We start from the raw sequence: 72,089 nt of genomic DNA, 5'->3' as shown, positions 1-72,089 counted from the left end.
ATACATAGATTAGATAGATAGATCAATAGATGCAATATACATTTGATAGATACGATAGATTTGATAGATAAATAGATAGATTTGATAGATATATAATTTCCCAGACAGAGAATTACAAGACGTGCAGTCTGGGACCCATGGTAAGGTTCCCAGAGGCAGTTGCAGCGCCAGGGGACGTGTATATGGCATGGATTTTAGGAACCGGGAGATGGAAAAAGATGTTTGGTCGGTCCTCCTACTTCAAATTTGGGGCACTGCGCATGCAATCTACTGTGGCACCGGATATGAGTGGTGTGTTAAGTGTACTATTCTGATAAGTTTAATACCTGTTACTCCCCCTATCGGGGGAGGTGTATATGGCATAGATTTTAGGACACAGGAGATGGAAAAAGATGCTTGGTCGGTCCTCCTACTTCAAATTTGGGGCACTGCGCGTGCAATCGTGGCCGGACTTTTAGCCGACAGCCATTTGGCCGACGGACATTTGTCCGACTGACATTTGGGCTGAAACACAAGTGGCTGTCACAAAACAGTCTGGCCACGAGATAGATTTGATAGATAGATACATAGATTACATAGATCAATAGATGCAATATACATTTGATAGATACGATTGATAGTTAGATAGATTTGATCGATAAATAGATAGATTTGATAGATATATAATTTCCCAGACAGAGAATTACAAGACGTGCGGGCTGGGACCCATGGTAAGGTTCCCAGAGGCAGTTGCGGCGCCAGGGGAGGTGTATATGGCATGGATTTTAGGAACCGAGAGATGGAAAAAGATGCTTGGTTGGTCCTCCTACTTCAAATTTGGGGCACTGCGCGTGCAATCGTGGCCAGACTTTTAGCAGATGGACATTTGTCCGATGGACATTTGGCCGAAACACAAGTGGCTGTCACAAAACAGTCCGGCCACGAGATGGATAGATTTGATAGATAGATACATAGATTACATAGATCAATAGATGCAATATACATTTGATAGATACGATTGATAGTTAGATAGATTTGATAGATAAATAGATAGATTTGATAGATATATAATTTCCCAGACAGAGAATTACAAGACGTGCGGTCTGGGACCCATGGTAAGGTTTCCAGAGGCAGTTGCGGCGCCAGGGGACATGTATATGGCATGGATTTTAGGAACCGGGAGATGGAAAAAGATGCTTGATCGGTCCTCCCACTTCAAATTTGGGGCACTGCGCATGCAATCGTGGCCGGACTTTTAGCCGATGGCCATTTGGCCGACGGACATTTGTCTGACGGACATTTGGCCGAAACACAAGTGGCTGTCACAAAACAGTCCGGCCACGAGATAAATAGATTTGATAGATAGATACATAGATTTCATAGATCAATAGATGCAATATGCATTTGATAGATACGATTGATAGTTAGATATATTTGATAGATAAATAGATAGATTTGATAGATAAATAATTTCCCAGACAGAGAATTACTAGACGTGCAGTCTAGAACCCATGGTAAGGTTCCCAGAGGCAGTTGCGGTGCCAGGGGACGTGTATATGGCATGGATTTTAGGAACCGGGAGATGGAAAAAGATGCTTTGTCGGTCCTCCTACTTCAAATTTGGGGTACTGCGCATGCAATCTACTGTGGCACCAGATATGAGTGGTGTGTTAAGTAGTACTATTCTGATCAGTTTAATACCTGTTACTCCCCCTATCGGGGGAGGTGTATATGGCATGGATTTTAGGAACCGGGAGATGGAAAAAAATGCTTGGTCGGTCCTCCTACTTCAAATTTGGGGCACTGTGCTTGCAATCTACTGTGGCACCAGATATGAGTGGTGTGTTAAGTAGTACTATTCTGATCAGTTTAATACCTGTTACTCCCCCTATTGGGGGAGATGTATATGGCATGGATTTTAGGAACCGGGAGAAGGAAAAAGATGCTTGATCGGTCCTCCCACTTCAAATTTGGGGCACTGCGCATGCAATCGTGGCCGGACTTTTAGCCGATGGCCATTTGGCCGACGGACATTTGTCTGACGGACATTTGGCCGAAACACAAGTGGCTGTCACAAAACAGTCCGGCCACGAGATAAATAGATTTGATAGATAGATACATAGATTTCATAGATCAATAGATGCAATATGCATTTGATAGATACGATTGATAGTTAGATATATTTGATAGATAAATAGATAGATTTGATAGATAAATAATTTCCCAGACAGAGAATTACTAGACGTGCAGTCTAGAACCCATGGTAAGGTTCCCAGAGGCAGTTGCGGTGCCAGGGGACGTGTATATGGCATGGATTTTAGGAACCGGGAGATGGAAAAAGATGCTTTGTCGGTCCTCCTACTTCAAATTTGGGGTACTGCGCATGCAATCTACTGTGGCACCAGATATGAGTGGTGTGTTAAGTAGTACTATTCTGATCAGTTTAATACCTGTTACTCCCCCTATCGGGGGAGGTGTATATGGCATGGATTTTAGGAACCGGGAGATGGAAAAAAATGCTTGGTCGGTCCTCCTACTTCAAATTTGGGGCACTGTGCTTGCAATCTACTGTGGCACCAGATATGAGTGGTGTGTTAAGTAGTACTATTCTGATCAGTTTAATACCTGTTACTCCCCCTATTGGGGGAGATGTATATGGCATGGATTTTAGGAACCGGGAGAAGGAAAAAGATGCTTGATCGGTCCTCCCACTTCAAATTTGGGGCACTGCGCATGCAATCGTGGCCGGACTTTTAGCCGATGGCCATTTGGCCGACGGACATTTGTCTGACGGACATTTGGCCGAAACACAAGTGGCTGTCACAAAACAGTCCGGCCACGAGATAAATAGATTTGATAGATAGATACATAGATTTCATAGATCAATAGATGCAATATGCATTTGATAGATACGATTGATAGTTAGATATATTTGATAGATAAATAGATAGATTTGATAGATAAATAATTTCCCAGACAGAGAATTACTAGACGTGCAGTCTAGAACCCATGGTAAGGTTCCCAGAGGCAGTTGCGGTGCCAGGGGACGTGTATATGGCATGGATTTTAGGAACCGGGAGATGGAAAAAGATGCTTTGTCGGTCCTCCTACTTCAAATTTGGGGTACTGCGCATGCAATCTACTGTGGCACCAGATATGAGTGGTGTGTTAAGTAGTACTATTCTGATCAGTTTAATACCTGTTACTCCCCCTATCGGGGGAGGTGTATATGGCATGGATTTTAGGAACCGGGAGATGGAAAAAATGCTTTGTCGGTCCTCCTACTTCAAATTTGGGGCACTGTGCTTGCAATCTACTGTGGCACCAGATATGAGTGGTGTGTTAAGTAGTACTATTCTGATCAGTTTAATACCTGTTACTCCCCCTATTGGGGGAGATGTATATGGCATGGATTTTAGGAACCGGGAGATGGAAAAAGATGCTTGGTCGGTTCTCCTACTTCAAATTTGGGCACTGCGCGTGCAATCTACTGTGGCACCAGATATGAGTGGTGTGTTAAGTAGTACTATTCTGATCAGTTTAATACCTGTTACTCCTCCTATCGGGGGAGGCGTATATGGCATGGATTTTAGGAACCGGGAGATGAAAAAAGATCCTTGGTCGGTCCTCCTACTTCAAATTTGGGGCACTGCATATGCAATCGTAGCCAGACTTTTAGCCGACGGCCATTTGTCCGACGGACATTTGGCCGAAACACAAGTGGCTGTCACAAAACAGTCCGGCCACGAAATAGATAGATTTGATAGATAGATACATAGATTACATAGATCAATAGATGCAATATACATTTGATAGATACGATTGATAGATAGATTTGATAGATAAATAGATAGATTTGATAGATATATAATTTCCCAGACCGAGAATTACAAGACGTGTGGTCTGGGACCCATGGTAAGGTTCCCAGAGGCAATTGCGGTGCCAGGGGACGCCAGGGGACGTGATGGTTCACAGTCAAAAAACGTTTTTTTTTTTAAATTTACACTACTGTTACAACAGATATGAGTGGTGGCACTATCTGGCAAGTGGGCCTGGCACACACTCTGGCAGGCAGGCAACTGCAATTAGATTACACTAGCAGACTGATGTTTCACAGTCAAAAAAGTTTTTTTTTTAAAAAAAAATTTACACTACTGTTACAACAGATATGAGTGGTGGCACTAGTTGGCAAGTGGGCCTGGCACACACGCTGGCAGGCAGGCAACTGCTATTAGATTACACTAGCAGACTGATGTTTCTCAGTCAAAAAAGATTTTTTTTTACAAAATTTACACTACTGTTACAACAGATATGAGTGGTGGCACTGCAGGCAGGCAACTGCAATTAGATTACACTAGCAGACTGATGTTTCACAGTCAAAATTACACAGGCAAAAAAAAAAAAAAAAAGATGTTCTAGCCCTAAAAAGGGCTTTTTGGGGTCCTGTCTTTACAGCAGAGATCAGATGAGTCCTTCAGGACTGTAGTGTACACTGAAAACACTAGCCTAGCTATCAATTTCCCTATAAAATCAGCAGCAGCTACCCTATCCCTCCTCTCACTAAGAATGCAGGATCAGAATGAATCTAAAATGGCTGCTGTCCAGGAGGAGCTGGGAGGGTCTGGGAGGGAGTGTCTGCTGCTTACTGGCTGAAATGTGTCTGCAGACTGTGAGATACATGGTCAAAGTTTACTCAATGATGGCGAATAAGGGGCGGATCGAACATTGCATATGTTCATCCGCCGCAGTGAACGCAAACAAGCTATGTTCGCCGGGAACTATTCACCGGCGAACTATTCGCAACATCACTACTTGGGAGTTGAAGAGACTCTATCTTTATATATGCATGCATACCTCATATTGTTCGAGGGTCTATCCTGTGAGTAGGTACCCTAAGCGGTTGGATCATTATTTGTTTTATTATTTGAACCTTGATATCATTAAAGATATGCACTATCGGGAGTTTCTTTGTGTGCTTTTTTTTTTCATTTCAGATTTAACTACACTTTCAGGGATGAACCTCCTCCTGCATACCTAGGAAGCTGCTGGTCTCCTCTACCTAGTTAAAGGATTTTTGTCAATCAGTGATTTCAAGTATCAGTTTGATTTATTTAACTTTTTATTATTAACAAGTAAATACTGTAAATAGGCTTAATTTTAATTTTTATGTGTTGTAGTCTGCACAGTTAATATTTGTTGTACATATATTTTTTGGAAGAGACCTTGACGAGGTACCTTTGCTTTTCCCATTTGGCCAGATGTGGTAACTAACTTTTCCATTGCTGTTTTTTATCTTAGTTGTGAGCTTGTAAGTGAGTGCTGGACTTTCTCTGTGTTCTATATTAATGTATTATTTTTTGTAATTTTCCCTGTTTGGGCCTTGCACCCAGGCCTGCCTGGGGTTGGAGAAATAAAAAACAGAGGGGCGCCTCATGTGTGGTATAGTCTGATTGAAGACATAAGAAAAAGCAACAGAATAGCCAAATGAGTACTCACATACTCCACGAGCACACTCATGTGCTGGTAGGGGCAGGCTGTAGATTTAGATGGGTGTGACAGCTCACCCTTTCAAGGATACTTCCAATACTGTAGTTCTGCAACAGGTGTAAAACAAACAGAGAGCACTATATGTGCAGACCATTAGGGATGATACATAGAAATGTGCTTTATAGTATAAAGTGGGTACTCACATACTCCCAAAGCACACCAATGTGCTGGTAGATACAGGCTGCAGATTCAGGTAGGTGTGGCAGCTCACCCAAACAAACAATCTTTTGGTATTGATGCAGTGAAAACAAAGGCAGGTTTAATGCTTCTCAGTAGCTGTGCACTTAGTAGTGATTGCAGGCAGATGGTAGGAAATGAGATCCACTCCAAAAGTAAAAATTTGCAAATATTTATTAAAAACAAAAATTTAAAAACAACACCAGGGTTGTTATACAAAGTGGATTATAGGGTCACCCAGTTGGCCCCAATGATTGCAACGCGTTTCTCGGTTGGCAAACCGTTTCATCAGGCATATCATAATCATTCCTACCTCTGCCTTTTATACCCTACAAACAAACAATTGTGTCCATTCTAAGAGGTGTGTTCCTAATTGATTCTCACCTGTGTGAGCTATCAGGTGTCTCTGAGGCTAATTGGTTGTTCACTAGAAAAAATATACTTTGCAACTAAAAAATTGACTTTGCAAAATAAAAAATTTAAATATTCACCCTTTTGTGTATACCAAGTTGTGCATTAATGTGTTACATGTAGAAGAAAAGAAAGAAAAAATGTGTAGTAAAATAATAAATATATTCCAGTTATGTTACCAATCAATAATATGGCAGTACCTTTTCTGCTAATGCACATTGAAAAATTGCAAAGGGCAGCAGCATAAAAGGCTGCTGTCTATGTGTGTTTTTTTGGCAATTTTATTTCAATAACAAACTGAATATAAACTTCTTAGTATGTTATAATATTCACCCTTTTGTGTATACCAAGTTGTGCATTCATGTGTTACATATAGAAGAAAAGAAAGAAAGAAAAAAAATGTGTAATAAAATAATAAATATATCCCAGTTATGTTACCAATCAATAATATGGCAGTCCCTTTTCTGCTAATGCACACAGAAAAATCGCAAAGGGCAGCTGCATAAAAGGCTGCTGTCTATATGTGTTTTTTTGGCATTTTAATTTCAATAACAAACTGAATATAAACTTCTTAGTATGTTATAATATTTTTAGTAGGTTAGACAGCAAATGCGCGATCTTGTCCTATTGTGGGATATAGAACGTGAGCAGTTTAGTCAGAAGTCTTTAAATAGTCACTTGTGCAGCAATGTGAAAGAAGAAAAAAAAAAAAAAAAAAAAAAAAAAAAAAAAAGAAGTGGAACTGTGATAATACTGTAAGTAGTGTCTTCTGTAGAGTTAGTGCCCTAAAAAGGTGACATTAATATTAATATATGACCATTGATATGGGCCTAAAAGAAAAAAAAGATGAAAAGAAAAAAGAAAAAAGAAATAAGAGCAAATCCTACGTGTGTGTGTGTGTGTCTATGTGTTTAACAAAGCCAATTTTGCTCAGAACTGCAAAAAAACACAGTTCTACACTACACTACATTCTTTTGAAGATTATAGAATGTAGTGTAATGTAAGTTATGATTACAAAGGCCCTAATGTAGGGTCACTAATATATTAAAACTAATTGATGGATAGAGAATAGTGCTAATTGGATCTAACGGTGGATAATGTTACGACCCATACTCTTAAGGATAAGATAAGGGGGGTGATATATGACCGGATAGCTGAATAATAGAACATGGTGGTGCCTTCTAAAAGGCTGCCAAATCTAATACTTCGTTAAGGCCAGAGGGAAACAAAGACTGGAACTTGAAGATCCAGTATGTCTCCCTCTGGCGCAAACGAGTATATCTATTGGTTCCCATTTTGGAAGGGATGAATTCCAGTGGAGTGATGCAAAAAGTATGATGGTGTCCTTGATGCTGAACAGTGCTGTGGCGTGATATGCTATGTTTAAGTGATTGTTTTTTTATGTTTCTTAAATGCTCACTCCATCTGGTACGTATCCTCCTGCAAGTGCGGCCCAAATATTGCAGGCCACATCTGCAGGTGAGGACATAGATAACATACTCAGTACTACAATCAATCCTATTTTTAATGGGAAATATTTCTCCTGTTGTGTGACATTTGACAGAGGTGTGTCCATGAGTAATGAAGCTGCACATATGGCATCTTGACTTATTGCATCTATAAGCTCCTGGTTTTGCTTTCCTATCAATATATGATGTACCATTGTGTATATGGTTTCTTTTAGATATTACTATTTTACTTGGTGCCAGTTTTTGCTTGAGAGTTGGTGCTCTTCGAAACACTACTCGTGGGGTATTTTTGATATTATTCTTTAGAATGGGGTCTTTGAGAAGTATTGGCCAATGTTTATTTAAAGTTTTTTTAATAAGACTATGTTTGGAGTTAAATTGGGTAATAAAAAGAGGGTCTTTAAGGTGAGTATTATCTCGTTTAGAGGGGTCTTCCAATTTTGCGGAGAGGATAGTGCTTCTGTCCTCATTTTTTGCTCTTAAGAAGCTATCTTCTATTAATGTAATAGGATAACCCTTTTCTTTAAACCTATTAAAAAGGACTTCTGATTGTTGTTCATAGAGGGTGAGCGTACTACAGTTTCTTCTTATACGTCTAAATTGACTATAGGGGATGTTGGTCTTCCAGCTATTAAGATGATTGCTTGCAAAATGTAAAAAATTATTGCTATCTACTTCTTTAAAATAGGTGGAAGACACAACATCCCCCATCTCATTCCATCCTAGACAGATGTCCAAAAACTCAATCTGTTCCATCTGTAGGTTGTGTGAAAATGATAAACCCAAATTATTGGAATTTAAATGATTAATGAAAAGGATGGCCTCATCTCTTGTTCCCTCCCAGATGAAGATGAGGTCGTCTATATACCGGCCATAGAATACCAGGTTTGCCTCCCAGTTTGTGTTATAGATGTATTGTTCCTCAAACATACCCATGAAGAGGTTGGCAAAACTGGGGGCAAACCTGGTACCCATGGCCGTACCCTTGACTTGTAGATAGTAATCATCGAGAAATTGAAAGTAATTGTGTTTTAAAATATGTTTTATGCAAATAAGAATGAACTCTTGTTGTGGGAGGGGAAGATAGATGTCATTATCTAGATAACTTCTTATAGCATTTAATCCTAATGTATGGTCAATGTTGGAGTACAGTGCCCCAACATCACAGGTGAGCCAGAATGATGTTTTACCTCTTTTGACATTCTGTAATTTATTAAGTAGATCTGTTGTGTCTTTAATATAAGAAGACAACTTAGTTACATACTTTTGTAATAATAAATCAATATATTCTGATAGTCGATCAGTAAGACTATTGATCCCTGAAATTATAGGTCTACCTGGGGGTTGGGTCTGATTTTTATGGATTTTAGGTAAGTGATAGTAAAACGGGATGCTGGGATGATCTGGTAGGAGGTATTGTTTCTCTTTTTTGTTTAGAATTCCTTTGTGGAAACCATCTAATATTAAATTTTTAAGAGTTATACTGAATTTTGTTGTTGGATCATTATCTAATTTTTTATAGTATTCGGTGTCTAATACTATATGTTTGGCTTCGGCAATATAATCAGGATAGTCCTGTAGGACTATTCCTCCGCCTTTGTCTGCTTGGCGTATGATCAAGTTTTTATTAGCCATTAAATTTTTTAAAGCTTTTTGTTCATTAGGCCACATTCTGATGTGTTGTGAATTAGTTCTATTTTGTTTTAGATTTCTGTTTCTTGTCTGGAATAATTTATTAAAATCATCTAACACTAACTGCTGGAAGAGATCTATGTAAGACCCCTCTTCCCTAGGAGGATTGAATGTAGATGGTGGTGCAAGATTGGTGTGTGTAATCTGTTCAAATAGGTCATTTGTTAGATCTGAAGGATCTGCATAGATGGTTTGAGTTAGGTTTCTAGGATTCATTTTGTCTGTTAGTATCGGCGTACCGTCTAATTTGTGTTTTCTTAGTTGTTTGACAGCAAAATATCTTTGTAGAGAAAGCTTTCTAGTAAAAGAGTTAATATCTACAAACAAATTAAATATGTTGGGTTGATTGGGGGGACAGAATGACAAACCTCTACCTAAAATTCTAATTTCATCATCTGACAATGTGTGAGATGAGAGATTAAAAATCCCTTCTTTTAATTTCTGTAGTTTTGTTTTTTTGAGGGTGTTCCCTCTCCCTCTCCTCCCTCGTTTGGAAATGACCTTTTTTTTGTGGTTTGTTTGTACTTTTGTTTTGTCCCACAGAGGGGCCAGTGGTCTCTCCCCTAAAAAATGGTTACCAGCTGAGGTGGATGGTCTTTCTTGTCGTATATGGGACTGGTCAGTTTGTCTATTAGTTGGATTATCGTTGTCATTAGATAATACATGAAATCTGTTTTGTATAGGGGTTTCATAATAAACTGGGGAAGTCTCAGTGTGTCTTTTATTGTGTTCCCACTGATTGTCATTATCTTGTCCAAAATTGGTTCTGGTAGGGTGTCTATTGTGATATTCTGAATGTTGGTATTCATTTTGTCTGGTTGATGGTGTATGATATGTCCCATTATTATGGTTATAATTATGTGGCATTCTATTTTCATGTTGGTGAGTTCTTGTTTTCCAGTGTTGTTGTACTGTCTGTTTATTGTAATGTGTATTATTAGAGGGATATTCCTGTTGTCCCCAATTATTATTTCTATGGCCAGGACTATCATTGTTCCCATAGTGATTTGGTGTCTGATATCTGTTAGAGTTTTGTCTATTCGGATAATATTGATTCTGATGGGAATTACCTACATTCTTAGGGGTCCAATTCTGACCATTGGTCATTTGGTTTTTTCTCCTGTTGTTTTTATTCTGTACTATTTTCCAATCAGAATCCTTATTATCGGTAGTTACTATGTCATTTTTCTTATTGTATGTATACACAATACCTTTATTGTAATCTTCCTCATCTCTGGCTAGTTTGGAATTTTTCCTCTCAATCAGTTCCCTCTGGTAGTCATCAGATGATTTTATCGTTTGACTGTTGAGTCTAGAGTATTCAGAATGTCCCTTTAATTTATCTAGCTCATTTTGGACTTTTTCAATTTCTTTAGCTGTGTCATCTACCAATTGTTGTCTGTGACTGATCAGAAGGTCAATGAGTTGAAAGGAACAATTATCCAAAATAGAGAACCATTTACTTAAAAGTGTGTCATCATTCTTAAAGGAACAATTTTTGAACACCCTTAAGCCTCTAGGGATCTGTTTTTTATCTTTGTATTTTTTAAGGGTATCTAAGTCCCACCAATGTCTATTCTCAGTTTTTAGTAACCCTTCTAATGTTGAAAAAAGACCTTCTATAGAGGTGTCTGTAGATGGTAAATCAGAAGTCTGATTGTAGCTGTTTTCCTGAGATGTCCTTCTAGTGGACCTTTCTAGTACTGATAACATAATGGAAGAAAAATGCAACTCCCCTCTATATCTAACTGAGACACAACAAAAAATCTAATACGTGATAAAATCACAGTGGAGGGGGCGCAGAATGGTATACAATTCAGATGGTAGTTATTGATAACCCTAAAAGACAATTTAAAACTTAAACACAATTTAAAACTTAAACAAACTAATGTTATCTTATGAGGTGAAAAATATATCAATATAAGGTTATATAAATCCCTTTTGGAGTATACAGGAAAGAAAATGTCTCTTTTTACAAATAAGTTGATAGCTGAGCGGCGGCTGCCTCCTCTCAACCGGAGGATCCAGGCAAGAACTAGGAGAAATAAAAAACAGAGGGGCGCCTCATGTGTGGTATAGTCTGATTGAAGACATAAGAAAAAGCAACAGAATAGCCAAATGAGTACTCACATACTCCACGAGCACACTCATGTGCTGGTAGGGGCAGGCTGTAGATTTAGATGGGTGTGACAGCTCACCCTTTCAAGGATACTTCCAATACTGTAGTTCTGCAACAGGTGTAAAACAAACAGAGAGCACTATATGTGCAGACCATTAAGGATGATACATAGAAATGTGCTTTATAGTATAAAGTGGGTACTCACATACTCCCAAAGCACACCAATGTGCTGGTAGATACAGGCTGCAGATTCAGGTAGGTGTGGCAGCTCACCCAAACAAACAATCTTTTGGTATTGATGCAGTGAAAACAAAGGCAGGTTTAATGCTTCTCAGTAGCTGTGCACTTAGTAGTGATTGCAGGCAGATGGTAGGAAATGAGATCCACTCCAAAAGTAAAAATTTGCAAATATTTATTAAAAACAAAAATTTAAAAACAACACCAGGGTTGTTATACAAAGTGGATTATAGGGTCACCCAGTTGGCCCCAATGATTGCAACGCGTTTCTCGGTTGGCAAACCGTTTCATCAGGCATATCATAATCATTCCTACCTCTGCCTTTTATACCCTACAAACAAACAATTGTGTCCATTCTAAGAGGTGTGTTCCTAATTGATTCTCACCTGTGTGAGCTATCAGGTGTCTCTGAGGCTAATTGGTTGTTCACTAGAAAAAATATACTTTGCAACTAAAAAATTGACTTTGCAAAATAAAAAATTTAAATATTCACCCTTTTGTGTATACCAAGTTGTGCATTAATGTGTTACATGTAGAAGAAAAGAAAGAAAAAATGTGTAGTAAAATAATAAATATATTCCAGTTATGTTACCAATCAATAATATGGCAGTACCTTTTCTGCTAATGCACATTGAAAAATTGCAAAGGGCAGCAGCATAAAAGGCTGCTGTCTATGTGTGTTTTTTTGGCAATTTTATTTCAATAACAAACTGAATATAAACTTCTTAGTATGTTATAATATTCACCCTTTTGTGTATACCAAGTTGTGCATTCATGTGTTACATATAGAAGAAAAGAAAGAAAGAAAAAAAATGTGTAATAAAATAATAAATATATCCCAGTTATGTTACCAATCAATAATATGGCAGTCCCTTTTCTGCTAATGCACACAGAAAAATCGCAAAGGGCAGCTGCATAAAAGGCTGCTGTCTATATGTGTTTTTTTGGCATTTTAATTTCAATAACAAACTGAATATAAACTTCTTAGTATGTTATAATATTCACCCTTTTGTGTATACCAAGTTGTGCATTCATGTGTTACACATAGAAGAAAAGAAAGAAAGAAAAAAAAAATGTGTAATAAAATAATAAATATATCCCAGTTATGTTACCAATCAATAATATGGCAGTACCTTTTCTGCTAATGCACATTGAAAAATTGCAAAGGGCAGCAGCATAAAAGGCTGCTGTCTATGTGTGTTTTTTTGGCAATTTTATTTCAATAACAAACTGAATATAAACTTCTTAGTATGTTATAATATTCACCCTTTTGTGTATACCAAGTTGTGCATTCATGTGTTACATATAGAAGAAAAGAAAGAAAGAAAAAAAAAAAAAATGTGTAATAAAATAATAAATATATCCCAGTTATGTTACCAATCAATAATATGGCAGTCCCTTTTCTGCTAATGCACACAGAAAAATCGCAAAGGGCAGCTGCATAAAAGGCTGCTGTCTATATGTGTTTTTTTGGCATTTTAATTTCAATAACAAACTGAATATAAACTTCTTAGTATGTTATAATATTTTTAGTAGGTTAGACAGCAAATGCGCGATCTTGTCCTATTGTGGGATATAGAACGTGAGCAGTTTAGTCAGAAGTCTTTAAATAGTCACTTGTGCAGCAATGTGAAAGAAGAAAAAAAAAAAAAAAAAAAAAAAAAAAAAAAAAGAAGTGGAACTGTGATAATACTGTAAGTAGTGTCTTCTGTAGAGTTAGTGCCCTAAAAAGGTGACATTAATATTAATATATGACCATTGATATGGGCCTAAAAGAAAAAAAAGATGAAAAGAAAAAAGAAAAAAGAAATAAGAGCAAATCCTACGTGTGTGTGTGTGTGTCTATGTGTTTAACAAAGCCAATTTTGCTCAGAACTGCAAAAAAACACAGTTCTACACTACACTACATTCTTTTGAAGATTATAGAATGTAGTGTAATGTAAGTTATGATTACAAAGGCCCTAATGTAGGGTCACTAATATATTAAAACTAATTGATGGATAGAGAATAGTGCTAATTGGATCTAACGGTGGATAATGTTACGACCCATACTCTTAAGGATAAGATAAGGGGGGTGATATATGACCGGATAGCTGAATAATAGAACATGGTGGTGGGGTTAACTGCCTGTGACTCTGGTGACAGTGCAGCTTCCTGAGAGTGCTGTTTTGCACCCAGGGCTATGCATGTTACAGGGTCATAGGATGTGTACCCGGTCCGGCATGATATATATATATATATATATATATATATATATATATATATATATATATATATATATCCTCTCCAAGAACACAGGCACTCACTGGTCTTTTAAAATGTAATACTTTAATCAATCCATTAAAACAATTATATTACCATTACGTTTCGGTACACCATTGTACCTTTATCAAATGTGACAGAAATAAATATTAAAAGCTTCATGAAGCTTTTAATCAATATAAATGTGTTTTGTGTCACTTTTTGGTTTTCCAAAATAGTTAACCAGAGCTCTGAGGATGCAGTAATCATCTATGGTAAATTGTGATTGTGCTCAAGCGATCACATTTACTTTCAACTTGTAATATACGAGCAGTAAACCTGAGGTGCGTAAACACCTGCAATAAGCCCCTTCTCGCTTGTGTGCAACTGTTAACGTGCCACTCGTAATTTGGTCTATAAGTTTTTTTTTATAATAACAGCTCCTTAAGCAGAGCTTATACATGATTACTTTATTGTGTTTTTTGCTGCGACATGTGTAAGATGTGGTTCTGGCAATGTGTGAACAGTCAGGTTCTTCCTTTATTTTTGGTTAACTGCACAGTCTGTTAGTTTGGCACAGTTTTTCTCGGCTACAGGGGCGGCCCTGCATGGCACTCCATGTGACCGGGTATGGCCTCATTATCTGCCTGTTTCCTGACCGTCAGTTGCAAGAGATGAAGTGGTTTCTCTGTAGGCCTGTGTCATAGGAGGTGGTGAGTGCAAGCTATGAAGGACTATGATGAGTTAGAGGGTACTCCCTCTTTACCTAGATCTTATGCCTTTGTTTATTGTAAGGAGGTTATGGTATACCCACCTGCTCAACTATGTTCCGCATGACTAGATAAAATAGTTCAACTATGTTCCACATGACTTGATAAAATAGTTCTAAAAAAGAACAAGATGTTTAGTACCACTGAGCCATCCACCTCTGAGGGGTCTCCGTCCCGTGAGGTGCATGCCCTACAAACATCTCCGATGTAGCTCCCCAGTGCACTACTAATCCTCCAGTGGCTGCCAGAATTTGCTGAGCAGTTGCAAACAGCGGTGTCTGCGGCCTTTAGTGCTTTACATCGCCCTGCTAAGCACAAGCGAAGGTTTAAACATTGCTTTCATTCCCAGGGGTCATCTACTCCATTGGATGTATCTGAAACTAGATTATCCTCTGATAAGGAAGACTCTGATACCTTTGAAGAATCTCTCTCTGGGTCAGAATCTGTGGCCTCTAAACCTTCAACTGTGGAGGAATGAGACTTTAGGTTTACGATTGAGCACTTATGCTTTTTATTAAAAGAGGTGTTAGCTACTAACCAAAGTTACCCGAGGAACCTTCTATTCCTAAACTTGATAAAGTTTACGAGGACAGGGTAGTGCCCCAAACTTTCCTGGTTATCGTTAAGATGGTGAATATTATTAAGAATGAATGGGAGAGACTTGGATCTTCTTTCTCCCCTTCTTCTTAATTTAAGAAGTTGTTCCCGGTCCCTGACTCTCAACTAGAATTGTGGGGGTCTTTCCCTAAGGTGGATGGAGCTATCTCCACCACTATCCCTCTCAAAGATAGTTTGTTGTTTAAGGAACCCATGGATAAGAAATTATAGACCCTGTTAAGAAAAATGTTTCAGCAATTGGGGATCTTGTTTCAGCCTGCAGTGGCAGTCGCTGCAGTGGTGGAGCCTCTACCTATTGGTGTGACTTACTGTCAGATATGCTTTTCTGTTCTGGCCCGGAGGGCTCTGTGGTTGAAGTTGTGGTCTGCTGACATGACATGCAAATATAGATTACTATCCCTTGCATTTAGGGGAAGATTATTTTCGGGCCAGGCCTGGACTCTATCATATACAGGGTCACAGGGGGCAAAGGTGCCTTTCTACCGCAGGATAAGAAAAATAAGCCTAAGAGTCCTCATTTTTGTCCCTTTCGTTCGGACAAGTCCCAACAACAGCAGCCTGCCGCAAAGCCTGAGCAGTCCATGGGATCCTGGAAGCCATCTCAGTCTTGGAATAAAGCCAAGCAGAACAAGAAGCCTGCTGAGACAAAGTCAACATGAAGGGGCAGCCCCCGATCTGGTTCTGGATCATGTAGGGGACAGACTATCTCTTTTCACAGAGACTTGGATGAGAAACATACAGGATCCTTGGGTTCTGGAAGTCATTGCCCAGGGTTACAGGATAGGTTGCAAAGCTTTCCCTCCCAGGGGCAGATTCCTCTTGTCAAATCTATCATCAAAACCAGAGAAACAAGATGCTTTTCTAGCGTGTGTGAGGGATCTCTCCTCTCTAGGAGTAATTGTACCAGTAGCTCTAGCAGAAATAGGTCTAGAGTACTATTCAAACCATTTTATGGTCCAAAAGAAGGAGGGTACATTTCAGCCGATTCTAGACCTAATGTGCTTCAACAAGTTTCTGTCAGTCCCATCGTTCAAGATGGAGACAATAAGGTCCATTCTGCCCCTAGTTCAAGAGGGACAGTTCATGATTATGATAGACTTGAAGGATGCTTACTTTCATGTGCCAATTCAAAAGGATCACTTTAAGTTCTTAAGATTCACTTTTCTGGACCAGCACTTGCAGTTTGTAGCTCTCCCCTTCGGTCTGGCTACTGCTCCAAGAGTCTTTACGAAGGTTCTGGGAGCTCAGCTCACAGTGGCGAGATAAAGAGGTATTGCAGTAGAGCCTTATCTGGATGACATCCTGGTACAGGCTCCATCCTGCTGGCTGGCAGAGGACCATTTGAGAGCTCTTCTACTTCTACTTCGATTTCATGGATGGAAAATAAACTCAGGAAAGAGTTTTCTGGTTCCCAGTACCAGAGTGGAGTTCCTGGGCACGATATTAGACTCCATATCCATGAAGATATCCCTGACAGACCAGAGACATTGCATAATTGCCTCCAGCTTTTCCCCCCAGACCTCCTCAAGGCCATTTGTGGCCCGGTGTATGGAGGTGATTGCGCTCATGGTCAACAGCATAGATGTCATTCCATACGCCAGGTTCCATCTCAGACCTTTTCAGCTGTGCATGCTAAGGCAATAGAACAGTGATCATTCGGATCTCTCCCAACAGATTTCTCTGGACAACCAGTCTAGAGAATCCCTCTCTTGGTGGATCTGTCCAGATCGGCTGTCCCAGGGGACATCCTTCTTGAGACCATCCTGGGAGATTGTTACTATGGACTCAAGCATCTCAGGATGGGGAGCATTTTGGGGTGCCAGGAAGGCACAGGGCAGTTGGAATTGAGAAGAGTCACTTCTTCCGATTAATATTCTGGAACTTCGATCGATCTTCAATGCTGTGAGGGCTTGGTCCCTCCTGGGGTCATCCCAGTTCATCAGATTTCAGTCGGACAACATTACCTCGGTGGCTTACATAAACCATCAGGGTTGAACGAGAAGCTCCCTAGCCATGAGGGAAGTATCTCAGATTCTGGAATGGGTGGAGACCCACAACTGTTCGCTGTCAGTGATCCACATTCCAGGTGTGTACAACTGGGAAGCGGATTTTCTCAGCAGACAATTGTTTCATCTGAGTAAATGGTTTCTTCACCCCAAGGTGTTTATGGAGATTTGCAACAGATGGGAGACACCGGAGATAGATCTCATGGCATCCAGACTCAACTTCAAGCTACCCAGATAGGGTCGCGGTCCAGGAATCCCCAAGCAGAACTGATATATGCCTTAGCAGTGCCTTGGGGGTTCAACCTAGTCTACATATTTCATCCATTACCACTTCTACCTCGAGTAGTTGCCCGCATCAAGCAGGAGCAAGCTTTGACTATTCTGATTGCTCCGTCGTGGCCGCAAAGGATGTTGTCTGCTGTAATACCTTGCTTCCAGGTATTCCTCTGAAATGTACTGGTATGGGTTATTCCTGCTTTTTAATACAGGGGTTTAATAAGATCATAATATGCAGAACTATATACTACAATATTGGTGTGTATCACAATGGGATAATATGTCGCCACTATTGAGAGGGAATGGTAACAAGTTTACCCGTTGTGAATATGTAGCAGTTATTATAGGATTGAATGAAGTCAGAGGAGATACTGATAAAGTATTCCTTTAACCTATAACTCTTTGTGAGAAAAAGCACTAACTGTTAGTTTCTCTGGATGACTAGTGTTGTAGTAAATGTCCTTTACTTGGTTTTGTATCAACCTTCTTACCCTCCGCTACTGAACAGTAGAGATAGCTCACTGTTACGTCACAGTGAGGAGTGGCTTCAGTTATCCGGTGTCCGTTATGCCCACAGAGCTCCGTGATCAGGCTTGGCGGTACTGACAGCCGCGTCTGTGTTGCGGTTAGCGCCCACTGTTACGTCACAGGGGGAGTGTAGTCGGAACTCCGGTCTCCGTGTTAGTTACGGAGTAGTGCTTACGGGTAAGATTGGCGTTGAAGTGAAATCTGTATACAGCATAAGTTGTTTCACTCACAGTGGTGAATCCTGCTTGTTCTTTTTTGTGGTAGTCAGCGGTTCCGTTGCTTTAGGAGTTTGAGAAAAACAACAGCGTTGTAGTTGAATGAGGGGTAATCTCCAAAGTTTGTCTTTGTAAATCTCAGTCTGAGAAAGCTGATGAAAAGTCCGTTAGAAATCAAAACTCTGATTAGGAGAGGAGCTCAGAATTACTTGCTGCTACAATACACAAGGTTGCTAACAAATTGCTAAGCACCTGTTTGCAGGTGCGGTGAGGATTTGTAGTGTGTGGAGGAGTGCTTAGCTTAAAGAGACAGACCTGACATCACCCCCTCTTCAAGCAAGTGGTCCCAACACTTGAGGTCTAGGACGATCAGGGTAACGGCGGTGAAACTGTGCAACCAGTCTGGGGGCGTTTAGATTAGCAGACGGTTCCCAGGAGTTATCCTCATTCGAGTAACCCTTCCACTGTACCAAGTATTCCAGGCAACCTTTGTGGTATTGAGAATCCAAGATATTTTTAACCTCATATTCATCAAATGGTGGCAATACTGGAGAAGGAGGTAGAATTGGTGTAGTCACTCTCATGAGCCCTGCCGGTTTTAATAAGGAGACATGGAATGTGGGGTGTATTCGCAGGCTAGGTGGGAGATCTAAAGTAACAGCGTTTTGGTTGACAACCTTAAGGATTGGAAAAGGTCCTAGGAAGAGACTACCAAATTTTTTAGTAGGAACCTGTAGACGAAGGTTTTTGGAGGACAACCAAGCATGATCTCCAACCTTATACTCTGGGGGTGATCTACGTCGTAGGTTGTAGTAATGTTTCTGTGACTCTTGGGAGCGTTGTATATTCTGGCGTAGAATATTGAATGTCTCCTTGAGGGTATTGGTGTACTCATCTACGAGAGGTGAGGATGAGATGGTTGAGTCAAAAAATGAAAAAGTAGGGTGGAAGCCATAATTCGCATAAAAAGGGGTCATCGTTGTGCTGGAGTTCATTGAATCATTATAGGCGAACTCTGCCAGTGGTAAGAGTTTTGCCCAATCTGTCTGGTTGTATTGATTGCTCGAGCCATTGATTTACCCTCTCAGTCTGGCCATTCATTTGTGGGTGGAAGGAGGTGCTGTAGCGATGTTGGATCTGTAGGAGATGACATAACTGCCTCCAGAACCTGGAGGTAAACTGGGTGCCATGGTCCGATGTTAGGATGGGTGGTACTCCATGTAGGCAAACAATATGTTGTAGGAACAGGTCAGCTGTTTCGGATGAAGTTGGCAACTTAGAGTAAGGGATGAAATGGGCCATTTTGCTGAAAAGGTCGACTACAACGAGTATTGTATTAAACCTTTCCGACTTGGGGAGGTCCACGATGAAGTCAAGACCTACATGCTGCCAGGGCTTTTGTTGTATTTGTATGGGCATAAGGTACCCGTAAGGTTTGTTGGTTTCGTATTTGGAACTTGCACAGATTAAACAACCACGTATGTAATCCGCTATAGTTCTTTTCATTTGTGGCCACCAAAAACTTCTGGAAATCTTTTCATGTGTTCTTTGAACTCCCTGATGACCAGCTCCTGGTGTGTCATGGTAACACTGTAAGATAGTGAGCCGTGATGAGGGAGATACATATCTTTGGTCACCATGATAATATGACCCATCGGAATGTTTTTGTAAACAGTATTGCGTGATCTCATTGTGATCAATGGTGGTCTCGTCAAGCGGTATATGAAGTGAAGAGGTAGTTGCTATGAATCGTTCAGGAGGAATGATTTGGCCCATTTGAGAATCGTTCGCTGGTGGCAGATCTTTTCTGGACAAGGCGTCAGCCTTCCCATTAAGTTTTGCAGGTCTGTATGTGATAGTAAAATTAAATCGTGTGAAGAACAAACTACATCTCGCTTGACGTGAGGAGAGAGTTTTACTTGTCTGTAAATACTCTAAGTTTTTATGGTCCGTTATTATCTGTATGGGTTCTTCAGTGCCTTCTAGTAATTGTCTCCAGTGTTCTAGGGATTTCCCGATGGCTAATAGTTCTTTCTCCCCGATGGGGTAATTAGATTCAGCTGGAGACAAAACTTTTGAGAAGTAGGCGATGGGATGGATAGGAGAAGCGGAGCTAGGTCATTGGGACAGAATGGCTCCAATGCCATAGTCCGAAGAATCCACTTCTAGTATATATGGTAGAGTGGGGTCAGGATAGCGTAGCAATGGAGCTGTAGTGAAAAGTGTCTTGAGATGATCAAACGCTTTCTGGGCATCTGTATTCCAGGAGAAATGAGAGACGGTTCCAGTTAGGCTTGTTAGAGGTTTCGCTATTTGTGAGAAATTCTTGATGAACTTTCTATAATAGTTTGCGAAACCCAAGAAACGCTGTAATTCTTTCTTGGTTTTTGGCTCTCGCCAGTTCTTTACGCTTTGTACCTTTGTCTCCTCCATCTTTATACCCTCTGGACTGATATAATATCCGAGAAATGACAGATGTGTTACATGGAACAGGCATTTTTCCGGTTTGGCGTAGAGGTGATGATCTCTGAGTCTTGCTAATATGGAGCGAACATGTGTGACATGTTCCTGGAGATTGTTGGAAAATATGAGAATATCGTCAAGATATATGACCATGCAGATGTCGAGCAAATCTCTGAAAATATCGTTGATGAAATGCTGAAAAGTTGCAGGGGCGTTGCAGAGCCCAAACGGCATTACGAGATATTCGTATAACCCATACCTGGTCCTGAAAGCGGTGAGCCATTCGTCACCTTTGCGTATTCTGACTAGATTGTATGCTCCGCGTAGGTCGAGTTTAGTGTTGATTGTGGCTTGGTGAATTCTTTCAATGAGCTCTGGTATGAGGGGAAGTGGGTAGCGTTTTTTTATTGTTTTTTTATTCAATTCACGATAGTCGATGATGGGTCTTAGTGACTTGTCTTTGTGGCGTACAAAAAATATGCCGGCTCCAGCAGGTGATGTCGATGGACGAATGAAGCCTTTTTTTAAGTTTTCTTCAAGGTAATTTTTTAAGTGATCCAACTCAGGTTTGCTGAGGGGATAGAGATGTCCAAAGGGAATGGTTGCCCCAGGTTGTAATTCAATAGGACAATCATATTGTCTGTGAGGTGGTAATGCTTCAGCCTGTTTTTTACTGAAGACGTCTGCGAAGTCTGCATACTCTGCAGGTAAACTCGGTCCTTCGTCACTGATGTTGAGAAGAGTCTCCATGCCAGCATAGCAGGTCTTGGAGCAGTATGCGGAATTGAAAGTGACATGGAGAGCTTTCCAATCTATCGAGGGTTGATGTAGTTGTAGCCAAGTTAAACCTAAGACTATCGGGAAAAGAGGTGAGGGAATTACATCTAGTGTTAAGTATTCACTGTGACCATTGGTAGTTTGTACCAATAGGGGTATCTTTTGGTGTGTGATAGGCCCAGTTTTGATTGCTGTACCATCAATAAGACGAATATAGACAGGGTTTTGCTTACACACAATAGGTATCTTGTTTATTTTTACAAGGTTTACATCTATATAACTGTTTGTGGCTCCCGAGTCGATAATTGCTTCAGTGTTGACTCTCTGTTGGTGCCACTGTAGAGACAAAAGTACATGGCAGTAAGTGGGTTTAGGTGAGGTGGCAGTATGAACAGTACTGATTGAACACTTACGTCTCTTCATCTTGACAAGAAGTGGACAATCCTTAACAGCATGTGATGGATTTGCACAATACATGCAAAGCATCTGACTCCTTCTGCGGTTCCTTTCTTGGGGAGTGATGGGTCCTCTGATAACCCCCAAATCCATTGGTTCATCAGAGGTTCTCTGGGTTGAGATCTGTTGTGGGTTGGATGGAGGCTGTCTTGTTGAAGTCTCAGAGTGGTATCGCTCAACCTTTCTCTCTCTTAACCTCCTATCTATCTGTATAACAAGCTTCATCAGTGCTTCAAGGCTATTTGGAATCTCTAACCTTGCCAATTCATCTTTTAGTTGGTCTGAAAGGCCTAAGCGAAACTGATTTCTCAGAGCGATCGCATTCCACTGCGAGTCAGTACCATACTGCTTGAACTCTGTGATATACTCTTCGACTGGCCTGCGACCTTGTCTGAGAGCCCTCATCTTAGCCTCTGCAGTCAGTTGTATGTCACTGTCTTGGTATAGTTCATCCATAGTGGTATAGAAACTTTGTAGTGAGGAGAGGATGGGATCGTTGTTCTCATAACATGTGTCTGCCCAGACTCGGGGTTCACCCCTTAAAAATGAAACAATCGTCAGGACTCTTATCCGGTCTGAATGATATGTTTTTGGTTTAAGTGTGAAGAGTAAATTGCAGGCATTTTTGAACTGCTGGTATGATTTCCTGTTACCTGCAAAGGTCTCAGGTAGAGAGACCTGTGGTTCAGGTGGGAGGTCCTTGTGTACTAATGTCTCTTTTATAATACCTCTCAAAGTTTGGTTCTCTAGTTGAAGGTCTCTGAGACCTTGGGATAATTGGTCCACCTTCTGTGAAAGATTGTAAACGAACTGAGGTAGTTCTGCTGGATCCATTATGGGGCTTTGCAATATGTAATACCTTGCTTCCAGGTATTCCTCTGAAATGTACTGGTATGGGTTATTCCTGCTTTTTAATACAGGGGTTTAATAAGATCACAATATGCATAACTATATACTACAATATTGGTGTGTATCACAATGGGATAATATGTCGCCACTATTGAGAGGGAATGGTAACAAGTTTACCCGTTGTGAATATGTAGCAGTTATTATAGGATTGAATGAAGTCAGAGGAGATACTGATAAAGTATTCCTTTAACCTATAACTCTTTGTGAGAAAAAGCACTAACTCTTAGTTTCTCTGGATGACTAGTGTTGTAGTAAATGTCCTTTACTTGGTTTTGTATCAACCTTCTTACCCTCCGCTACTGAACAGTAGAGATAGCTCACTGTTACGTCACAGTGAGGAGTGGCTTCAGTTATCCGGTGTCCGTTATGCTCACAGAGCTCCGTGATCAGGCTTGGCGGTACTGACAGCCGCGTCTGTGTTGTGGTTAGCGCCCACTGTTACGTCACAGGGGGAGTGTATGCGGAACTCCGGTTTCCGTGTTAGTTACGGAGTAGTGCTTACGGGTAAGATTGGCGTTGAAGTGAAATCTGTATACAGCATAAGTTGTTTCACTCACAGTGGTGAATCCTGCTTGTTCTTTTTTGTGGTAGTCAGCGGTTCCGTTGCTTTAGGAGTTTGAGAAAAACAACAGCGTTGTAGTTGAATGAGGGGTAATCTCCAAAGTTTGTCTTTGTAAATCTCAGTCTGAGAAAGCTGATGAAAAGTCCGTTAGAAATCAAAACTCTGATTAGGAGAGGAGCTCAGAATTACTTGCTGCTACAATACACAAGGTTGCTAACAAATTGCTAAGCACCTGTTTGCAGGTGCGGTGAGGATTTGTAGTGTGTGGAGGAGTGCTTAGCTTAAAGAGACAGACCTGACATCACCCCCTCTTCAAGCAAGTGGTCCCAACACTTGAGGTCTAGGACGATCAGGGTAACGGCGGTGAAACTGTGCAACCAGTCTGGGGGCGTTTAGATTAGCAGACGGTTCCCAGGAGTTATCCTCATTCGAGTAACCCTTCCACTGTACCAAGTATTCCAGGCAACCTTTGTGGTATTGAGAATCCAAGATATTTTTAACCTCATATTCATCAAATGGTGGCAATACTGGAGAAGGAGGTAGAATTGGTGTAGTCACTCTCATGAGCCCTGCCGGTTTTAATAAGGAGACATGGAATGTGGGGTGTATTCGCAGGCTAGGTGGGAGATCTAAAGTAACAGCGTTTTGGTTGACAACCTTAAGGATTGGAAAAGGTCCTAGGAAGAGACTACCAAATTTTTTAGTAGGAACCTGTAGACGAAGGTTTTTGGAGGACAACCAAGCATGATCTCCAACCTTATACTCTGGGGGTGATCTACGTCGTAGGTTGTAGTAATGTTTCTGTGACTCTTGGGAGCGTTGTATATTCTGGCGTAGAATATTGAATGTCTCCTTGAGGGTATTGGTGTACTCATCTACGAGAGGTGAGGATGAGATGGTTGAGTCAAAAAATGAAAAAGTAGGGTGGAAGCCATAATTCGCATAAAAAGGGGTCATCGTTGTGCTGGAGTTCATTGAATCATTATAGGCGAACTCTGCCAGTGGTAAGAGTTTTGCCCAATCTGTCTGGTTGTATTGATTGCTCGAGCCATTGATTTACCCTCTCAGTCTGGCCATTCATTTGTGGGTGGAAGGAGGTGCTGTAGCGATGTTGGATCTGTAGGAGATGACATAACTGCCTCCAGAACCTGGAGGTAAACTGGGTGCCATGGTCCGATGTTAGGATGGGTGGTACTCCATGTAGGCAAACAATATGTTGTAGGAACAGGTCAGCTGTTTCGGATGAAGTTGGCAACTTAGAGTAAGGGATGAAATGGGCCATTTTGCTGAAAAGGTCGACTACAACGAGTATTGTATTAAACCTTTCCGACTTGGGGAGGTCCACGATGAAGTCAAGACCTACATGCTGCCAGGGCTTTTGTTGTATTTGTATGGGCATAAGGTACCCGTAAGGTTTGTTGGTTTCGTATTTGGAACTTGCACAGATTAAACAACCACGTATGTAATCCGCTATAGTTCTTTTCATTTGTGGCCACCAAAAACTTCTGGAAATCTTTTCATGTGTTCTTTGAACTCCCTGATGACCAGCTCCTGGTGTGTCATGGTAACACTGTAAGATAGTGAGCCGTGATGAGGGAGATACATATCTTTGGTCACCATGATAATATGACCCATCGGAATGTTTTTGTAAACAGTATTGCGTGATCTCATTGTGATCAATGGTGGTCTCGTCAAGCGGTATATGAAGTGAAGAGGTAGTTGCTATGAATCGTTCAGGAGGAATGATTTGGCCCATTTGAGAATCGTTCGCTGGTGGCAGATCTTTTCTGGACAAGGCGTCAGCCTTCCCATTAAGTTTTGCAGGTCTGTATGTGATAGTAAAATTAAATCGTGTGAAGAACAAACTACATCTCGCTTGACGTGAGGAGAGAGTTTTACTTGTCTGTAAATACTCTAAGTTTTTATGGTCCGTTATTATCTGTATGGGTTCTTCAGTGCCTTCTAGTAATTGTCTCCAGTGTTCTAGGGATTTCCCGATGGCTAATAGTTCTTTCTCCCCGATGGGGTAATTAGATTCAGCTGGAGACAAAACTTTTGAGAAGTAGGCGATGGGATGGATAGGAGAAGCGGAGCTAGGTCATTGGGACAGAATGGCTCCAATGCCATAGTCCGAAGAATCCACTTCTAGTATATATGGTAGAGTGGGGTCAGGATAGCGTAGCAATGGAGCTGTAGTGAAAAGTGTCTTGAGATGATCAAACGCTTTCTGGGCATCTGTATTCCAGGAGAAATGAGAGACGGTTCCAGTTAGGCTTGTTAGAGGTTTCGCTATTTGTGAGAAATTCTTGATGAACTTTCTATAATAGTTTGCGAAACCCAAGAAACGCTGTAATTCTTTCTTGGTTTTTGGCTCTCGCCAGTTCTTTACGCTTTGTACCTTTGTCTCCTCCATCTTTATACCCTCTGGACTGATATAATATCCGAGAAATGACAGATGTGTTACATGGAACAGGCATTTTTCCGGTTTGGCGTAGAGGTGATGATCTCTGAGTCTTGCTAATATGGAGCGAACATGTGTGACATGTTCCTGGAGATTGTTGGAAAATATGAGAATATCGTCAAGATATATGACCATGCAGATGTCGAGCAAATCTCTGAAAATATCGTTGATGAAATGCTGAAAAGTTGCAGGGGCGTTGCAGAGCCCAAACGGCATTACGAGATATTCGTATAACCCATACCTGGTCCTGAAAGCGGTGAGCCATTCGTCACCTTTGCGTATTCTGACTAGATTGTATGCTCCGCGTAGGTCGAGTTTAGTGTTGATTGTGGCTTGGTGAATTCTTTCAATGAGCTCTGGTATGAGGGGAAGTGGGTAGCGTTTTTTTATTGTTTTTTTATTCAATTCACGATAGTCGATGATGGGTCTTAGTGACTTGTCTTTGTGGCGTACAAAAAATATGCCGGCTCCAGCAGGTGATGTCGATGGACGAATGAAGCCTTTTTTTAAGTTTTCTTCAAGGTAATTTTTTAAGTGATCCAACTCAGGTTTGCTGAGGGGATAGAGATGTCCAAAGGGAATGGTTGCCCCAGGTTGTAATTCAATAGGACAATCATATTGTCTGTGAGGTGGTAATGCTTCAGCCTGTTTTTTACTGAAGACGTCTGCGAAGTCTGCATACTCTGCAGGTAAACTCGGTCCTTCGTCACTGATGTTGAGAAGAGTCTCCATGCCAGCATAGCAGGTCTTGGAGCAGTATGCGGAATTGAAAGTGACATGGAGAGCTTTCCAATCTATCGAGGGTTGATGTAGTTGTAGCCAAGTTAAACCTAAGACTATCGGGAAAAGAGGTGAGGGAATTACATCTAGTGTTAAGTATTCACTGTGACCATTGGTAGTTTGTACCAATAGGGGTATCTTTTGGTGTGTGATAGGCCCAGTTTTGATTGCTGTACCATCAATAAGACGAATATAGACAGGGTTTTGCTTACACACAATAGGTATCTTGTTTATTTTTACAAGGTTTACATCTATATAACTGTTTGTGGCTCCCGAGTCGATAATTGCTTCAGTGTTGACTCTCTGTTGGTGCCACTGTAGAGACAAAAGTACATGGCAGTAAGTGGGTTTAGGTGAGGTGGCAGTATGAACAGTACTGATTGAACACTTACGTCTCTTCATCTTGACAAGAAGTGGACAATCCTTAACAGCATGTGATGGATTTGCACAATACATGCAAAGCATCTGACTCCTTCTGCGGTTCCTTTCTTGGGGAGTGATGGGTCCTCTGATAACCCCCAAATCCATTGGTTCATCAGAGGTTCTCTGGGTTGAGATCTGTTGTGGGTTGGATGGAGGCTGTCTTGTTGAAGTCTCAGAGTGGTATCGCTCAACCTTTCTCTCTCTTAACCTCCTATCTATCTGTATAACAAGCTTCATCAGTGCTTCAAGGCTATTTGGAATCTCTAACCTTGCCAATTCATCTTTTAGTTGGTCTGAAAGGCCTAAGCGAAACTGATTTCTCAGAGCGATCGCATTCCACTGCGAGTCAGTACCATACTGCTTGAACTCTGTGATGTACTCTTCGACTGGCCTGCGACCTTGTCTGAGAGCCCTCATCTTAGCCTCTGCAGTCAGTTGTATGTCACTGTCTTGGTATAGTTCATCCATAGTGGTATAGAAACTTTGTAGTGAGGAGAGGATGGGATCGTTGTTCTCATAACATGTGTCTGCCCAGACTCGGGGTTCACCCCTTAAAAATGAAACAATCGTCAGGACTCTTATCCGGTCTGAATGATATGTTTTTGGTTTAAGTGTGAAGAGTAAATTGCAGGCATTTTTGAACTGCTGGTATGATTTCCTGTTACCTGCAAAGGTCTCAGGTAGAGAGACCTGTGGTTCAGGTGGGAGGTCCTTGTGTACTAATGTCTCTTTTATAATACCTCTCAAAGTTTGGTTCTCTAGTTGAAGGTCTCTGAGACCTTGGGATAATTGGTCCACCTTCTGTGAAAGATTGTAAACGAACTGAGGTAGTTCTGCTGGATCCATTATGGGGCTTTGCAATATGTAATACCTTGCTTCCAGGTATTCCTCTGAAATGTACTGGTATGGGTTATTCCTGCTTTTTAATACAGGGGTTTAATAAGATCACAATATGCATAACTATATACTACAATATTGGTGTGTATCACAATGGGATAATATGTCGCCACTATTGAGAGGGAATGGTAACAAGTTTACCCGTTGTGAATATGTAGCAGTTATTATAGGATTGAATGAAGTCAGAGGAGATACTGATAAAGTATTCCTTTAACCTATAACTCTTTGTGAGAAAAAGCACTAACTCTTAGTTTCTCTGGATGACTAGTGTTGTAGTAAATGTCCTTTACTTGGTTTTGTATCAACCTTCTTACCCTCCGCTACTGAACAGTAGAGATAGCTCACTGTTACGTCACAGTGAGGAGTGGCTTCAGTTATCCGGTGTCCGTTATGCTCACAGAGCTCCGTGATCAGGCTTGGCGGTACTGACAGCCGCGTCTGTGTTGTGGTTAGCGCCCACTGTTACGTCACAGGGGGAGTGTATGCGGAACTCCGGTTTCCGTGTTAGTTACGGAGTAGTGCTTACGGGTAAGATTGGCGTTGAAGTGAAATCTGTATACAGCATAAGTTGTTTCACTCACAGTGGTGAATCCTGCTTGTTCTTTTTTGTGGTAGTCAGCGGTTCCGTTGCTTTAGGAGTTTGAGAAAAACAACAGCGTTGTAGTTGAATGAGGGGTAATCTCCAAAGTTTGTCTTTGTAAATCTCAGTCTGAGAAAGCTGATGAAAAGTCCGTTAGAAATCAAAACTCTGATTAGGAGAGGAGCTCAGAATTACTTGCTGCTACAATACACAAGGTTGCTAACAAATTGCTAAGCACCTGTTTGCAGGTGCGGTGAGGATTTGTAGTGTGTGGAGGAGGGCTTAGCTTAAAGAGACAGACCTGACATCTGCGGATCTAATGGTGATGTAATCATCTGCTTCAAAGATCTGATGGTACAGGGTCCCTTTGTGCATTAAAATCTAGATTCTCTGAGGCTGACTGCGTGGAGATTGATTGCTTAGACCTAGCCAAGAGAGGTTTTTTTAGAGAGTGTGATTGATACTCTTATTCAAGCCAGGAAGCCAGTCACACAGCGCATCTTTCATAAGGTGTGGAGGACCTACTTATTCTGGTGTGAGGCTCGTGGGTATCCCTGGCATAGGGTCAAGGTATATAGGATCCTTTCCTTCCTCCAGGGCGGTAAGGAGAAGAGACTTGCCACAAGTTCCTTAAAGGGACAGATTTCGGCTCTATCTGTGTTATTTAGAAACAGACCTGTGTTTAGACATTCCACTCCTCCTTGGAGTTTAAATCTGGTTCTAAAAGTTTTGCAGAGGATTCCGTTTGAGCCATGCACTCGGTTGACATTAAATTACTGTCTTGGAAGGTTCTTTTTCTACTAGCTATTACGCAGATGGCGGCCTTGCAATGTGAGCCCCCTTACCTAGTTTTTCATGCTGATAAGGCTGTTCTTCGCACTGGGTTAGGTTTTCTCCCTAAGGTTTTCTCCCTGTCTCTGGTCGCAACATCAACCAGGAGATTGTGGTTCCTTCCTTGTGTCTTAATCCTTCTTCTTTGAAGGAACGGTTACTTCATAATTTGGATGTGGTTCGAGCTTTGAAGTTCTATCTTCAGGATATGAAGGATTTTAGACAGACATCAGCATTGTTTGTTGTCTATTCAGGGAAGCGCAAAGGGCAGAGGGCTTCTTCCACTTCCCTATCTTTTGGCTGAGGAGCATGATTCGCCTGGCTTATTAGACAGTGGGACATAAGCCTCCTCAGAGGATTATGGCTCACTCAACTAGAGCTGTGGCATCTTCTTGGGCCTTCAAGAATGAGGCCTCTATGAAGCAGATTTGTAAGGCAGCTACCTGGTCCTCCTTACATACTTTTTCCAAGTTTTAAAAATTTTATGTTTTTGCTTCAGCGGAAGCAGCTTTTGAGACAAAGGTCTTGCAGGCTGTGGTGCCCTCTCTTTTACTTTTCCATTTTTTTTTTCATTCAGTGTCCTCTAGAGCTTGGGTATTTGTTTTCCACAAGTAATGAATAAAGTTGTGGATAGAGATGTCCCGAATAGTTCGCAGGTGAATAGTTCCCGGCGAATATAGCTTGTTTGTGTTCACCGCGGCGGGCGAACATATGCGATGTTCGGTCCGCCCGCTATTCATCATCATTGAGTAAACTTTGACCCTGTACCTCACAGTCAGAAGACACATTCCAGCCAATCAGCAGCAGACCCTCCCTCCCAGACCCTCCCACCTCCTGGACAGCATCCATTTTAGATTCATTCAGAAACTGCATTCTTAGTGAGAGAAGGAACAGTGTAGCTGCTGCTGATTTAATAGGAAAACCGATAGCTGGGCTAGTGTATTCAGTGTCCACTACAGTCCTGAAGGACTCATCTGATCTCTGCTGTAAGGACAGCATTCCAAAAAGCCCTTTTTAGGGCTAGAACATCAGTCTGCTTTTTTTTTCCTGTGTAATCAAATTGCAGTTGCCTGCTAGCCAGAGTGTGTGTCAGGTTCGCAGCGTATACTGTGTCCACTTGCCCAGTGCCACCACTCATATCTGGTGTAACAGTAGTGTACATTTAAAAAAACAACACTTTTTTGACTGTGAAATAATAGCAGTCAGTTTCCTTCACACGTTTGCATTTCAGGGCCTGCCAGGGCACACTGTCACACCAGTGCAACTCATATCTGGTGTAACAGTAGTGTACATTAAAAAAAAAACTAGAAATTTGACTGTGAAATAATAGCAGTCAGTTTCCTTCACACGTGTGCGTTTCAGGGCCTGCCAGGGCACAGTGTCACACAAGTGCAACTCATATCTGGTGTAACAGTAGTGTACATTTAAAAAAAAAAACACTTTTTTGACTGTGAAATAATAGCAGTCAGTTTCCTTCACACGTGTGTGTTTCAGGGCCTGCCAGGGCACAGTTTCACACCAGTGCAACTCATATCTGGTGTAACAGTAGTGTACATTTAAAATAAAACTAGAAATTTGACTATGAAATAATAGCAGTCAGTTTCCTTCACATGTGTGCCTTTCAGGGCCTGCCAGGGCACAGTGTCACACCAGTGCAACTCATATCTGGTGTAACAGTAGTGTACATTTAAAATAAAACTAGAAATTTGACTATGAAATAATAGCAGTCAGTTTCCTTCACATGTGTGCCTTTCAGGGCCTGCCAGGGCATAGTTTCACACCAGTGCAACTCATATCTGGTGTAACAGTAGTGTACATTTAAAAAACAAATTATCACTTTTTTTAATTGTGAAATAATAGCAGTCAGTTTCCTTCACACTTGTGTGTTTCAGGGCCTGCCAGGGCACAGTGTCACATCAGTGCAACTCATATCTGGTGTAACAGTAGTGTACATTAAAAAAAAAAAACTAGAAATTTGACTGTGAAATAATAGCAGTCAGTTTCCTTCACACGTGTGCGTTTCAGGGCCTGCCAGGGCACAGTGTCACACCAGTGCAACTCATATCTGGTGTAACAGTAGTGTATATTTAAAAACAACAACACTTTTTTGACTGTGAAATAATAGCAGTCAGTTTCCTTCACATGTGTGCGTTTAAGGGCCTGCCAGGGCACAGTGTCACACCAGTTCAACTCATATCTGTTGTAACAGTAGTGTACATTTAAAAAAAAAACAACACTTTTTTTGACTGTGCAATAATAGCAGTCAGTTTCCTTCACACGTGTGTGTTTCAGGGCCTGCCAGGGCACAGTGTCACACCAGTGCAACTCATATCTGGTGTAACAGTAGTGTACATTAAAAAAAAAAACACTTTTTTTGACTGTGAAATAATAGCAGTCAGTTTCCTTCACACGTGTGTGTTTCAGGGCCTGCCAGGGCACAGTGTCACACCAGTGCAACTCATATCTGGTGTAACAGTAGTGTACATTAAAAAAAAAAAAATAGAAATTTGACTGTGAAATAATAGCAGTCAGTTTCCTTCACACGTGTGAGTTTCAGGGCCTGCCAGGGCACAGTGTCACACCAGTGCAACTCATATCTGGTGTAACAGTAGTGTACATTTAAAATAAAACTAGAAATTTGACTGTGAAATAATAGCAGTCAGTTTCCTTCACACGTGTGGGTTTCAGGGCCTGCCAGGGCACAGTGTCACACAAATGCAACTCATATCTGGTGTAACAGTAGTGTACATTTAAAAAAAACAAATTATCACTTTTTTGACTGTGAAATAATAGCAGTCAGTTTCCTTCACACGTGTGTGTTTCAGGGCCTGCCAGGGCACAGTGTCACATCAGTGCAACTCATATCTGGTGTAACAGTAGTGTACATTAAAAAAAAAACTAGAAATTTGACTGTGAAATAATAGCAGTCAGTTTCCTTCACACGTGTGCCTTTCAGGGCCTGCCAGGGCACAGTTTCACACCAGTGCAACTCATATCTGGTGTAACAGTAGTGTACATTTAAAAAACAAATTATCACTTTTTTGACTGTGAAATAATAGCAGTCAGTTTCCTTCACACGTGTGCGTTTCAGGGCCTGCCAGGGCACAGTGTCACACAGTGCAACTCATATCTGGTGTAACAGTAGTGTACATTTTAAAAAAAAACTACACTTTTTTGACTGTGAAATAATAGCAGTCAGTTTCCTTCACACATGTGCGTTTCAGGGCCTGCCAGGGCACAGTGTCACACCAGTGCAACTCATATCTGGTGTAACAGTAGTGTACATTAAAAAAAAAATAGAAATTTGACTGTGAAATAATAGCAGTCAGTTTCCTTCACATGTGTGCGTTTCAGGGCCTGCCAGGGCACAGTGTCACACCAGTGCAACTCATATCTGGTGTAACAGTAGTGTACATTTAAAATAAAACTAGAAATTTGACTATGAAATAATAGCAGTCAGTTTCCTTCACACGTGTGCTTTTCAGGGCCTGCCAGGGCACAGTTTCACACCAGTGCAACTCATATCTGGTGTAACAGTAGTGTACATTTAAAAAACAAATTATCACTTTTTTGACTGTGAAATAATAGCAGTCAGTTTCCTTCACACGTGTGTGTTTCATGGCATGCCAGGGCACAGTGTCACATCAGTGCAACTCATATCTGGTGTAACAGTAGTGTACATAAAAAAAAACAAAAAACAAAAAAAACTAGGACTTCCGGTGGGCGGACCAAGGGAGAAGCAGCGGGCGAGAGGAGCTCTGCATAAAGCAGTATAGAAACCTAATTTTAACACCAATTTTGGGCTGCCTTTTGCCTTGCTGCTACAATCCCTTTGGCCATTAATAACCCCTAGGCAGAGCTTGCTGTCCGGAGTGGAGGTGAAGTGTGAGAGACTCCCTCCACACTTATTAAAGGAGCTACACACCTCTCCCCCCGCCGAGGTCCCAAGCCTACAAGAAGCGGCGCACTGCAAATATCCCATACCAGAGGCAGTAATAGGACCCGCTTGTGAACACGGGCTACCGACGCAACTTAGAAGGAGACCGACCCCTTCAGGGAGACACTGACTGGGAAGAAGACGCCACCGCACTCCCACGTGGATCAAGGCCTACCCCTACCCATACGCCGCTGCTGGGACTCTTGCCTGTACTGCTCCGGGTGTTCACGGCTTACCCGATCAAGAAGCAGATCTGCTGGGCACCGATCCTGAATACGGCTGACTCATCTGGGCTGACATCACTGGAGTAGAGGACACGGAGGGCTGATTGGCGCGAAAACAGGCGCCATCTTGAAAGAGAGCCCTCTAGTCCTGACGATGGCCACAGGCTCCGGAGTACAGAGGGGGTAAAGTACTGCACTCACATATTGTTTGGGGGACTTTTGCTTTTGCTACCACTGACACCTGCTGGGCCACACAGGCATATTGTTACCCCTCTAGTCTATTTGAGGGTTTTGAGACACAGTCCCTGTTGCAACCTCTGCCACAAATAACATTTTGAAGGGGAGCAGTGACCTTGCTTAAAACAACTGGCTAATTATACAATATACCCAGAGAGGGCCAGGAACCTAGGATCTTACAAGGCCTTATATCGATAGAACCTGGGGACAAATTGCAGCTTAACTATTGGGCCCATCATCTAGTCCCATTAATAAGCCTCTCTCATACTCTGCAGTGAAACTGTACATTCTTGGCTGCAAGCAACACCTATCACCTTTTTTTTTTTTAATTGTGGCCACTGGGCCAGCTACTGTGCGGGAGAGAGGTATCCCTGCCTTAAGAACCCAACAGTACTGCATAAGCAACATACCTCAGGGGACACTATTAGGGACAGGAACCTTGGATCTTGCAGTACTTTACATGGACAGAACTTGTGGGCAACTTACAGCTTAATGTTTGGGTACAACATTCAGCTTACTCAGCCTGTCCCTTTCACCTCATCCCTTGCAGTAAAACAGTAACATTGTGTACCCAGACAGTGCTGATACCTCCCTGTGGAGACACCTGAAGATTGCTGTACTGATGAACTTGTGCTGCCCCCCACTTGCTCTAGAGGGGGGAAGAGTTGTATTATCTATATGACCATCAGTATTCTGAATAATTGCATTAACCCATGTTTTTTTTTTTTTTTTTTTCCTCGCAAGATAGGAAATTGTTACCATTCTTTGAATAACCCACATACACTGTGTTACATGTTGGTTGAAGAGGGTTTAATGGTCTGTTGATAGAATTATATTTGCATTTATAACTGGTCTAGTCATTTGCTGAAGTAAGTGGAGTGTAGCCTAACTAACATCCCAAGTGCCACTCAGCTCAGCTCTCTCCTATTTTCATAATAGAATTGTGCAATCAGACAGCACTACCGCCCTAAACTCGCTTTTAAGAGACCTTTTGCCCCCCTTCCCTTTGAGGGGGCATTTGCAAACCGCTGTGCTGACGGGCCTGTCCTGGTATCCTTCTCCCTTGGTGGGGGAGGAGCTGCATAGCCCTCATTATACTGCTTGTTTACCTTAACGCACAGTTTTCTTTACTGACAGGACACTGCTCCTACTGCTGGAATAGCTCACATACACTGTTCCACCTGTTGGTAAAAAGAGGTTCAGTAACCCACTGTTAGAATACCAAATACATATGTAAACTGTTTTGCTGATTTCAGAAGTATATGGAGAAATTTTTAACTAACTCCCCCATGGCAAGTCGCAGCAAAGCTAGCTCTGGCAGAAACAAAGCTTTAACTGACCCTTCCAACCTGGGGACCAGCTCAGAAATCTGTTCAGATAACTCAGATAATGTCACTTGACACACATCCTATTGTTAAGCAGATATCTTTACTATTTATGCCCAAAATTGACAACCTGCAGAGGGGGGTTGATACCCTCACAGACGATGTTAAACAGTTCTCCGCACGGGTAGCAGAAGCGGAGAATAGAATCTCTGACTTAGAGGATTCTAATGTGTCAAACTCAAACAAGATTGAATCCTTAGAGAGACAAGCCATGACCCTGCAACTAAAAATAGATGACCTAGAAAATAGGTCGAGACGCAATAATGTGCGCCTCTTAGGTCTCCCCGAGTCAGTAAAACAGGCAGATATTATTCACTTTGTTGAAAACACACTTCCTCCTCTATTAGGGATCCCCACGCAAGATCTTAGAGGTGGGGTAGAACGAGCTCATAGAGTAGGTCCCGAGAGGGCTGGCTTAGATAATCTGCCCCAACCCCGGCCAATCATGATCAAGTTTCTACATTTCCAGACCAAGACGGCATTGTTAAGAGCTTATAGAAAAATGGACAATGTGATGTATGAAAATACACGCTTGCTTCTGTTTCAGGATTTCTTGGCGGATCTTATGAAACGCCGAAGGGAATTCTCACCAATTTGCTCAAAACTTCATAGGGAAGGCAGACAAGCCTTCTTACTTTACCCGGCCAGGCTTAAAATCATGACCCCCAGAGGCCCCAAATTTTTTGACACACCGAGCGCAGCCCAACACTTTCTAGAGGGCGAGGGGGTCTCTCCTCACAGCCCACGACAGAACCACCCAAGAGGGGAAGAGGGTTGATAGCAGTAGTGGAATGAGAGTCACTCCCCCTTAAATAGGGATTTGCAGTAGGTTCCAAGTTAAAAACTTGTCTTGATGGCTATAGAAATATTTGACAATGGGTCTGCAGTCTCACGCAGACACAGAGTTTTAGAGTTAAGTTTGAGTTTTTTGTGTTTGTTTGTTGCCATAGGTTACCTTCAAGGGTCAGGACGAATGGAATGCATGAGCGGAAGATGCAGAGCGTGTATGTGTAAATACAGTTGGGATATTAGCTTTTCCACGCCACTTTCCTTAGAAGCACCCCAAGCATTGGGTTTATCAGAGTATGCTGTGCGGATGAGAAATTTCATACACTTACTTGGTTATTGGAAAGAAGTAAATTATCCGTTAAATGTCTTACTTTTCTTTAACACATTTATTCATGTGTATCATCTACAGGCTGCAACTTACTCAGATATAGTCAGGTCTGTGGAATCTATGTCGACCTGTCTGAAAATTCTTATTACCTTTCTTATGCTTCTACACTTGCATATCATAAAACTCAGGAAATTTGTTGAGGCAATGGATCCTCCTTGTTGTTTTTGTTATTCCACTTTAGAAATGCTTCTAATTCAGGTTGCTAATATTGTTTTTTGTATGCTACCACACTTGCATGTCAAACAGCTAATGAAATATGTCAAGGTAACAAATCCTCTTTGTTTCCCCACTTTAGAATTACTTCTAATTCTAGTTGCTAATGGGGACCTGGCGGTGGTTCATTGTGGCAGAGGACTGAACCGGGAGTCTAACTGCTGCGGTGAGAATGTGTTTTTTTTTTTTTTCCCTCCCATCCCTACCCCTCCCACCTCATATTCTTACTCTTGGAGCACATCACGCACACTTACACACCAAATGCCAAGAGGCACTTAAGGAGCCAGTTAACTAATAAGATTTAATCTCTACTCCTGGAATATTGGGGGTATACACTCCCCAATAAAAAGAAAAACGATACTTACACAACTTAGAAAAAAGATGGCTGAGATTGCATTTCTTCAAGAGACGCACCTCTTAGACTCAGAACATGAGAAGTTAAGAGCAGATTGGGTGGGGAGAGTTGAGTATGCATCATATAGCTCAGCCAGTAGAGGGGTTGCAATACTTCTAGGTAAGAGACTGGAGTATGAGGTCAGGGAGGTGCTCAAAGACCCGGAGGGGAGGTACATAATAGTGCAGTTATGTGTTGCGGAACAAATTTACACATTGTGCAACATTTACGCCCCGAACTTAAAAGATAGAGGATTCTGGAATGCCATTGTGGCAGTTCTCTCTCCTTACATAGGTACTCACATCATACTGGGAGGCGACTTTAATCTTACCCCTAACTCTCACTGTGATAGACTAAGGGGGACACATAGCGGGAAAACTAAAAAGACAACTAGACCTTCAGAAAATTTGAAAAGGATATTTTTGCGCACCTGGGAAGTTCCCTGGATGTGGTGGATATATGGAGGCAATTGAACCCAGATGGGAGAGACTATACTTGTGCGTCACGCACGTCTCCCTCTCTGTCCCGCATTGATATGTTTCTAATCTCGAATTCTCTCATTACGCATACCATAGACACAAAAATTGGGGAAGTAGTGGTTTCAGATCATGCCCCCATAGCACTCTTCATAGATAAGAGTCCGTCGGTCAGCAACAGACGTACCCTTAAATTCCCGAAATACTTACTGTATTCCCAAGAATTTCAGAGCTACTTAATTCACTGTTGGGACGACTACTGGGTGAATAATGCTCAGCATATAGACTCACCTGAGTTGTTTTGGGCGACAGCTAAGGCGGTCCTGTCAGGCAACATCGTTGCTTACCTGGCGCGCAGGAAAAAACAATCCACAGAGAAAATTGGGAAATTGAGGGACCGCTTGGAGGAGACTTACAGCACCTATTGTGCGACCCCCTCCCGTCCCAATTACCGTAATTACAGTGACACAAAAAAAGAATATGACACCTTACTGGCCAGTCAAGCCTCACAGGCTCTTCTGCGAAACAGAGGTAAATATTATAGATTTGGGGATAAGTCAGGGAAGCTCATGGCTGCCTTGGTAAATATGAATACGTCCTCTAAGCATGTCGCAGCCCTGAAAAGTCAGGGCAAGTTTGTGAGAGATGCTGATTCAATAGCAGAGGCATTTGCATCTTATTATTCCACCCTATACGCTAGTGAAGGTTCCTCAAGAAATGAGCTGAGGGATAAATTCTGGGACAATATCAATATCCCGCAAATCTCAGAATCTCAACTGGAGAAACTGAATGCCCACATAGGGGAGGAGGAGATCCAGAGGACGATAATGTCCATGTCACTGGGCAAAGCCTCGGGCCCGGATGGATTACCGATAGAATTTTATTGACTCCTGAAGGAGCAGGTTTCCACGACCTTAGCGAGTTTGTATACCACTTATTTTGAGGGGGGGGAGAGCTCCAGTATCGGAATTCTCAGCGGCATATATCACCCTGATACCCAAGCCAGGGAAAGACGCCGTTTTACCAGAGTCCTACCGGCCGATCTCCCTACTAAACTCGGACTACAAGATATTAACTAAGCTGTTAGCAGAAAGACTAAAATTTATATTACATGACATTATACACATGGACCAAACGGGATTCATGCATGCAAGATCGTCAGTGGTCAATGTTCGCAGGGTCCTGCAGGTCATACAGCATTTTTGGTCTGCGAAGAGGGATGATGCAGTGAGGGATGACACGGAGGCCTTCCTGCTGTCACTTGACGCAGAGAAGGCATTCGACCGGGTGGAGTGGGAACATCTTTTCTACACCATGGCCAAGGCCAACTTCTCTGGTCCATTTCTAACCTTTATTAAAAATCTGTACCGAGTCCCCTTTGCTAATATACTAGTCAACAATATATTCTCAGCAAACATCTACCTACATAGAGGAACCCGACAGGGCTGTCCCCTGTCGCCCCTCCTCTTCAATATTGCCCTCGAACCATTGGCTATCAAGTTGAAACAAGCTTTCCCTGGCATAGATTTGGCAGGACACCCGCAACATCTAGCATTATACGCGGATGATATGCTACTGTTTGTTCAAAACCCACGCGCACATGTACCACGTATACTGGAGACTCTCAATGACTTCGGTCGGTTCTCCGGTTATAAAGTTAACATGCATAATTCCGAAATTCTATGGCTTCTCAGAAGAGCCGGCTCTGAGGGGGACTTCCCGTTCTCGGTGGCTAAACACGACATCACCTATCTTGGCATCAAGATCTCCGCTAACCCCAACAAGCTGTGCGCTAATAATCTGGCACCTATGTGTGCAAAGCTACAGGCACAAATGAATAGCTGGAAATAGTTACCCCTGTCACTCTCAGGCAGGATCAATCTCCTTAAAATGGTGATACTCCCTCGACTACTTTATCCGCTTCTTATGCTCCCTCTACTCTTAAGCAAAGCAGATGTTAAAATGCTCAACTCGGCGGCGTCCTGCTTCATTTGGAAGGGAGGTAAGCCACGTATCTCGAGGGAAAAACTGAGCATGGGTTTTCTTAATGGGGGACTGGCTTTGCCAGACTTCTGATTGTATAATTGGGCGGCCTTAATACGCCTAGTGTTGGACTGGCAGGTGGGAACTCATCACTTTTGTCGGCCCTCTCTAGAGCAGGCGGTCCTGGGAGATATCTCCTTAGCGTACCTACCTCATATTTCCAATATGAGATCTGTGAAAGCGCTGGGTCTTAATATGATGTTCAGTGAACCGTTAAAGGCCTGGCATCAGGCTCATAAATTCCTGAAGAAATCCTGTCATGTTTCAAGCTACCCTACCCATTGTCAAAAACCCAGACTTTCCGGCTGGTTCGGAAACCCAGCCCTTCTTGGCCTGGGAACAGAAGGGACTGAGATCACTTCAACAACTATTGGTACCACTCACAAGAGAGGTAAAAAACTTTGGTACCTTACAGAGAGAGTTTGGGATACCGAGAACACACTTATTTGCCTTCTTACAGGTACGTCACTATATTAATACCCTACTTCGGAGCGCCCCGGAGTTTTGGGAGGGTTCTCCCTTCCGCGTTACGCAAACATTGTATAAAATGGGTAAGTTCTCCTTATCTGAAATATATCAGACACTTATACAGCAACGAGCTCAGAATGCAAGGGACTCAATACTTGCGGGATGGGCTCGAGAGGGACTGGGGGAAGTTGCTTGGGAGGACATAAGAGGAGGTCTCGAGAGAACTAAATCAGCCACGTTGTCCGCCATGTTCAGGGAATCCCAGATCCGCTTCCTTCATAAGGCCTATCTCACACCGAGAACACTAGCCAAATGGATACCCACGCGCCCTAATAAGTGCGTGAGATGTGTGATAGAGGCCCCTACTCTCTTGCATTATATGTGGGAGTGCCCGGCAATCAGGCAATACTGGGGTAAAATACAGTACTGGATTCTTCAATCCTTACAGATACAACTCACACTCCGCCCAGAAACTATCATGTTTTTGCACTGGGACTCACACCATCGACAACAAGATGCAGTGCTGAGCCTAGAAAATGTATCTTAAAAAACTGGACGGTGAGGAAAGGCCCGTCCTTTGCGTGTTTTAGGAATCTACTTAGATCACAGATATTGACGGAACAAATGGATGTTAGGATGGATGTACAGAATAGGCTGGGCCTATTTCTGCGTAAATGGCGTAGGCTCATACTTACCTTCGAACTAGAGATCCAAAGATTGATCCTGTGATCCAAAATTTGACTGTGAAATAATAGCAGTCAGTTTCCTTCACACGTGTGCCTTTCAGGGCCTGCCAGGGCACAGTTTCACACCAGTGCAACTTATATCTGGTGTAACAGTAGTGTACATTAAAAATAAAACTAGAAATTTGACTGTGAAATAATAGCAGTCAGTTTCCTTCACACGTGTGCGTTTCAGGGCCTGCCAGGGCACAGTGTCACACCAGTGCAACTCATATCTGGTGTAACAGTAGTGTACATTAAAAAAAAAACCTAGAAATTTGACTGTGAAATAATAGCAGTCAGTTTCCTTCACACGTGTGCGTTTCAGGGCCTGCCAGGGCACAGTGTCACACCAGTGCAACTCATATCTGGTGTAACAGTAGTGTACATTAAAAAAAAAACTAGACATTTGACTGTGAAATAATAGCAGTCAGTTTCCTTCACACATGTGCGTTTCAGGGCCTGCCAGGGCACAGTGTCACACCAGTGCAACTCATATCTGGTGTAACAGTATTGCACATTTAAAAAAAACAACACTTTTTTGACTGTGAAATAATAGCAGTCAGTTTCCTTCACACGTGTGCGTTTCAGGGCCTACCAGGGCACAGTGTCACACCAGTGCAACTCATATCTGGTGTAACAGTAGTGTACATTAAAAAAAACTAGAAATTTGACTGTGAAATAATAGCAGTCAGTTTCCTTCACATGTGTGCGTTTCAGGGCCTGCCAGGGCACAGTGTCACACCAGTGCAACTTATATCTGGTGTAACAGTAGTGTACATTAAAAATAAAACTAGAAATTTGACTGTGAAATAATAGCAGTCAGTTTCCTTCACGCGTGTGCGTTTCAGGGCCTGCCAGGGCACAGTGTCACACCAGTGCAACTCATATCTGGTGTAACAGTAGTGTACATTAAAAAAAACTAGAAATTTCACTGTGAAATAATAGCAGTCAGTTTCCTTCACATGTGTGCGTTTCAGGGCCTGCCAGGGCACAGTGTCACACCAGTGCAACTCATATCTGGTGTAACAGTAGTGTACATTTAAAATAAAACTAGAAATTTGACTATGAAATAATAGCAGTCAGTTTCCTTCACACGTGTGCCTTTCAGGGCCTGCCAGGGCACAGTTTCACTTCAGTGCAACTTATATCTGGTGTAACAGTAGTGTACATTAAAAATAAAACTAGAAATTTGACTGTGAAATAATAGCAGTCAGTTTCCTTCAGACGTGTGCGTTTCAGGGCCTGCCAGGGCACAGTGTCACAACAGTGCAACTCATATCTGGTGTAACAGTAGTGTGCATTCAAAAAAAACTAGAAATTTGACTGTGAAATAATAGCAGTCAGTTTCCTTCACACGTGTGCGTTTTAGGGCCTGCCAGGGCACAGTGTCACACCAGTGCAACTCATATCTGGTGTAACAGTATTGCACATTTAAAAAAAACAACACTTTTTTGACTGTGAAATAATAGCAGTCAGTTTCCTTCACACGTGTGCGTTTCAGGGCCTGCCAGGGCACAGTGTCACACCAGTGCAACTCATATCTGGTGCAACAGTAGTGTACATTTAAAAAAAAAAAAACACTTTTTTGACTGTGAAATAATAGCAGTCAGTTTCCTTCACATGTGTGCGTTTCAGGGCCTTCCAGGGCACAGTGTCACACCAGTGCAGCTCATATCTGGTGTAACAGTAGTGTACATTAAAAAAAAACTAGAAATTTGACTGTGAAATAATAGCAGTCAGTTTCCTTTACACGTGTGCGTTACAGGGCCTGCCAGGGCATAGTATCACACCAGTGCAACTCATATCTGGTGTAACAGTAGTGTACATTAAAAAAAAAAACTAGAAATTTGACTGTGAAATATTAGCAGTCAGTTTCCTTTACACGTGTGCGTTTCAGGGCCTGCCAGGGCATAGTATCACACCAGTGCAACTCATATCTGGTGTAACAGTAGTGTACATTAAAAAAAAAAACTAGAAATTTGACTGTGAAATAATAGCAGTCAGTTTCCTTCACACGTGTACATTTCAGGGCCTGCCAGGGCACAGTGTCACACCAGTGCAACTCATATCTGGTGTAACAGTAGTGTATATTTAAAATAAAACTAGAAATTTGACTATGAAATAATAGCAGTCAGTTTCCTTCACACATGTGCATTTCAGGGCCTGCCAGGGCACGGTGTCACACCAGTGCAACTCATATCTGGTGTAACAGTAGTGTACATTAAAAAAACACTAGAAATTTGACTGTGAAATAATAGCAGTCAGTTTCCTTCACACGTATGTGTTTCAGGGCCTGCCAGGGCACAGTGTCACACCAGTGCAACTCATATCTGGTGTAACAGTAGTGTACATTAAAAAAAAAAACTAGAAATTTGACTGTGAAATAATAGCAGTCAGTTTCCTTCACACGTGTGCGTTTTAGGGCCTGCCAGGGCACAGTGTCACACCAGTGCAACTCATATCTGGTGTAACAGTATTGCACATTTAAAAAAAACAACACTTTTTTGACTGTGAAATAATAGCAGTCAGTTTCCTTCACACGTGTGCGTTTCAGGGCCTGCCAGGGCAGAGTGTCACACCAGTGCAACTCATATCTGGTGTAACAGTAGTGTACATTTAAAAAAGAAAAACACTTTTTTGACTGTGAAATAATAGCAGTCAGTTTCCTTCACATGTGTGCGTTTCAGGGCCTGCCAGGGCACAGTGTCACACCAGTGCAGCTCATATCTGGTGTAACAGTAGTGTACATTAAAAAAAAACTAGAAATTTGACTGTGAAATAATAGCAGTCAGTTTCCTTTACACGTGTGCGTTTCAGGGCCTGCCAGGGCATAGTATCACACCAGTGCAACTCATATCTGGTGTAACAGTAGTGTACATTAAAAAAAAAAAAAAAAAATTTGACTGTGAAATAATAGCAGTCAGTTTCCTTCACGCGTGTGTGTTTCAGGGCCAGCCAGGGCACAGTGTCACACCAGTGCAACTCATATCTGGTGTAACAGTAGTGTACATTTAAAAAAAAAAAAAAAACACTTTTTTGACTGTGAAATAATAGCAGTCAGTTTCCTTCACACGTGTGCATTTCAGGGCCTGCCAGGGCACACTGTCACACCAGTGCAACTCATATCTGGTGTAACAGTAGTGTACATTAAAAAAAAAAACTAGAAATTTGACTGTGAAATAATAGCAGTCAGTTTCCTTCACACGTGTGCGTTTCAGGGCCTGCCAGAGCACAGTGTCACACCAGTGCAACTCATATCTGGTGTAACAGTAGTGTACATTTAAAAAAACAAAACACTTTTTTGACTGTGAAATAATAGCAGTCAGTTTCCTTCACACGTGTGCGTTTCAGGGCCTGCCAGGGCACAGTGTCACACCAGTGCAACTCATATCTGGTGTAACAGTAGTGTACATTTAAAAAAAAAAAAACACTTTTTTGACTGTGAAATAATAGCAGTCAGTTTCCTTCACATGTGTGCGTTTCAGGGCCTGCCAGGGCACAGTGTCACACCAGTGCAGCTCATATCTGGTGTAACAGTAGTGTACATTAAAAAAAAACTAGAAATTTGACTGTGAAATAATAGCAGTCAGTTTCCTTTACACGTGTGCGTTTCAGGGCCTGCCAGGGCATAGTATCACACCAGTGCAACTCATATCTGGTGTAACAGTAGTGTACATTAAAAACAAAACACTTTTTTGACTGTGAAATAATAGCAGTCAGTTTCCTTCACACCAGTGCAACTCATATCTGGTGTAACAGTAGTGTACATTTAAAAAAAAAACAAACACTTTTTTGACTGTGAAATAATAGCAGTCAGTTTCCTTCACATGTGTGCGTTTCAGGGCCTGCCAGGGCACAGTGTCACACCAGTGCAACTCATATCTGGTGTAACAGTAGTGTACATTTAAAAAAAAAAAAAAAAAAACTTTTTTGACTGTGAAATAATAGCAGTCAGTTTCCTTCACACGTGTGCATTTCAGGGCCTGCCAGGGCACACTGTCACACCAGTGCAACTCATATCTGGTGTAACAGTAGTGTACATTAAAAAAAAAAACTAGAAATTTGACTGTGAAATAATAGCAGTCAGTTTCCTTCACACGTGTGCGTTTCAGGGCCTGCCAGAGCACAGTGTCACACCAGTGTCACACCAGTGCAACTCATATCTGGTGTAACAGTAGTGTACATTTAAAAAAACAAAACACTTTTTTGACTGTCAGTTTCCTTTACACGTGTGCGTTTCAGGGCCTGCCAGGGCATAGTATCACACCAGTGCAACTCATATCTGGTGTAACAGTAGTGTACATTAAAAAAAAAACTAGAAATTTGACTGTGAAATAATAGCAGTCAGTTTCCTTCATGCGTGTGTGTTTCAGGGCCTGCCAGGGCACAGTGTCACACCAGTGCAACTCATATCTGGTGTAACAGTAGTGTACATTTAAAAAAAAAAAAACAAAACACTTTTTTGACTGTGAAATAATAGCAGTCAGTTTCCTTCACACGTGTGCATTTCAGGGCCTGCCAGGGCACACTGTCACACCAGTGCAACTCATATCTGGTGTAACAGTAGTGTACATTAAAAAAAAAACTAGAAATTTGACTGTGAAATAATAGCAGTCAGTTTCCTTCACACGTGTGCGTTTCAGGGCCTGCCAGAGCACAGTGTCACACCAGTGCAACTCATATCTGGTGTAACAGTAGTGTACATTAAAAAAAAAAATAGAAATTTGACTGTGAAATAATAGCAGTCATTTTCCTTCACATCTGTGCGTTTCAGGGCCTGCCAGGGCACAGTGTTACACCAGTGCAACTCATATCTGGTGTAACAGTAGTGTACATTTAAAATAAAACTAGAAATTTGACTATGAAATAATAGCAGTCAGTTTCCTTCACACGTGTGCCTTTCAGGGCCTGCCAGGGCAGTTTCACACCAGTGCAACTCATATCTGGTGTAACAGTAGTGTACATTTAAAAAAAAAATTATCACTTTTTTTAATGTGAAATAATAGCAGTCAGTTTCCTTCACACGTGTGTGTTTCAGGGCCTGCCAGGGCACAGTGTCACATCAGTGCAACTCATATCTGGTGTAACAGTAGTGTACATTAAAAAAAAACTAGAAATTTGACTGTGAAATAATAGCGGTCAGTTTCCTTCACACGTGTGCGTTTCAGGGCCTGCCAGGGCACAGTGTCACACCAGTGCAACTTATATCTGGTGTAACAGTAGTGTACATTAAAAATAAAACTAGAAATTTGACTGTGAAATAATAGCAGTCAGTTTCCTTCACACGTGTGCGTTTCAGGGCCTGCCAGGGCACAGTGTCACACCAGTGCAACTCATATCTGGTGTAACAGTAGTGTACATTAAAAAAAAACTAGAAATTTGACTGTGAAATAATAGCAGTCAGTTTCCTACACACGTGTGCATTTCAGGGCCTGCCAGGGCACACTGTCACACCAGTGCAACTTATATCTGGTGTAACAGTAGTGTACATTAAAAATAAAACTAGAAATTTGACTGTGAAATAATAGCAGTCAGTTTCCTTCACACGTGTGCGTTTCAGGGCCTGCCAGAGCACAGTGTCACACCAGTGCAACTCATATCTGGTGTAACAGTAGTGTACATTTAAAAAAACAAAACACTTTTTTGACTGTGAAATAATAGCAGTCAGTTTCCTTCACACGTGTGCGTTTCAGGGCCTGCCAGAGCACAGTGTCACACCAGTGCAACTCATATCTGGTGTAACAGTAGTGTACATTTAAAAAAAAAAAAAAAACTTTTTTGACTGTGAAATAATAGCAGTCAGTTTCCTTCACATGTGTGCGTTTCAGGGCCTGCCAGGGCACAGTGTCACACCAGTGCAGCTCATATCTGGTTTAACAGTAGTGTACATTAAAAAAAAACTAGAAATTTGACTGTGAAATAATAGCAGTCAGTTTCCTTTACACGTGTGCGTTTCAGGGCCTGCCAGGGCATAGTATCACACCAGTGCAACTCATATCTGGTGTAACAGTAGTGTACATTAAAAAAAAAAAACTAGAAATTTGACTGTGAAATAATAGCAGTCAGTTTCCTTCATGCGTGTGTGTTTCAGGGCCTGCCAGGGCACAGTGTCACACCAGTGCAACTCATATCTGGTGTAACAGTAGTGTACATTTAAAAAAAAAAAAAAACTTTTTTGACTGTGAAATAATAGCAGTCAGTTTCCTTCACACGTGTGCATTTCAGGGCCTGCCAGGGCACACTGTCACACCAGTGCAACTCATATCTGGTGTAACAGTAGTGTACATTAAAAAAAAAACTAGAAATTTGACTGTGAAATAATAGCAGTCAGTTTCCTTCACACGTGTGCGTTTCAGGGCCTGCCAGAGCACAGTGTCACACCAGTGCAACTCATATCTGGTGTAAAAGTAGTGTACATTTAAAAAAAAAAAAACAACACTTTTTTGACTGTGAAATAATAGCAGTCAGTTTCCTTCACATGTGTGTGTTTCAGGGCCTGCCAGGGCACAGTGTCACACCAGTGCAACTCATATCTGGTGTAACAGTAGTGTACATTAAAAAAAAAAATAGAAATTTGACTGTGAAATAATAGCAGTCATTTTCCTTCACATCTGTGCGTTTCAGGGCCTGCCAGGGCACAGTGTTACACCAGTGCAACTCATATCTGGTGTAACAGTAGTGTACATTTAAAATAAAACTAGAAATTTGACTATGAAATAATAGCAGTCAGTTTCCTTCACACGTGTGCCTTTCAGGGCCTGCCAGGGCACAGTTTCACACCAGTGCAACTCATATCTGGTGTAACAGTAGTGTACATTTAAAAAACAAATTATCACTTTTTTTAATGTGAAATAATAGCAGTCAGTTTCCTTCACACGTGTGTGTTTCAGGGCCTGCCAGGGCACAGTGTCCCATCAGTGCAACTCATATCTGGTGTAACAGTAGTGTACATTAAAAAAAAAACTAGAAATTTGACTGTGAAATAATAGCGGTCAGTTTCCTTCACACGTGTGCGTTTCAGGGCCTGCCAGGGCACAGTGTCACACCAGTGCAACTTATATCTGGTGTAACAGTAGTGTACATTAAAAATAAAACTAGAAATTTGACTGTGAAATAATAGCAGTCAGTTTCCTTCACACGTGTGCGTTTCAGGGCCTGCCAGGGCACAGTGTCACACCAGTGCAACTCATATCTGGTGTAACAGTAGTGTACATTAAAAAAAGAACTAGAAATTTGACTGTGAAATAATAGCATTCAGTTTCCTTCACATGTGTGCGTTTCAAGGCCTGCCAGGGCACAGTGTCACACCAGTGCAACTCATATCTGGTGTAACAGTAGTGTACATTTAAAATAAAACTAGAAATTTGACTATGAAATAATAGCAGTCAGTTTCCTTCACACGTGTGCCTTTCAGGGCCTGCCAGGGCACAGTTTCACACCAGTGCAACTTATATCTGGTGTAACAGTAGTGTACATTAAAAATAAAACTAGAAATTTGACTGTGAAATAATAGCAGTCAGTTTCCTTCACACGTGTGCATTTCAGGGCCTGCCAGGGCACAGTGTCACACCAGTGCAACTCATATCTGGTGTAACAATAGTGTACATTAAAAAAAAACTAGAAATTTGACTGTGAAATAATAGCAGTCAGTTTCCTTCACACGTGTGCGTTTCAGGGCCTGCCAGGGCACAGTGTCACACCAGTGCAACTCATATCTGGTGTAACAGTAGTGTACATTAAAAAAAAAAACTAGAAATTTGACTGTGAAATAATAGCAGTCAGTTTCCTTCACACATGTGCGTTTTAGGGCCTGCCAGGGCACAGTGTCACACCAGTGCAACTAGTGGGGTCGATCCGATAAAAATCGTCGCCCGCAAAAGCCGGCGACGCCAATATTTGCGCGGGTTTGGTATCACATATACGGCGTAACCTAGAAGTTACGCGCGTATATTTCTGCCGTCGCCCGTAGTTTTTTGGGCCATAGGCAGGTATACCAAACCCGCGCAGTTTGGTATCCAATATGCAGCGTAAGGACTTACGTGGCGAAAATGGGAAAACTTACTCCATTTTCACCTCGCCACAAAAAGCAGCCGTAAGAAGCCTTACGCTGACTATTGGAGACCCGTAACTTCCTAAACTGGCTGCTAAAATAAACCTAACGCATGCGCAATGTCTATCTCCCTGTCAACCGCGATCTTCTAAAATAAACCTAACACCTAACGCATGCGCAATGTCTATCTCCCTGTCAACCGCGATCTGCTAAAATAAACCTAACACCTAACGCATGCGCAATTTCTATCTACCTGTCAACCGCGATCCCCCCCCCCCCCGAAATCCCTAATAAAGTTATTAACCACTAAACCGCCGCTCCCGGACCCCGCCGCCATCTACATAAACTAACCCCCTACTGTGAGCCCCTAAAACCGCCGCCATCTACCTTATCTATCCCCTAATCTGACCCCTTACACCGCCGCCACCTATATAAAAATTATTAACCCCTAATCTAATCCCCCTATACCGCCGCCAGCTATATTAATATTATTAACCCCTAATGTAAGACCCTTACACCGCCGCCATCTCTATTAAAATGATTAACCCCTAATTTAATCTACCTACCCCGCCGCCAGCTATATTATCTATATTAACCTAAGTATATTATAGTTAATATAGGTATTACATTATATATATTAACTATATTAACCCTAATTATATTAGGGTTAATATAGTTACTATAGTATTTATATTAACTATATTAACTCTATCTAACCCTAACACCCCTAACTAAATTTATATTAAATTAATCTAATTCATTTATAAACTAAAATATTCCTATTTAAATCTAAATACTTACCTATAAAATAAACCCTAAGATAGCTACAATATAATTAATAATTACATTGTAGCTATGTTAGGGTTAATATTTATTTTACAGGTAAATTGTTAATTATTTTAACTAGGTATAATAGATATTAAATAGTTATTAACTATTTAATATCTACCTAGTTAAAATAATTACCCAATTACCTGTAAAATAAATCCTAACCTAAGTTACAAATACACCTACACTATCAATAAATTTAATAAACTACAAACATCTATCTAAAAATACAATTAAATTAACTAAACTAAATTACAAAAAAAAAACAAACACTAAATTACAAAAAATAAAAAAAAAAGATTACAAGATTTTTAAGCTAATTACACCTATTCTAAGCCCCCTAATAAAATAATAAACCCCCAAAATAAAAAATATTCCCTGCCCTATTCTAAATTAAACAAATTTCAAAGCTCTTTACCTTACCAGCCCTTAAAAGGGCCTTTTGTGGGGCATGCCCCAAAGAATTCAGCTCTTTTGCATACAACAAATACAATCCCCCCCCCCCATTACAACCCACCACCCACATACCCCTATTCTAAAACCACCCAAACCCCCCTTAAAAAACCCTAACACTACCCCCCTGAAGATCTCCCTACCTTGTCTTCACCACACCGGGCCGAACTCCTGATCCGATCCGGGCGATGTCTTCCTCCAAGCGGCAAAGAAGAATTCTTCCTCCGGCGATGTCTTCCTCCAAGCAGCAAAGAAGAATTCTTCCTCCGGCGACGTCTTCCTCCAAGCGGCAGCAAAGTCTTCATTCTTCCGGCGGCATCTTCAATCTTCTTTCTTCGCTCCGCCGCCGCGGAGCATCCATCCCGGCCGACTGCTGTACTACGAATGAGGTACCTTTAAATGACGTCATCCAAGATGGCGTCCGCCGAATTCCGATTGGCTGATAGGATTCTATCAGCCAATCGGAATTAAGTTAGAAAAATCTGAGTGGCTGATTGAATCAGCCAATCAGATTCAAGTTCAATCCGATTGGCTGATCCGAACAGCCAATCAGATTGAGCTTGCATTCTATTGGCTGATCGGAACAGCCAATAGAATGCGAGCTCAATCTGATTGGCTGATTGGATCAGCCAATCGGATTGAACTTGAATCTGATTGGCTGATTCAATCAGCCAATCAGATTTTTCTAACTTAATTCCGATTGGCTGATAGAATCCTATCAGCCAATCGGAATTCGGCGGACGCCATCTTGGATGACGTCATTTAAAGGTACCTCATTTGTAGTACAGCAGTCGGCCGGGATGGATGCTCCGCGTCGGCGGAGCGAAGAAAGAAGATTGAAGATGTCGCCGGAAGAATGAAGACTTTGCTGCCGCTTGGAGGAAGACGTCGCCGGAGGAAGAATTCTTCTTTGCCGCTTGGAGGAAGACATCGCCGGAGGAAGAATTCTTCTTTGCCGCTTGGAGGAAGACATCGCCCGGATCGGATCAGGAGTTCGGCCCGGTGTGGTGAAGACAAGGTAGGGAGATCTTCAGGGGGGTAGTGTTAGGCTTTTTTAAGGGGGGTTTGGGTGGTTTTAGAATAGGGGTATGTGGGTGGTGGGTTGTAATGGGGGGGGGGGATTGTATTTGTTGTATGCAAAAGAGCTGAATTCTTTGGGGCATGCCCCACAAAAGGGCTGGTAAGGTAAAGAGCTTTGAAATTTGTTTAATTTAGAATAGGGCAGGGAATTTTTTTTATTTTGGGGGTTTATTATTTTATTAGGGGGCTTAGAATAGGTGTAATTAGCTTAAAAATCTTGTAATCTTTTTTTTATTTTTTGTAATTTAGTGTTTGGTTTTTTTTGTAATTTAGTTAATTTAATTGTATTTTTAGATAGATGTTTGTAGTTTATTAAATTTATTGATAGTGTAGGTGTATTTGTAACTTAGGTTAGGATTTATTTTACAGGTAATTGGGTAATTATTTTAACTAGGTAGATATTAAATAGTTAATAACTATTTAATATCTATTATACCTAGTTAAAATAATTAACAATTTACCTGTAAAATAAATATTAACCCTAACATAGCTACAATGTAATTATTAATTATATTGTAGCTATCTTAGGGTTTATTTTATAGGTAAGTATTTAGATTTAAATAGGAATATTTTAGTTTATAAATGAATTAGATTAATTTAATATAAATTTAGTTAGGGGTGTTAGGGTTAGATAGAGTTAATATAGTTAATATAAATACTATAGTAACTATATTAACCCTAATATAATTAGGGTTAATATAGTTAATATATATAATGTAATAACTATATTAACTATAATATACTTAGGGTTAATATAGATAATATAGCTGGCGGCGGGGTAGGTAGATTAAATTAGGGGTTAATCATTTTAATAGAGATGGCGGCGGTGTTAGGGGCTCACTTTAGGGGGTTATAGATATAATATAGCTGGCGGCGGGGTACGGGAGCGGCGGTTTAGGGGTTAATAACTTTATTAGGTTGCGGCGGGGGTACGGGAGCGGCGGTTTAGGGGTTAATAGCTTTTTTATTGTTAGGCTAGTGAGGGGGGATAGCGGATAGAGGGTTAGACGTGTCGGGCTATGTTAGGGAGGCGTGTTAGACAGTGCGGGTGTTTTAGACTTTAGTCAGGTTTTATAGGCGCCGGCAGTTTCTAACGTGGCGCAAGTCACTGGCGACGCCAGAAATTTGTACTTGCGCAGATTTCTGGACATCGCTGGTTTGTCAGACTTACGGCACGTTAGCATCTGGCGGCGACTTATATGGGATAGCTCGAGTTGCGAGCTGAAACTGCGGGCGACGCCGGTTCCCTCGCTTGCGCCGCAAACAGCGATCTATATCGGATCGCGCCCCATATCTGGTGTAACAGTATTGCACATTTAAAAAAAACAACACTTTTTTGACTGTTAAATAATAGCAGTCAGTTTCCTTCACACGTGTGCGTTTCAGGGCCTGCCAGGGCACAGTGTCACACCAGTGCAAATCATATCTGGTGTAACAGAAGTGTACATCTAAAAAAAAAAAAAAAAACACTTTTTTGACTGTGAAATAATAGCAGTCAGTTTCCTTCACATGTGTGCGTTTCAGGGCCTGCCAGGGCACAGTGTCACACCAGTGCAACTCATTTTTGTTGTAACAGTAGTGTACATTAAAAAAAAAACTAGAAATTTGACTGTGAAATAATAGCAGTCAGTTTCCTTTACACGTGTGCGTTTCAGGGCCTGCCAGGGCATAGTGTCACACCAGTGCAACTCATATCTGGTGTAACAGTAGTGTACATTAAAAAAAAAAAAAACTAGAAATTTGACTGTGAAATAATAGCAGTCAGTGTGTTTCAGGGCCTGCCATGGCACAGTGTCACACCAGTGCAACTCATATCTGTTGTAATAGTAGTGTACATTTAAAAAAAAAAACAACAGTTTTTTTGACTGTTAAATAATAGCAGTCAGTTTCCTTCACACGTGTGCGTTTCAGGGCCTGCCAGGGCACAGTGTCACACAAGTGCAAATCATATCTGGTGTAACAGTAGTGTACATCTAAAAAAAAAAAACACTTTTTTGACTGTGAAATAATAGCAGTAAGTTTCCTTCACATGTGTGCGTTTCAGGGCCTGCCAGGGCACAGTGTCACACCAGTGCAACTCATTTTTGTTGTAACAGTAGTGTACATTAAAAAATAAACTAGAAATTTGACTGTAAAATAATAACAGTCAGTTTCCTTTACACGTGTGCGTTTCAGGGCCTGCCAGGGCATAGTGTCACACCAGTGCAACTCATATCTGGTGTAACAGTAGTGTACATTAAAAAAAAAAAACTAGAAATTTGACTATGAAATAATAGCAGTCAGTTTCCTTCACACGTGTGCCTTTCAGGGCCTGCCAGGGCACAGTTTCACACCAGTGCAGCTCATATCTGGTGTAACAGTAGTGTACATTTAAAAAACAAATTATCACTTTTTTGACTGTGAAATAATAGCAGTCAGTTTCCTTCAGACGTGTGTGTTTCAAGGCCTGCCAGGGCACAGTGTCACATCAGTGCAACTCATATCTGGTGTAACAGTAGTGTACATTAAAAAAAAACTAGAAATTTGACTGTGAAATAATAGCAGTCAGTTTCCTTCACACGTGTGCGTTTCAGGGCCTGCCAGGGCACAGTGTCACACCAGTGCAACTCATATCTGGTGTAACAGTAGTGTACATTAAAAAAAAAACTAGAAATTTGACTGTGAAATAATAGCAGTCAGTTTCCTTCAGACGTGTGTGTTTCAAGGCCTGCCAGGGCACAGTGTCACATCAGTGCAACTCATATCTGGTGTAACAGTAGTATACATTAAAAAAAAACTAGAAATTTGACTGTGAAATAATAGCAGTCAGTTTCCTTCACATGTGTGCGTTTCAGGGCCTGCCAGGGCACAGTGTCACACCAGTGCAACTCATTTTTGTTGTAACAGTAGTGTACATTAAAAAAAAAACTAGAAATTTGACTGTGAAATAATAGCAGTCAGTTTCCTTTACACGTGTGCGTTTCAGGGCCTGCCAGGGCATAGTGTCACACCAGTGCAACTCATATCTGGTGTAACAGTAGTGTACATTAAAAAAAAAAAAAAAACTAGAAATTTGACTGTGAAATAATAGCAGTCAGTGTGTTTCAGGGCCTGCCATGGCACAGTGTCACACCAGTGCAACTCATATCTGTTGTAATAGTAGTGTACATTTAAAAAAAAAAACAACAGTTTTTTTGACTGTTAAATAATAGCAGTCAGTTTCCTTCACACGTGTGCGTTTCAGGGCCTGCCAGGGCACAGTGTCACACAAGTGCAAATCATATCTGGTGTAACAGTAGTGTACATCTAAAAAAAAAAAAACACTTTTTTGACTGTGAAATAATAGCAGTAAGTTTCCTTCACATGTGTGCGTTTCAGGGCCTGCCAGGGCACAGTGTCACACCAGTGCAACTCATTTTTGTTGTAACAGTAGTGTACATTAAAAAATAAACTAGAAATTTGACTGTAAAATAATAACAGTCAGTTTCCTTTACACGTGTGCGTTTCAGGGCCTGCCAGGGCATAGTGTCACACCAGTGCAACTCATATCTGGTGTAACAGTAGTGTACATTAAAAAAAAAAAACTAGAAATTTGACTATGAAATAATAGCAGTCAGTTTCCTTCACACGTGTGCCTTTCAGGGCCTGCCAGGGCACAGTTTCACACCAGTGCAGCTCATATCTGGTGTAACAGTAGTGTACATTTAAAAAACAAATTATCACTTTTTTGACTGTGAAATAATAGCAGTCAGTTTCCTTCAGACGTGTGTGTTTCAAGGCCTGCCAGGGCACAGTGTCACATCAGTGCAACTCATATCTGGTGTAACAGTAGTGTACATTAAAAAAAAACTAGAAATTTGACTGTGAAATAATAGCAGTCAGTTTCCTTCACACGTGTGCGTTTCAGGGCCTGCCAGGGCACAGTGTCACACCAGTGCAACTCATATCTGGTGTAACAGTAGTGTACATTAAAAAAAAACTAGAAATTTGACTGTGAAATAATAGCAGTCAGTTTCCTTCACATGTGTGCGTTTCAAGGCCTGCCAGGGCACAGTGTCACACCAGTGCAACTCATATCTGGTGTAACAGTAGTGTACATTTAAAATAAAACTAGAAATTTGACTATGAAATAATAGCAGTCAGTTTCCTTCACACGTGTGCCTTTCAGGGCCTGCCAGGGCACAGTTTCACACCAGTGCAACTTATATCTGGTGTAACAGTAGTGTACATTAAAAATAAAACTAGAAATTTGACTGTGAAATAATAGCAGTCAGTTTCCTTCACACGTGTGTATTTCAGGGCCTGCCAAGGCACAGTGTCACACCAGTGCAACTCATATCTGGTGTAACAGTAGTGTACATTAAAAAAAAAACTAGAAATTTGACTGTGAAATAATAGCAGTCAGTTTCCTTCAGACGTGTGTGTTTCAAGGCCTGCCAGGGCACAGTGTCACATCAGTGCAACTCATATCTGGTGTAACAGTAGTATACATTAAAAAAAAACTAGAAATTTGACTGTGAAATAATAGCAGTCAGTTTCCTTCACACGTGTGCGTTTCAGGGCCTGCCAGGGCACAGTGTCACACCAGTGCAACTCATATCTGGTGTAACAGTAGTGTACATTAAAAAAAAACTAGAAATTTGACTGTGAAATAATAGCAGTCAGTTTCCTTCACATGTGTGCGTTTCAAGGCCTGCCAGGGCACAGTGTCACACCAGTGCAACTCATATCTGGTGTAACAGTAGTGTACATTTAAAATAAAACTAGAAATTTGACTATGAAATAATAGCAGTCAGTTTCCTTCACACGTGTGCCTTTCAGGGCCTGCCAGGGCACAGTTTCACACCAGTGCAACTTATATCTGGTGTAACAGTAGTGTACATTAAAAATAAAACTAGAAATTTGACTGTGAAATAATAGCAGTCAGTTTCCTTCACACGTGTGCGTTTCAGGGCCTGCCAGGGCACAGTGTCACACCAGTGCAACTCATATCTGGTGTAACAGTAGTGTACATTAAAAAAAAACTAGAAATTTGACTGTGAAATAATAGCAGTCAGTTTCCTTCACACGTGTGCGTTTCAGGGCCTGCCAGGGCACAGTGTCACACCAGTGCAACTCATATATTGTGTAACAGTAGTGTACATTAAAAAAAAAAACTAGAAATTTGACTGTGAAATAATAGCAGTCAGTTTCCTTCACACGTGTGCGTTTTAGGGCCTGCCAGGGCACAGTGTCACACCAGTGCAACTCATATCTGGTGTAACAGTATTGCACATTTAAAAAAAAAAAACACTTTTTTGACTGTTAAATAATAGCAGTCAGTTTCCTTCACACGTGTGCGTTTCAGGGCCTGCCAGGGCACAGTGTCACACCAGTGCAAATCATATCTGGTGTAACAGTAGTGTACATCTAAAAAAAAAAAAAAAACACTTTTTTGACTGTGAAATAATAGCAGTCAGTTTCCTTCACATGTGTGCGTTTCAGGGCCTGCCAGGGCACAGTGTCACACCAGTGCAACTCATTTTTGTTGTAACAGTAGTGTACATTAAAAAAAAAACTAGAAATTTGACTGTGAAATAATAGCAGTCAGTTTCCTTTACACGTGTGCGTTTCAGGGCCTGCCAGGGCATAGTGTCACACCAGTGCAACTCATATCTGGTGTAACAGTAGTGTACATTAAAAAAAAAACACTAGAAATTTGACTGTGAAATAATAGCAGTCAGTTTCCTTCACGCGTGTGTGTTTCAGGGCCTGCCATGGCACAGTGTCACACCAGTGCAACTCATATCTGTTGTAATAGTAGTGTACATTTAAAAAAAAAACAACAGTTTTTTTGACTGTGAAATAATAGCAGTCAGTTTCCTTCACACGTGTGTATTTCAGGGCCTGCCAGGGCACAGTGTCACTCCAGTGCAACTCATATCTGGTGTAACAGTAGTGTACATGAAAAAAAAATAGAAATTTGACTGTGAAATAATAGCAGTCAGTTTCCTTCACATGTGTGCGTTTCAGGGCCTGCCAGGGCACAGTGTCACACCAGTGCAACTCATATCTGGTGTAACAGTAGTGTACATTTAAAATAAAACTAGAAATTTGACTATGAAATAATAGCAGTCAGTTTCCTTCACACGTGTGCCTTTCAGGGCCTGCCAGGGCACAGTTTCACACCAGTGCAGCTCATATCTGGTGTAACAGTAGTGTACATTAAAAAAAAAACTAGAAATTTGACTGTGAAATAATAGCAGTCAGTTTCCTTCACATGTGTGCCTTTAAGGGCCTGCCAGGGCGCAGTGTCACACCACTTCAACTCATATCTGTTGTAATAGTAGTGTACATTTAAAAAAACAACAACAGTTTTTTTGACTGTGAAATAATAGCAGTCTGTTTCCTTCACACGTGTGTGTTTCAGGGCCTGCCAGGGCACAGTGTCACACCAGTGCAACTCATATCTGGCGTAACAGTAGTGTACATTAAAAAAAAAATAGAAATTTGACTGTGAAATAATAGCAGTCAGTTTCCTTCACATGTGTGAGTTTCAGGGCCTTCCAGGGCACAGTGTCACACCAGTGCAACTCATATCTGGTGTAACAGTAGTGTACATTTAAAATAAAACTAGATATTTGACTGTGAATTAATAGCAGTCAGTTTCCTTCACACGTGTGCGTTTCAGGGCTTGCCAGGGCACAGTGTCACACCAGTGCAACTCATATCTGGTGTAACAGTAGTGTACATTTAAAAAAAAACAACAACACTTTTTTGACTGTGAAATAATAGCAGTCAGTTTCCTTCACACATGTGCGTTTCAGGGCCTGCCAGGGCACAGTGTCACCCCAGTGCAACTCATATCTGGTGTAACAGTAGTGTACATTTAAAAAAACAACACTTTTTTGACTGAAATAATAGCAGTCAGTTTCTTTCACACGTGTGCATTTCAGGGCCTGCCAGGGCACAGTGTCACACCAGTGCAACTCATATCTGGTGTAACAGTAGTGTACATTTAAAAAAAACAACACTTTTTTGACTGAAATAATAGCAGTCAGTTTCCTTCACATGTGTGTGTTTCAGGGCCTGCCAGGGCACAGTGTCACACCAGTGCAACTCATATCTGGTGTAACAGTAGTGTACATTAAAAAAAAAATATAAATTTGACTGTGAAATAATAGCAGTCAGTTTCCTTCACATGAGTGTGTTTCAGGGCCTGCCAGGGCACAGTGTCACACCAGTGCAACTCATATCTGGTGTAAAAGTAGTGTACATTTAAAAAAAACTAGAAATTTGACTGTGAAATAATAGCAGTCAGTTTCCTTCACATGTGTGCGTTTCAAGGCCTGCCAGGGCACAGTGTCACACCAGTGCAACTCATATCTGGTGTAACAGTAGTGTACATTTAAAATAAAACTAGAAATTTGACTATGAAATAATAGCAGTCAGTTTCCTTCACACGTGTGCCTTTCAGGGCCTGCCAGGGCACAGTTTCACACCAGTGCAACTTATATCTGGTGTAACAGTAGTGTGCATTAAAAATAAAACTAGAAATTTGACTGTGAAATAATAGCAGTCAGTTTCCTTCACACGTGTGCGTTTCAGGGCCTGCCAGGGCACAGTGTCACACCAGTGCAACTCATATCTGGTGTAACAGTAGTGTACATTAAAAAAAAACTAGAAATTTGACTGTGAAATAATAGCAGTCAGTTTCCTTCACATGTGTGCGTTTCAAGGCCTGCCAGGGCACAGTGTCACACCAGTGCAACTCATATCTGGTGTAACAGTAGTGTACATTTAAAATAAAACTAGAAATTTGACTATGAAATAATAGCAGTCAGTTTCCTTCACACGTGTGCCTTTCAGGGCCTGCCAGGGCACAGTTTCACACCAGTGCAACTTATATCTGGTGTAACAGTAGTGTACATTAAAAATAAAACTAGAAATTTGACTGTGAAATAATAGCAGTCAGTTTCCTTCACACGTGTGCGTTTCAGGGCCTGCCAGGGCACAGTGTCACACCAGTGCAACTCATATCTGGTGTAACAGTAGTGTACATTAAAAAAAAAACTAGAAATTTGACTGTGAAATAATAGCAGTCAGTTTCCTTCACACGTGTGCGTTTCAGGGCCTGCCAGGGCACAGTGTCACACCAGTGCAACTCATATATGGTGTAACAGTAGTGTACATTAAAAAAAAAAACTAGAAATTTGACTGTGAAATAATAGCAGTCAGTTTCCTTCACACGTGTGCGTTTCAGGGCCTGCCAGGGCACAGTGTCACACCAGTGCAACTCATATCTGGTGTAACAGTAGTGTACATTAAAAAAAAACTAGAAATTTGACTGTGAAATAATAGCAGTCAGTTTCCTTCACACGTGTGCGTTTTAGGGCCTGCCAGGGCACAGTGTCACACCAGTGCAACTCATATCTGGTGTAACAGTATTGCACATTTAAAAAAAAACAACACTTTTTTGACTGTTAAATAATAGCAGTCAGTTTCCTTCACACGTGTGCGTTTCAGGGCCTGCCAGGGCACAGTGTCACACCAGTGCAAATCATATCTGGTGTAACAGTAGTGTACATCTAAAAAAAAAAAAAAAACACTTTTTTGACTGTGAAATAATAGCAGTCAGTTTCCTTCACATGTGTGCGTTTCAGGGCCTGCCAGGGCACAGTGTCACACCAGTGCAACTCATTTTTGTTGTAACAGTAGTGTACATTAAAAAAAAAAACTAGAAATTTGACTGTGAAATAATAGCAGTCAGTTTCCTTTACACGTGTGCGTTTCAGGGCCTGCCAGGGCATAGTGTCACACCAGTGCAACTCATATCTGGTGTAACAGTAGTGTACATTAAAAAAAAAACACTAGAAATTTGACTGTGAAATAATAGCAGTCAGTTTCCTTCACGCGTGTGTGTTTCAGGGCCTGCCATGGCACAGTGTCACTCCAGTGCAACTCATATCTGTTGTAATAGTAGTGTACATTTAAAAAAAAAACAACAGTTTTTTTGACTGTGAAATAATAGCAGTCAGTTTCCTTCACACGTGTGTATTTCAGGGCCTGCCAGGGCACAGTGTCACTCCAGTGCAACTCATATCTGGTTTAACAGTAGTGTACATGAAAAAAAAATAGAAATTCGACTGTGAAATAATAGCAGTCAGTTTCCTTCACATGTGTGCGTTTCAGGGCCTGCCAGGGCACAGTGTCACACCAGTGCAACTCATATCTGGTGTAACAGTAGTGTACATTTAAAATAAAACTAGAAATTTGACTATGAAATAATAGCAGTCAGTTTCCTTCACACGTGTGCCTTTCAGGGCCTGCCAGGGCACAGTTTCACACCAGTGCAGCTCATATCTGGTGTAACAGTAGTGTACATTAAAAAAAAAACTAGAAATTTGACTGTGAAATAATAGCAGTCAGTTTCCTTCACATGTGTGCCTTTAAGGGCCTGCCAGGGCACAGTGTCACACCACTTCAACTCATATCTGTTGTAATAGTAGTGTACATTTAAAATAAAACTAGATATTTGACTGTGAATTAATAGCAGTCAGTTTCCTTCACACGTGTGCGTTTCAGGGCCTGCCAGGGCACAGTGTCACACCAGTGCAACTCATATCTGGTGTAACAGTAGTGTACATTTAAAAAAAAACAACAACACTTTTTTGACTGTGAAATAATAGCAGTCAGTTTCCTTCACACATGTGCGTTTCAGGGCCTGCCAGGGCACAGTGTCACCCCAGTGCAACTCATATCTGGTGTAACAGTAGTGTACATTTAAAAAAACAACACTTTTTTGACTGAAATAATAGCAGTCAGTTTCTTTCACACGTGTGCATTTCAGGGCCTGCCAGGGCACAGTGTCACACCAGTGCAACTCATATCTGGTGTAACAGTAGTGTACATTAAAAAAAAAATAGAAATTTGACTGTGAAATAATAGCAGTCAGTTTCCTTCACATGTGTGTGTTTCAGGGCCTGCCAGGGCACAGTGTCACACCAGTGCAACTCATATCTGGTGTAACAGTAGTGTACATTTAAAATAAAACTAGAAATTTGACTGTGAAATAATAGCAGTCAGTTTCCTTCACACGTGTGCCTTTCAGGGCCTGCCAGGGCACAGTTTCACACCAGTGCAACTCATATCTGGTGTAACAGTAGTGTACATTTAAAAAACAAATTATCACTTTTTTGACTGTGAAATAATAGCAGTCAGTTTCCTTCACACGTGTTTGTTTCAGGGCCTGCCAGGGCACATTGTCTCATCAGTTCAACTCATATCTGGTGTAACAGTAGTGTACATTAAAAAATAAAACTAGAAATTTGACTGTGAAATAATAGCAGTCAGTTTCCTTCACACGTGTGCGTTTCAGGGCCTGCCAGGGCACAGTGTCACGCCAGTGCAACTCATATCTGGTGTAACAGTAGTATACATTAAAAAAAAACTAGAAATTTGACTGTGAAATAATAGCAGTCAGTTTCCTTCACACGTGTGCGTTTCAGGGCCTGCCAGGGCACAGTGTCACGCCAGTGCAACTCATATCTGGTGTAACAGTAGTATACATTAAAAAAAAACTAGAAATTTGACTGTGAAATAATAGCAGTCAGTTTCCTTCACACGTGTGCGTTTCAGGGCCTGCCAGGACACAGTGTCACCCCAGTGCAACTCATATCTGGTGTAAAAGTAGTGTACATTTAAAAAATACAATTTTGAATGTAATAGATTGAATAGCAGTTAGTTGTCTGCAAGCGTGTGTGTCAGGCCTACAGCGTCTACTCTGCCAACTTCTGCCAGTGCACAGTGCCACTCATATCTGTTGTCACAGTAGCTTGCACGCATAGTACCACTAATCGAAAAAAAAATGACAGGCAGAGGCAGGCCACCCCGCAGAGGCCATTGTGGTCGTGGTGCTGAGATTCCCTTTGGCCCTAGAATAATGTCCAGTGTTCAGAGGCCACGTACCCTGAACTCAAAAAGTTCTGAGGACATAGTTGACTGGCTAACACAGGACACCCAATCTTCTACAGCTTCCGCTCGGAACCTTGACGCACCATCCTTCTCCAGCCTAGCTTCGGGCACCTCTCCAGTTACCACTCACCCGCCTGCCGCCACCACCAATACTAACACCACAGACGCTTCACTTGATCTGTCAGAGGAGATATTTACACATCACATGAGTGATGCATAACCATTATTGCCAGAGGATGTAGATAACTGGGATATGTCTCAGTCAGGCAGCATTACACACATGGACGTACGGTGTGATGATGATGATGTTGTACGCGCTGCTGCTTCCTTTGCTGAGTTGCCAGATACAAGTGAAGTGGTTGATGATGACGATGCGTCCGTGGATGTCACGTGGGTGCCCGCTAGAAGAGAAGAAGAACAGGGGGAAAGTTCAGATGGGGAGACAGAGAGGAGGAGAAGACGAGTTGGAAGCAGGGGGAGGTCATCGCAAGGAGCTAGTGGCACAGTCATAAAGCATGCATCAGCACCCGAGGTCAGCCAGACAGCACGCCAATCAACGCATGCTGTTGCCACCACCAGAATGCCGTCATTGCAGAGCTCATCAGTGTGGCATTTTTTGGGAAGTCCAACACCCACCTAGGTACAACTGCTTTGCAAAGGCACATGATCGCACATCACAAACGCCTATGGGATCAACACATGAGTACAAGCAGCACACAAACTCAAAGCCAACATCCTCCTCCTGGTCCAGCATCTTCAGCCACGTCAACCACTGCTGTCCTCCTTGCCCTTCTCTCAACCATCTGCCACTTTGTCTCTCACCTTGAGCAGTTCCTGCTCATTTGCTCACAGTCAGGTGTCTGTCAAGGACATGTTTGAGCGTAAGAAGCCAATGTCACCAAGTCACCCCCTTGCCCAGCATCTGACAGCTGGCTTGTCTGAACTCTTAGCCCGCCAGCTTTTACCATACAAGCTGGTGGAGTCTGAGGCGTTCCAAACATTTGTAGCTTTTGGGACACCGCAGTGGAAGGTACCCGGCCAAAATTTCATTGCACAAAAGGCAATCCCCAACCTGTACTCGATTGTGCAAAAGGAAGAAATGGCATGTCTGGCACACAGTGTTGGGGCAAGGGTCCATCTGACCACTGATACCTGGTCTGCAAAGCATGGTTAGGGCAGGTATATCACCTACACTGCACATTGGGTAAACCTGCTGACCCGCCACGATTTGCAGGCAGGCCTGCTGCCACCTCCTCTACCCCTCCTACTCCATCCTCTTCCATAACCTCCTCGGCTGAGTCCTCTTCTGCTTCTGCGTCTTGCTCCACATCAACGGCAACCCCCCAGCTCCCCAGGTACTATTCCACATCCCGGATACGGCAGTGTCACGTCGTATTGGGGTTGACTTGCCTGAGAGCAGAGAGTCACACCGGACCATCACTCCTGTCCGCCCTGAATGCACAGGTGGATCAGTGGCTGACTCCGCACCAACTTTAGATCTGCAAAGTGGTTTGTGACAATGGAAGAAATTTGTTGGCGGCATTGAATTTGGGCAAGTTCACACAAGTGCCGTGCATGGCACGTGTGCGTAATCTGATTGTGCATCGCTTTGTGCATAAGTACCCAGGCTTACAGGACATCCTGAAGCAGGTCAGGAAGGTGTGTGGCCATTTCAGGCGTTCCTACACGGCCATGGCACACTTTTCAGATATCCAGCGGCGAAACAACATGCCAGTGAGGCGCTTGATTTGCGTCAGCCCGACACATTGGAATTCAACACTCCTAATGTTCGACCGCCTGCTCCAACAAGAAAAAAATGTTAACGACTATTTGTATGACCGGAGTGCAAGGACAGCCTCTGTGGAGCTGGGAATTTTTTTGCCAAATTACTGGACGCTCATGCGTAATGCCTGTAGGCTCATGCGTCCTTTTGAGGAGGTGACAAACCTAGTCAGTCGCACTGAAGGCACCATCAGCGACATCATACCATTTGTTTTCTTCCTGGAGCAAAGAGTGCTGGATCAGGCCATAGATGAGCGTGAAGAGGAAGAGGAAGAGTTGTGGTCACCATCACCACCAGAAACAGCCTTATCAACATCGGAATGTGGCTTTGAGGAGGAGGAGGAAGACCAACCACAACAGGCATCCCAGGATGCTCGTTGTCACCTATCTGGTACCCGTGGTGTTGTACGTGGCTGGGGGGAAGAACATACCTTCAGTGAGATCACTGAGGACGAGGAACGGGACATGAGTAGCTCGGCATCCAACCTTGTGCAAATGGGGTCTTTCATGCTGTCGTGCCTGTTGAGGGACCCTCGTATAAAAAGGCTGAAGGAGAACGACCTGTACTGGGTGTCCACACTACTAGACCCCTGGTATAAGCAGAAAGTGCCTGAAATGTTACCGAATTACTGCAAGTCGGAAAGGATGCAGCAGTTCCAAAATAAATTAAAAAGTATGCTTTACGCAGCGTATGAGGGTGATTTCACAGCACAATGGGAATCTAACAGGGGAAGGGGTGAAAGTAATCCTCCTCCCACGACCACGCCGGCAAGGACAGGACACTTTACAGACGTGTTGTTGATGGAGGACATGCAGAGCTTTTTAAATCCTACACATCGCCACAGCCCTTCGGGGTCCACCCTCAGAGAATGACTCGACCGACAGGTAGCAGACTACCTCGCCTTAACTGCAGATATCGCCACTCTGAGGAGCGATGAACCCCTGAACTACTGGGTGTGCAGGCTTGACCTGTGGCCTGAGCTATCCCAATTTGCGATAGAACTTCTGGCCTGCCCCGCTTCAAGTGTCCTGTCAGAATGGACCTTCAGTGCAGCAGGAGGTATTGTCACTGAGAAGAGAAGTTGCCTAGGTCAAAAAAGTCTAGATTACCTCACCTTTATTAAGATGAATGAGGGATGGATCCCGAAGGGACTGACAGTGGGCGATACATTCAACTAAAAAAGGCCTGATGAGATGAGCTGCCTTGGGCTAAAAATGGTCCACATGCTGCTGTATTTTACCTCTGAATGCCGGATGACTTGCGTTACTTATCCGCCACCAACTAGGGTTCAAGCCGCAATGTTTTAGGGCACTTTCTGCCTGGGAAACAAACATCAATTTTTCTGGCCGCTGCTACCGCAGCGGCTGCAACAATACCTAATTTTTCAGGCATGTGTACTGGCCTCTGGTGCTGCACTGTGGCTTCAAAAACCAAACCAAAAAAAAAGGCACATAACAGGGATTAAACTGATAGGAATAGTACTACTTAACACACCAATCCTATCTGGTGGCACATTAAATTGCATGCGCAGTGCCCCAAATTTGAAGTGGGAGGTCCGACAAAGCATCTTTTTCTATCTCCCGGTTCCTAAAATCGATGCCATATACACGTCCCCTGATAGGGGATGTAACAGGGATTAAACTGATGAGAATAGAACTACTTAACACACCACTCCTATCAATCAGCCAATAGTATTAGAGCTGCTAAAGTCCTATTGGCTGTTCCAATAAGCCAATAGGATTTGAGCAGCTCCCATCCTATTGGCTGTTCCAATCAACAAATAGGATTGAGCTCTCACGTCACTTGCATTGAAGTTCCAGTTTACAGCAGTGACCGTATGAAGAGGATGCTCAGCACCGGATGTTTTCAGGATGGACCCACTCCACGCTGGATGGATGAAGATAGAAGATGCCGTCTGGATGAAGACTTTTTGCAGCCTAGATGAGGACTTCGCCCGCAGGATAAAGATGGAAGAGGCCACTTGGATGAAGACTTCTTGCCGCATGGATGTTGACTTCTTGCCAGCTGAATGAATCTTTCAAGCGTGACTTCAATAACTGTAAGTGGATTGTCGGGGGTTAGTGACAGGATTTTTTAAGGTTTTTTGGGGTGGGTTTTATTTTTAGTTTAGGGTCTGGACATGTAAAAGAGCTGAATTCTTTGAGGCAATGCCCCACAAAAGGCCCTTTTAAGGGTCATTGGTAGTTTATTGTAAGCTTTTTTATTTTGGGGGGGTTTTTTATTTTGATAGGGCTATTAGATTAGGTATAATTCTTTTTTATTTTTGATAATTTGTTTCTTATATTTCATATTCTAGTGTTTGTTTTTGTAATTTAGTTTTTTTAATTAGATACTTTTTGTAATTTTTATTTGTAGTTTAATAATTATCTTAGTTACATTGTTAGTTTAAAATTAATTTATTTAATTTGACAGGTAAGTTTTAATTTAAGATAGGAAAATTGTAATTTTAATATAAAGTTAGGAGGTCGTTAGGTTTAGGGGTTAATAGTTTATTTAAGTATATTTCGTTGTGGGGGCCTTGCGGTTTAGGAGTTAATAGGTTTATTATAGCGGCAGTGTGGGCGGATGGCAGATTAGGGGTTAATAATATTTAAATAGTGTTTGTGATGCCGGAGGGTTAATTTAGGGGTTAATAGGTTTATTATAGTGGAAACGATGTCGGGGAACGTGGGAATAGGGGTTAATACATTTTAATAGTGGAGGCGATGTCCGGAGCGTCAGATTAGGGGTTAATAAACTTATTATAGTGTTTGTGATGTAGGAGGACCTCGGTTTATGGGTTAATAGGTAGTTTATGGGTGTTAGTGTATTTTTTAACACTTTAGTTATGAGTTTTATGCTACAGCTTTGTAACGTAAAACTCATAACTACTGACTTTAGATGGCGGTACGGATCTTGTCAGTATAGGGTATACCGCTCACTTTTTGGCCTCCCAGGCAAACTCGTAATACCGGCGCTATGGGAGTCCAATTGAAAAAGGACTTTTTTAAAAGTGTGGTACTAACGTTGCGTGGCAGGCTAAAAGGTGTGCAGTACACCTGTACTGACAACACTTTTTCAATCATAACGCCAAACTCGTAATCTAGCTGAAAGATAGGAAAGACAACATTGTTTCGAACAAAAAAAATGAATTTAGGACCTCTAAATATGTTTGCAAAAGATTTCTGACACACATACACTCATATATATATACATATATATATATATATATATATATATATATATATACATATATATATATATATATATACATATATATATATATATATATATATATATATATATATAAAACGGAGAAATAAGTGAATATTCAGCCAGTACAATCTTCCATAAAATGAGGTTCCTTTATTTCATGACATAATTAAAATGCTTTGAGACAGCTTAGACAGGACAGTCTGTCTGACATGTTTCAGCCATTAGGCCTTAATCATAGACATACAAAAAGATAAAAACAATTAAAATCTATACCTGTTGCTGTTTCACAATTGGATAGCCCTAATCATGTTACTAAACTAAGTTCATCCCATCATAAGTCAATTTTTGTTATGTGAATCAACTGGTATATTTTACAGATAAGAATGCATATAAAAAAACACAATTACTGTATAGTGATAGGTGGCATAGATACTACAAACAATTCAGCTTTAAAATAACAGCCTCAAAATGAAATAAAATTTCAATTTCATACTTTATCAATAATCTTACTTTACTGAATAATACAAGACACCCCTATGTCTATATGTACTCAGTACAATAATATACATATTCAATTAATATCAAGGCTCTGTGTTATATTGATCCACTGTAATTTTGATGAATACATATATACAGTTGTTCTTATAAGTTTGCATACCCTGGCAGAATTTATGATTTCTTGGCCATTTTTTCAGAGAATATGAATGATAACACAAAAACTTTTCTTTCACTCAAGGTTAGTGTTCGGCTGAAGCCATTTATTATCAATCAACTGTGTTTACTGTTTTTAAATCACAATGACAACAGAAACTACCCAAATGACCCTGATCAAAAGTTTACATACCCTGGTAATTTTGGCCTGATTACATGCACACAAGTTGACACAAAGGGGTTTGAATGGCTATTAAAGGTAACCATCCTCACCTGTGATTTGTTTGCTTGTAAGTAGTGTGTGTGTGTGTATAAAAGGTCAACGAGTTTCTGGACTCCTGACAGACCCTTGCATCTTTCATCCAGTGCTGCACTGACGATTCTGTATTCTGAGTCATGGGGAAAGCAAAGAATTGTCAAAGGATCTGCGGGAAAAGGTAGTTGAACTGTATAAAACAGGAAAGGGATATAAAAAGATATCCAAGGAATTGAGAATGCAAATCAGCAGTGTTCAAACTCTAATCAAGAAGTGGAAAATGAGGGGTTCTGTTTGATAACATACTGCATTCATCTTGCCATCAATTCTGACCAAATTTCCTGTGCCTTTGTAGCTCACACATCACCAAAACATCAGCGATCCACCTCCGTGTTTCACAGTAGGAATGGTTTACCTTTCATCATAGGCCTTGTTGACTCCTCTCCAAATGTAGCGTTTATGGTTATGGCCAAAAAGCTAAATTTTGGTCTCATCACTCTATATGACTTTGTGCCAGAAGGTTTGAGGCTTGTCTCTGTGCTGTTTGGTGTATTAATAAAAAGTGCAAGTGCAGTCCAACAGAGATATATACATAAAATATTTAATAACAATTAAGTAAAAACATATATATTAAAACATATAGTTCATGGATCCATGATACAATAAAAACAATGGTTAAAACGAAATGTACATAAGATGACAAAGGTATATAAAATTATATAGAAATGACCGCTATATAATACAGGGCTCAAATAATGGTATAGAGGAATACAGATTTGAGCTCTGTATTATATAGCGGTCATTTCTATATAATTTTATATACCTTTGTCATCTTATGTACATTTGGTTTTAACCATTGTTTTTATTGTATTATGGATCCATGAAGTATATGTTTCAATATATATGGTTTTACTTACTTGTTATTAAATATTTTATGTATATATCTCTGTTGGACTGCACTTGCACTTTTTATTGACCTTTTTTCTTAGGCGCTCCTTACATTAACTATAATTTCTGATAGATTTTTCTGGGTAACTAGGGACCCATTTGTTTTAGGAGCTTAAGGTCTTTCCGAGTTAGCGCTGTTAGATAAATATTGTGTTTTGTTTGGTGTATTGTAAGTGGGATACTTTGTGGCATTTGAGTAGTAATGACTTTCTTCTGGCAACTCGACCATGCATCCCATCTTTCTTCAAGTGCCTCCTTATTGTGCATCTTGAAACAGCCACACCACATGTCCTGTATTTCACCTGAAGTTATTTGTGGGTTTGTCTTTGCATCCCGAACAATTTTCCTGGCAGTTGTGGCTGAAATTTTAGTTGGTCTACCTGACCGTGGTTTGGTTTCAACAGAACGCCTCATTTTTCACTTCTTTATTAGAGTTTGAACACTGCTGATTTGCATTATCAATTCCTTGGATATCTTTTTATATCCCTTTCCTGTTTTATACAGTTTAACTAGCTTTCCCCGCAGATCCTTTGACAATTCTTTTGCTTTCCCCATGACTCAGAATCCAGAATCGTCAGTGCAGTACTGGATGAAAGATGCAAGGGTCTGTTAGGAGTCCAGAAACTCATTGACCTTTTATACACACACACTAATTACAAGCAAACAGATCACAGGTGAGGGTGGTTACCTTTAATATCCATTCAAACCCCTTTGTGTCAACTTGTGTGCATGTTATCAGGCCAAAATCACCAGGGTATGTAAACTTTTGATCAGGGTCATTTGGGTAGTTTCTGTTGTCATTATGTTTTAAAAAGAGTAAACACAGTTGATTGATAATAAATGGCTTCAGCCAAACACTAACCATGAGTGAAAGAAAAGTTTTTGTGTTATCATTCATATTCTCTGAAAAATAGCCAAGAAATCATAAATTCTGCCAGGGTATGTAAACTTATGACCACAACTGTATATGTCCTTGATAAACACAAATTCAAATATTATAAATGCCACTAGAGAGTATACATATCTTATAATTTCAGAATTACTAGACATCACAAAACTTTATTTAGACTGTATTATGTGTGTAGATTTACCAATTTAAATATTCTATCATAACATACTACAGTTCAATTTGTTTATTTATATATATATATATATATATATATATATATATATATATATATATATATATATATACATACATACAAGTATGTGCAAAGATATATGTACAAATTCTAGAATTAATAATCATTTATAAAAAAAACGCATATCATGACTTCTAGAAATACAAATACACATTCATTTATGTGAAAGTATCATATAACAGATTTTTTGGTATAATAAATAAATATAAAAAAATAACTTTCTATGAGATATTGTTTGTTGAGGTATAAATTTAGCTATTTCTTGGACATTAACAGATGCAAAATGAAAGATTAGCTTTAGAGAAATGTGCTTGTTCATGGACAGTACTGAAATGGTATAAATAAAGTTGGGGAAAACCTGAATAAACACAACATTGATGACTGTTAGTTAACAACAGTCCGATGACCATCGCACTGTACTTGATACGCGTGTTTTTGACGTTTTTTTTATAAATAAGGGTATCGTATGAAGATCTGTGGGAGTGATGTCTGGCGAGCGTATTGACGCCAGCGAATGCACTGAGATTGACGCTTTTATAAATATACCCCATGTCTCATTGAAATACATTAGAAAATATAATAAATATGAGCCCCTTATGTATCAATTGTGGTAAATGTGTAGCTAGTATATATGTTATATGAGATTTTGTATGGAGTCATATTAGACTCAAAGTTTAAATAGTTCATGCAAAGCAACGATTATGGAACATTTTGTGGTTGACAAGAGAACAGTTAATAAAAAGAGTGGAAAATAAAATAAAAGTGGCACTGTGATGACGGAAATATGAGAAGTGAAAGGTTTTCCTCAGGCAAATAATGGTATTATTTCTAAGATTCCTGAAAAATTTTCTTTTTTTTTAAAAGGGGCACGATATATTTTATGATTGCCAAAGGTTACATATAAAATTAAAACACAAGTAATAAGATTCTGATAATTTTCACAAAATTATTAATAAACTTCAAGTAAATGTTAAACTTTTATTATAAAATATACTGTCAAATGAATCGACACAAGCTAGTTATATTTCCTGATTTTGTAAGAGCTGAGTTTTCAAGTGCTGTACAAGCATTATTTAATTATTTCTACTCCATAAAACTAAATTTGAAATGTGCTGCAGTGAGATAATTTATAAGAATATTATACAAAATGTAAAACTGATGGATGAGAAAAAAAGTGTCCTCTTTCTACAGCTTAATCTTTTAAAATGTTTTCCTTGTCAAAAATTGTCTTTGAAACTAAAACAAAAGCAAAACATATTAAATATTCTGTACTTCACTATTGACTTTTTATTGCAAGCTTTTAAATAATTTGCAAAATGATTGGCAGTTAAATCAAGAATGATTGTGACTATTAGACTTTATAATCTAGAAAGTCACTTTTCTGTCAGTAAGTTTAAACCAAAATAATATGCTTCATTTAATAAAAAATATAAAAAACATTTCTGAAAAAACAAACAAACAGATAAATAGATAGATACTAGAGATAGACAGAAAGACAGGCAGAAATATAGATAGAAAGATAGAGACAGACAGATAGATAGTTACCTTGAAAATGTTCTCAGCATCACACGTGGTTAATTAGGTGCCTTATATTTCTTAACACCGCTGCTCCTTAACTCGTCCCCTGCCTCTGAGGCTGCGGACATCAATCCGCCCGATCGGGTTGATAGACACCCCTTGCTAGCGCCCAATTGTACACGAAACTGCACGGGGCGGCATTGCACAGGCAGTTCACCAGAACTGCTTGTGCAATGTTAAATACCGACAGCGTATGCTGTCGGCATTCAGCAATGTCTGGCGGACATTTTACGCTACAGTGTATCATGTCCGCCAGACATTGATAAATCAGCCCCATAGTCTCCTCTGGTCTGCATTCAATATTTAGGTTACTTACCATGCTGACACTTTTCTCATGTCTAAAGCACTAATACTGTACTGTAGTTTTTATTTTGGCTTGGGCATGTTGGCCTATAAATGGCTTAATCTATAAGTGGCTCTGACTGGAAACTAAAGAAAAGTGTAAGGAGTATAGGCTGTAATGCCTTAA

The sequence above is a fragment of the Bombina bombina genome, chromosome 4, assembly GCF_027579735.1.
Source record: "Bombina bombina isolate aBomBom1 chromosome 4, aBomBom1.pri, whole genome shotgun sequence".
Taxonomy (NCBI): Eukaryota; Metazoa; Chordata; class Amphibia; order Anura; family Bombinatoridae; genus Bombina; species Bombina bombina.
This window is presented reverse-complemented; position numbering follows the sequence as displayed.